General features: G+C 35.4%; 3 protein-coding genes and 1 long non-coding RNA gene across 4 annotated transcripts; all 4 read right to left on the bottom strand.

Annotated features, from left to right (window-relative positions):
• Positions 1-25,429: 25,429 nt before the first annotated feature.
• Positions 25,430-27,184, bottom strand: LOC110446888 (proteoglycan 4-like). Its single transcript, XM_021492231.1, has 4 exons — positions 26,652-27,184; positions 26,313-26,380; positions 26,137-26,163; positions 25,430-25,527 (listed from the first exon to the last, which is right to left on the bottom strand). Exons 1-4 carry the CDS (start codon positions 27,182-27,184, stop codon positions 25,430-25,432), a joined length of 726 nt encoding a protein of 241 aa, XP_021347906.1.
• Positions 27,185-32,412: 5,228 nt separating this feature from the next.
• LOC110446842 lies at positions 32,413-39,636 on the bottom strand. Its single transcript, XM_021492165.1, has 5 exons — positions 39,167-39,636; positions 37,142-37,253; positions 36,427-36,555; positions 35,364-35,536; positions 32,413-32,534 (listed from the first exon to the last, which is right to left on the bottom strand). Exons 1-4 carry the CDS (start codon positions 39,294-39,296, stop codon positions 35,521-35,523), a joined length of 387 nt encoding a protein of 128 aa, XP_021347840.1. The 5' UTR covers positions 39,297-39,636; the 3' UTR covers positions 32,413-32,534; positions 35,364-35,520.
• An 8,266-nt stretch (positions 39,637-47,902) lies between these two features.
• LOC110446841 lies at positions 47,903-50,671 on the bottom strand. The gene is made up of 3 exons (XR_002462509.1): positions 49,773-50,671; positions 49,032-49,195; positions 47,903-48,361 (listed from the first exon to the last, which is right to left on the bottom strand). It is a non-coding gene; the product is annotated as an uncharacterized LOC110446841 (long non-coding RNA).
• A 4,348-nt stretch (positions 50,672-55,019) lies between these two features.
• LOC110446887 lies at positions 55,020-60,302 on the bottom strand (the record flags this gene model as incomplete). Its single annotated transcript, XM_021492229.1, has 2 exons — positions 55,020-55,780; positions 60,030-60,302. Coding segments are annotated over 2 exons (623 nt in total), but the record flags the coding sequence as incomplete, so codon positions are not given.
• Between the last annotated feature and the right edge of the window lie 11,787 nt (positions 60,303-72,089).

Genomic DNA, 72,089 nt, shown 5'->3' with positions numbered 1-72,089 from the left:
ACTGAAATCAACTAGTTTCCACTGCATATGGCACTGAAAAACGTTATACTGCATATTTACATGTAACAGGAGAAAGAGAAATGCAACGGCCAGACTGAGATTTGAACCCGGTATCCTCCGCAGAGACTATAAACGAACGCTCTACCAACTGAGCTACCTGGTCGCCGACGATCGACCCTGTCCAGTTCCGCTACACATGGATATATCCATGTCTGGATAATATAACATTTAATTTAACATTTGTTCTAACAGGTTTTGATATTTACGCAATCACCTTCCGTATATTCATAGTAACTCCCCCAACCAACGCCATTTGCACGGGCGTTTAATTATGGCGCAGAACATTAACCTCGTCAAATACACAAAGTTCAAACAACTGGTTCCAGACGTCAAACTTTAAACTATCAGACATTTCGGTTTGGGGCAAAACATTAAAAGAAATGTTCATACAGGCCCAATGTATGTATGATGTGTTACAGCTATATGGAATTCTATCAGACGAATGTTTTCCTATTTTTTTATTTGTGTCAATAGGGTATTGAAGATGACTTTATTTTACCATGGTATCGGCTTTCAAAATATCAGGTGCGAATCTATCGTTCTAGACTCATAAAAGCGTGACTGTTTTAGTGAATTGAGATTGGTGTGATTATCCATTAGGATTATTTTTGCAAAATACATGTAGTATTAAATTACGTGCTAACTGAAACATATAGTAAAGATAAAGATCTTTTGAATAAACCTGAAGAGCCCTGTGAAGGGTAAAAACAGCTAATTTTTTAGTCGGTCGTTAATCTTATTTTTTCTATATTTACTTCCTTCACATGGACATTTAATCCTTTTTTTATCATGCAACGCACATGTGGAGGTAACGTCGACTATCAAAAGGACCGCTGATTACGGTACATCAACATGGAATTGGACAACGGCATAACAAGTAAGTTGGCCTTAATTGACAATACGCTCAAAGAAATACTAAAAGTGTTAAAAAGCAACACGCATGCAAGAGACATATTTGAGGACTTAACTAATAGGTCACCGGATGTAACTAATATTTCCTGTCAGAACCTAACATGTCCGCTACAACCGAGACGTTTGTTCCGCATGAAGATTCGATGCTCTGTGAAGCTCGCAATTTAAGGAAATCGTTTCTCCAGCAATGGAAACATAAATTAAATGAGAGAAAGCAATCCTATTGGAATTATTTAAAATTGATAAAAAAACATATCAGTTTATGATGACTGGTTGTTAAAGGACAACCCTGTAATTCCAAGGAAGTTCAGACCAAGGGAAATGGAAGGGGAAATAGAGGAGGACAGTGATATCAGAAAACAGACGGCCGTTATGAACTTTCAGTCAGAAATCAGAATAATGCGCAATAAGGCAGAACGTGATAAACGCAAATTCAAAGAAGCGGATGAGTGTGTTGCTGCCATTATAAATGCAAAATCGTCTAGTCTTGAAGTCAGTGCAATGGTACAACAACAATGGAGAATGGAATGCAAGGTGGAAGAAGAAAAGTCTTTAAGAATATGGAATAAGGAGAAAAAATCGTGGTTAGAAGAATATGCAGAACACTACAGCAACGAAATATTAATTCCCGTGTGCAAATCGGTTACTACTCCGAAGAGATCTAACATTAGACCTTACACGCCTGCCTCGCAAACTAGAGAAAATGCGCCAGCTAGAGATACTGGACGGAAAACACCTGTCTACTCTGTGAAGAAGTCAACAACAGCGACTAAACACTACAGCGTCACTCGTCCGAAACTTTATAGAGTTGCGAAAGAAAAAGCTTACATCAGGCAAACGACATTTCAGGAACACATGGAATCTATCGGAAATCGGGGACGACATATATAGGCCAAAGTGTAAACAACCATTTTTTAGGACGTTGTCAAACTGTAAACAAGGGCGGGGAAACAAAAAGAAGGAGCTACGACACCCAAGAGACAAAATTAAAACAAATATGGTAGAGGGAGTTCTCCCTAAGGTAACTAATTTATCTAAACGAAAATTACCAAAAGATGAAATTGATTTGCTATCGACGGGTCTTAATTTTTGTCCAACACCAGATAAAAACGATAACGATGAACTTCAGGCGGACATTCTAAAATTCTGCAAAAGACTTCGTCTATGCGATAAGTTTTGTGACGAAGATGGTGAAAGCAAACCGTTGGACAGAAATGTGCTATGGATTCTTTAAGAAATGATACGTCTATTATTATCAAAGAGGCTGATAAAGGCAATGCAGTAGTGGTCATGAATAGAGATTTCTATTATGAATGCATACATAACATGCTTAGTAATGTTGAATTTTATACTTCGGCAAGTGACGATTTCGATGTGGAAACCCGTAGATTAATCAACGAGCAAATACGGACACATGAAGCATGCCTACATGAAAAGGAGATAGATTATCTTGTCAATTTTATGCATAAAAATAGTTATTTCTATGGTTTGCCTAAAATCCACAAAAGCTCTATTATAAGTAAAGCTATAGAAGAACAAAACTGTACATTTATTGAAGTTGAAAATCTTACGGATTTGAAGTTTAGTCTCCTAGTAGGCGGCCCTAATAGTGCAACGCGACGTTTGAGTCATCTTGTAGACCTCATCCTTAAGCCTTTATGCACAAGTGTAAACAGTTAATATCAAAGACGATTTTGATTTTCTGAGCCGTTTATCTAAACAGGTCCCACATAATGCTAAATTTGTTTCTTTTGATGTTGTTAGTTTATACACTCATATACCACATGATCTTGGTATTGAAGCTGTTAAATATTGGTTGATCAAAAAACAAGAAAAAGTTCATTCTCGTTTTAGTAATGAATTTATATTTCAAGCTCTAGACATTGTTCTCAATCGTAATTCTTTTTATTTTGACCAAGAATACTTTCAACAGATTAAGGGTACAGAGATGGGAACCAAAGTTGCCCCTGCATATGTAACCTTAGTTTTAGGATACTTAGAGGAAACACTTTATTCTAAGATTGAAACAAAGTTGGGGGAAAACTTTACTGAATTATCAGAAATATTTGTTTAAGGTTCCTTGACGATTGTTTTGTTATATGGCCTTCTGATAAGGATTTAAATGAATTTCACAACCTGTTGATTTTTTTACATCCTTCTATTTGTTATACGATGGAGTGTAGCGAAACGTCTTTACCTTTCTTAGATGTTTTAGTTCAACTAGATTCAAATAAGATTACAACGGATTTATATTGTAAGGCTACAGATGCACATAATTATCTAAATTTTTACTCTAACCAAAGTAAACACACTGAAGTTAATATTCCTTTCAACCTTGCCTCACGGATTGTCACTATCGTCAGTGACAAACAAGCTCAAGTTGCTAGACTCAGTCAAATAAAGCAATACCTTAAAGCTCAATGTTATTCTACTGAGATAATAGAACATGGTTTACAGAAAGCTATTGAAAAGGAACCCTTTACTTCCCGTCTACAAAAACTAAAGGATGAATCAAAGTTAGTTCCTTTTGTTTCTACTTTCAATCCACGGAATTGTAATATGTTTCCTGTGATAAAGAACAAATGTGAAGAGTTAAAGCAAAGTAGCAGGCGTATGAGAAACATTTTTAATAAACATGCTATTTTACATTGTAAACACCAACCTAAGAACTTGAAACGTATGTTGACATGTTCTAAGTTTGATAATTCTTGTGTAACACCAGAAGTATCCAAATGTAAGACACCAAGATGTGCTACATGTCCTGTGATTATCGAGTGTAATACTATTATTTTCAAGAATGGTTTGAAGTTAACTGTGAAGGTAAATATGAATTGTAAATCAAAAAATGTAATTTATGCAATAGTTTGTTCTAAATGTGGTGATTTTTACACCGGTCAAACCGGAAATGAACTCAGAACACGTATGACTGTACATAGACAACAAACTAGAACTGATTCTTTACGAAATCTGCATGTTAACAAACATTTTCATGGATGACCTTTGTATCAACTATTTTCATCAGACACTATTTTAAGAGAAACGAAAGAAGACCAACTAATCAAAATATTAAAACCAAGTCTCAACAGGCCACAGTAAAATTTTACGCTAAATTGTCCACCAATCTTATGTACTTCGTGACGTCACGTTACTATTGTAGTGTGATGACATGTAATTGTGACGTCACCAAGTTGTTCTTTTGAATAAACCTAAAGAGACCTGTGAAGGGTGAAAGCAGCTAGTTTTTTAGATATATAATTTCATTTTGCCTATCTCCCCCATACTATATCTTTTGGTATAGATCGTATATACCTAAAAAGAAATACAATTGATGACGGAACTTCTTTTTACACTTCAGAATGCAAAATTACAGCGCAGCTTCTTTTTAGCGCAATTGTCTAATGAACGTAAAAATTGAATAAATCGTTTACTGTGCATTTACAACGTGTTTGTCTCCTTTTTTAGATAAAAATATAAAGAATGCCCAAGATTTGTTTTGGTATATACGGTATATACCAAAACAAAATCATGGTCATTCCTTCAATATATGTACTATATTCTCTTTTGCAACAGCAGGTAAATGAATAATCGATTTAATAATGAAAATAAAGGAATATGCAATAGCAGACAGGTTTATCTCTTCCTTTGTCAACTGTGCTACAGTTGTGGGATCGCACAACGTTACACGATGTGCGGTGTGCGCACGATGTGTGCACGGTGTGTGAACGGTGTGTGCACGATGGGCGAACGATAAAAAGCTGGACGATCATTGCTTGCGCACATATGTGCGCACGATGGACGGACGTTGTGCGATAACAATCGTGGTTGGTGTAAATTGAGGAATGCCTTAACAATTTATACGGTTTCGTGTTTAAACATATAAACTTGATGTTTACGTATGTTTCTATATTCTAGCAACATCTATAAACTTATCTTTCTGTCTATACATTCTTATATTTAGAAATTGTGTTTTCTGTGTTTTTAAACAAACTTAATCGACACATGTAAAATTACAACACAATCCCGTATACAGGTAAACATAACCACTTTGTACATGTACCTGGACCGTAGTTTTCTCCCCGCCTGGGGCATTTACGTAACTCGTCGGGTAAGGCCGGGGGTGTGAAAATCCAGGTGAAGGGGAGCTATAGGCAAACGAATGCAAATAACAAATACTATTCATTACGGTCAAACGGTATCGCATATCAGCTCTGTGTGTCAGGCACTGGTCAGGTAAAACTCCGGACACTCATCAAATTGTTATTTACCTGTTCTGTTACCTTGGAGCCAAACCCATTCTTGACAGCCTAACGGTCGCTGTACAGAGACGTATACAATAATGTATTATACCTCTGGTGAAATTGTATAATCTTGATTATTGTGATGAGAAATTACAGATATATACACAGTGTACATTATCGCATACAAGCCTTCCGTATTTTTGTCATTCCGTAATTTTGATCTACAAATGATACCAAATCGCACAGTTGTGCGGAGAGAAGCGCACAACGGGGCGAACGATTGCTAAATCGCACAGTTGTGCGCACCATGTGTGGACGATGTGCGGACGGTGTGTGAACGATGTATGCACGGTGTGCGCACGCTATTTTTGGTGCGTTGTGCGGTACCACAACTGTATATTGTTATTTAATATATTTTGCCAATATTTTATCGAATTATCAGAAAAAAGGTATTCAAATGATAACGTCTCTCTTCGGAGGACCGGAGTATGGCCATGTATGGTTTTAGGGTTGGAATCTCAACTATATATTTTCATTGAGGTAACAGTGACCTTTTTGGAAATGCGACACACTGCCCTATCAAGTAACATCTATATGAACAGTCATAAAACAGCGACTGAGATATGTTCTGAAAACCGTTCTTTCAGTACACGAGGTGAAGGTCAAATTGAGATTACAGTGACCTTGTTTTATGATGCGACACACCACCTTTCAAAATGTGTCTTATGTCCATTCCTGCAACAGCAGCTAAGATACCATTATTTCATTAATCGAGGTCAAGGTCACAGATCAAATGGAGGTAACAGAGACCTTGTTTTAGGAAGCGAGGCTACACCTTCCCATGATATTCCTATAAAAAATTGATGCCAATTAATATAACAGCAGCTTAGATACTGTATATTGGCGATTTGGCCGGTCTACATCTTGATCGCCAAAATTAAATCGCTAAAAGTTTCAGACAGCTAAACAAAATGTTGCAATATTTCTTATTCCGCTGCGATGGGTTCTTCATATTTGGAACCCATTCTAGTATTAACATGGGATCCCACTGGGAATGCAACCGCAGTCGAGGATCATCTGCCCCTTAAAAAGACGTGGCTTAAACTTACTTTTATTAAACATTTTAGGAACTTGTTTTATAACGATGTAAATTGTAAATAAATGATACATGTAGCAAAAGTATGTGTCCTTGTTCAAAGACATGTTACTGGTTGTTACGACATATTGTCTCGGAGAGAATTGAGTGAGACTAATTTACTTCCGCTATGAGTGTTGCTAGACGTTTACCATACCTATGTACAGACAGCAAATATTATTACACATCGGGAACATACAGGCGATGGATTGGACTTGAGCACCAAATGAATCAAACCCAGGTTTATGGCAGATCGCCGTATTTTCTATAGCAAACAAGTTCGACATTTTATACCAAAATCTCCTAATTTTATGATCGTCAGGTATTTTTGCTATACGGTATGCTCCGAAAATTATCATTTAAAGAGGTAACCTTGACTTAACATGATGTACCAACCATACACATAGTTCTGTTAAAACCGGCTTATAGGTTTAGGAGGACCTGTCCAGACAGGACTGTATCCATCTTTGTTTCTGGGGGTGTAACTGGTATCCCTTTTTGTCATCTCCTTCCCCGCCCCTCTCCAGATTGGTGAGTCCACCCACTTGCACATTTTTGAATCATAACCACCTGCTTATGCTTCCAACCAAACATTATTTATATGCATCACATGGTTCCCAATTTGAAGTTGCTTAAATATTGTTCATAGGATTACGGTCGCATTCTAGCTTCGAACTAGAGGGAATTTCCCTTTAGCTCAGTGGTAGAGCGTCCGACTAGGAACCTGGAGATCGAGGGTTAAATCCCCATTGGAAGCACACTTTTCCCTTTCCTGTTACAAATGGTGTCCGTGGCCCTACTTGTGGTGACAGGGAGTTAGAACCTGGGTTGTGGTGTTCGACAGCGAACACATTTAAATAGCATCGTCAAAACACAATGACATCGTACTCTACAGGGACATCATCAGCACACAAAAACATCGTCAACACACAAGGACATTGTCAACAAACAAGGACAGCGTTCAACACCCAAAGGGCATCGACATCACACATCGACAACACACAAGGACATCGTGACGCACAAGGACATCGTCAACACACAAATTAATCGTCAACACACAAGGACATAGTCAACACACAAAAGCATCGTACAACACACAGGGTCATCGTAAGCACACACATGTCATCGTTAACCCACATCGTCAGCGCACAAGAACATCGTCAACACACAAGGACATCATCAACACACAAAAACATCGTCAACACATAAGGCCACCTACAACACCTAAACGCATCGTCAGCACAACCAAGGACATCGTCAACAAACTAGGACATCGTTTAACCCACATGGACATCATCAACATACAAAGACATCGACAACACACAAAACAGTGTACACTACACAAAGGAAATCTCACAATACACAATGATATCATGAAAACACAATGACATCGTCAACACACATGGACATCGTCAGCAATAAAAACAAATTCAACACACAAGGACATCGTACAATACACAAAAGGCACTGTAGAACACGAGGACATCGAACAACACACAAGGACATCATCAACACACATAAACATTGTCAACACACAAGGCAATCGTCAAAACACAAAGACACCGGCAACACACAAGGGCGTTGTCAACACAACAAGACATCGTACAATGCATAAATACATCGTACAATACACAAAGACATCGTATAATACACAGACATCGTACAATAAACAAAGACATCGTCAACACACAAAGTTATAGTCAATACACAAGGACTTCATTCAACACAATAATACATCGTCAACACACAAGGACATCGTCAACACACAAGGACATCGTCAGCACACAAAGACATCGTAAAACACACAAGGACATCGTCAACACACAAAGACATCGTAAACACACAAGGACATCGTCAACACAAAAGGACATCGTAAACACACAAGGAAATCGTCAACACACAAGGGCATTGTCAACACACAAGGGCATTGTCAACACACAAGGACATCGTAAACACACAAGGACATCGGCAACACACAAGGACATCGCCAACACACAATAATATTGTAGAACACACAAAGACATCGTCAACACACACTAATATTGTACAACACACAAGGACATCGTCAACATACAAGGACATCGTCAACACACACTAATATTGTACAACACACAAGGACATCGTAAACACAAAAAGACATCGTCAACACACTAGGACATTGTCAACCAACAAAGGAATCGTCAACACATAAGGACATAGGCAACACACAAAAGCATCGTACAACACACAAGGCCATCGTAAACACACACAGGCATCTTAAACACACATCCTCAGCACACACGGACATCGTCAACACACATAGACATTGTCAACACACAAAAGGCATTGTCAACACACAAGGACATTGTCAACCCACAAGGGCATTGTAAACACAAAAAGGCATCGTCAACACACAATGACATCGTCAACACACAAGGGCATCGTACAACACACAAAAGCATCGTCTACACACAAAGGCATTATATAACACACACATACATCGTCAACACCCAAGGACATCATATAACACACAAATACATCGTCAACACCAAGGAAATCGTACAACACACATGGACATCCTCAACACACAATGACATTATATAACACACAAAGGCATCGTGCAACACACACAGGCATCGTACAAAACACAAAGGCATCGTCAAAACACAAAGAAATCGTCAACACACATGGACATCGTCATCACACAAGGACATCATATAACATATAAGAAATTCGTACATCACATAAAGACATCGTACAACACACAAAGGGCACCGTCAAAACACATCGTCAACACACAAGGACATCGTACAAAACACAAATACATCGTCAACACAGAAGGGCATCGTACAACACACAAAGGTATCGTCAACACACAATGATATTGTCAACACACAAGAGCATCGTCCTAACACAAAAAGGCATCGCCAGCACCCACAGACAACAGAAGTGAATGGGTCACTTATATAAAAGACATTACCTTCCGGAAGAGATAGGCACGATGAAGGATTGTTTGTTCATCTGTATTGCTCATGGTGCTGTTTGTTTAAATTTTATGTCTCCACATTTCTTGTTATTGTTCTCTGATTTGAATTTCCGATTTGTTCTTTTTGTACTTCACACATGTTTGATCACCAATATTTTTAAACAAAGTGATATGACGTTTTTGTTGCTTTAGGTTTAAACAAACATGAGCATTACATTATTAAGGGTGAGTGTACGACTGCATCAACAATGGCTTGTATTGTATTACAGGTTGTTTAAACCATGTGTATTAAGCTTTGAGGAGGGAGAGGAATGGATAAAGAATGAGAAAAATAAATTGAGAAAGAAAAACAAATCAACATAAGGAAGGAATATAAATGTAACCATATGTTTCACCAATCTGAAGTGACCTGTTTTATGTGATTAACGGCGTTTGCTATACATGTACTTATTGTCGATCCCCCTCAGTTCGTTTACAAATAAGATACCAATGAAATTATTTCAAGATGTACCAAATGCATTACCCCGTGAAATACACATTAACAAAGTCTTATCGTAAACTTTCCTTGAAACATATTCATGTTCCCGTACAGAAAAATTAATGAAGACTTATGTCACATATTTCAGTGATTTCAGCGCAAATCACTTTTTTTTTTTGTGACGTCATTTCCGTTTTTATTTTGTTGATGTTACATATAGTGCTACTTAATTATTCGAAGCATACCTAATATTTGGTAGTCTCATTGAGACAACATTTGTTGGTACTACTGACAATTCTGAATTAACAAGCAAAATGAAATCTTTGTACAAGTTTTACAGACAAGAACATAACTATTTACCAATCTGGTCTTAGAAAAACGTCAGGACAGGCACCCCTCTGTGACAAAAAAAAAATGAACTCGAAGCCAGACTGCAATAGAAACTTTGGAGACAGAAACGCAAAAAGGTATGTATTGTGAACGCCAATACAATCCTAGAAGGGAACCAATAGATCGTGAACGATATTTCTAGTACCAACTGTGGTAGCCGTATCTCGGAAAGTTCTGTAGTACGTGTAGTAACAGTGTTATACAAAGTGATCATGTTTTACCCATGGTAGATACTAAAACTATCGAACAAGGGAGTCATAAGGACACATAGAAATTGATTAATTAAACAAGAGATATTACAATGACAAACTCGATCAACATGCATGACATACCGTATCATTGTATCACACCGTAGCATGTACCATAACGTATCATTGAAAATGTATATCATCGATAAAAATTCAAAACACAAACAAACATGTATTGAAGAACCTTCAAAAGGTTAATTAACAATAAACATTGGTTCGTAATACGTTTCCGTCTTTGCTGAATGAAATTAACGGCATGTCCTGGTAACATGATTACCGGTATTGCAAGTCAACATCACGTATATTGTGTGACCACGACATACATATAAATAATATATTTCCGCATTTGATTTCATTATTTATCTGCTTATTACTGGGTATGGAATCGTTCATATCACAGGACATGATGGCGACATTGTTGTGCTAATTTCATTATTTTCCTAAGTCGAGTCAGTCGATCAGGTGTAACGAATTTACATAACTTAATGACATATTAAAGAGAAATATTTAATCATTTATATTTTCAGTGAAACAAAATATGCCTATCTTGGTATTTATCTAAAAAGGACACCCTTAAAAATATAAATGTCTGCTTGTCCAAACTCGTTTGAAGACGGGTGCCTAGGTAGACATGGAAAATCACAAAAGGAGATAAAATAACTACTCCACACCTTCTAACACGAGTGCCTCAGAAGATTCTAAAATTCTACTGGCAACGAAAAAGTATCAATGAAGCAGTGAGAGAAATAGCAGGGGTAGATTACATCAGCACCTTAATAAAGAAACGCCGCCGGCAATGGTTAGGACATGTTCTAAGGGTGGAAACTAACGAACACCAACGCATCGCACTCGACTGGGTACCAGAAGGAAAAATAAAGAGGGAAAGGCAAACAGAGACATGCAGGAGAACCACTGAAAGAGAAAGGACAGATCTTGGTTTCGGTTCATGGACAGAGGCAACAAGATCAGCCTAGGACGGAAACGCGTGGAGATGACTGGTGCATGACCCTATTCTCCACTCGGAAAGAAGAAATTAAGCCAAGGAAGTCAAGCCGACGGAGACACCAACCGAAAAGAAAGAGTAGGAAAGATGCCAAGTGTTGCAATGGAGGCAGCAGGTCAGTTATAGTGTTTCAACTCTTTATAGAACACTAGAAGGAGCGCTACATACATCGCCACTGAGGACAAGCAGAGGGATGTACATGTAAGACGGCAATTCTTTCCCCAAAGTTGCACGGAGGCTTGTACGATATATACACGGATGTTCATTTACCTATACTAATTGTAAAATACAAATTTTAAGGAAGACAATTTATCATCTCGTGCATTGTGTTGTTATCGAATTATAACCTCCGGCATCAAATCAACCAGCCGAGAAATATGAACAGCTATAACCATAACATCATTTCGACCTCCTATTAAAATAAATTCTCAATATATATAGGAACATGCATTCATACATAAATACATTCATACATGCATACATGAAAACAAACATACATACATACATGCATACAAACATACATACAAACATACATACAAACATACATACATACATACATACGTACGTACGTACGTACGTACGTACGTACGTACGTAATACATACATACATACATACATACATACATACATACATGCGTGCATGCATGCATGCATGCATTAATGCATTCATGCATACATACATACATACATACATACATACATACATACATACATACATACATACATAACCAACCAACCAACCAACCAACCAACCAACCAACCAACCAACCAACCAACCGAGAATCTTCCAGATTGGAATTATCGTTACACATTTGTGTATACCACAACAAATAGTAAGAATATGTGCATCTTTGAATACCGTAATGATTATTAAGAATAAATAAATATCAAGAGTATACGCATTTATGAATAATACAGCTAAATATAAGGAATATGCGCATATTTGAATACCATTATGAATATAACGAATATACATGCTAAACTTTGCCATCATAAAATCGTCACTGTTGTTTTGTTAGTGTACATAAAACGGGGCATTTTTGTGTAAAGATCGTGTACAGTAACGAACATTGAAGTGTAATTTGTGATACATAGCTAATCGCCACTATACTTGTAAGCATTGTGTTTGATTGTTGATGCGCAGTACACGGCACAGTAACACGTAAGCATTATCCCTGCAAAACAAGGAACAAGGAACGTTTTTAGCTCACCTGCCCGAAGGGCACGTAAGCTTATGCCAATGGCATGGCGTCCGTCGTCCGTCCATCCGTCAACTTTTTGTTTAAACGACTTCTCATGAAGGTCCGAAAGTCCTACAGTCATGATATTTGTCCAGTAACATCCTATGATCAAGCCCAGAAAGGTTTGCGAAGGAAAATGACATTGACTTACTTTTAAGGTCACGGGGGTCGAATAGGTATACACCTTCAAACGACTTCTTCTGAAGATCCGAAAGGCCTAGAATCATGATATTAGGCCAGTACTATCCTATGATGAAACACGATAAATTTTGCGAAAGAAAATGACATTGGCCTACATTAAAGTCACATGGGTCAAATAGTGCAAATCTTTTTCTCTATTATGGTAACTAGGTCAAAGTTCAACTTTGAAGTGCTAGAGGGGGTCAAAGGCTAATTAAGGTAAAAATCTTTAGCAATCTTCTTCTCAAGTTCAATAAGATTCAGAGTCATGATATCTTGCCAGTAGGTACCTGGGATGAAGTTACAGTTTCTTCATTAAAATGACCTTGACCTACTTTCAAGGTCACAGGGGTCAAATATGTTAAAAACTTAAAACAACAATTTCCTAAGGCCATTTAGGGTCATGATACTTGAGTATGTTATGTAGACCAGCTGTGTTAATCGTTTTCTTAATTACAGTAATAAAGTCAAAGGTCAACTTTAAGTGCTAGTCGGGGGTCAAAGATTAACATGTGTTAAAAGCTTTAACAATCTTCTTCTCGAGTTCCATAATGCCAAGAGTCATGACAGTTGGCTTGTGGGTAACAGGGTTGGAGTGCTATAAAGGTTTTTTCATTGAAATGGCATTGACCTACTTTCAAGGTCACAGGGGTTAAATATATATAAAAAAAATCTTTGTAAAAATCAATACATTACCGACCAAAAAACAGCAGCGACTAGTTTTCGGAGATATTGAACTCCTGCCGGGATTATGATCTAAAAACAGAATAAAAATTTAGATTTAAAAAAAGAAAAAGTCATATTATCTGTTATTATTAATTAGCATCCTCCTTGTTCAACGTGGTTTCTTTTGATGACACGACAAACGGAATTATATTCTGTGGTATCTTGAGCTGAATTTATATATCGGTAAGTACATATATTTAACCATGAAATTGCCATTCATATCGTGCAAGAATTACCGAAACAATACAAACGATGTAAATTAACTTTTTTAAATGTTTGAAGTGGTTCTTCAATGAAGGTTTTTTAGGTTAATATTTTATATCACTGCTATATATTTAACTTATACATTAGGATACATGATAACTTGTTATTATAGGGGAAATATGGCTGCGCCTCCAGCTAATCAACACACATGTTTCGACACGTGGCTGATGTCAACCTCATGACTATACAAAAAGTGGCTCTATGTCTGAAAAACATTGAAACTCGGAAATGTCGTGTGCTTTTGGACCAAACGGAGATCACGCCCGCGTAAGGAAAATACTTTTTACGTGTATATAGAAGGTTTTTTAAGGGAAAAAGAATCCATCTTTCCAACGGCACTGAGCATTTCTGTGTACATCAACAAGAATGGGATTTTTGATGCTAGAAGTGCCGTCGACTTTTCGAAATCAAGAGCTTTCCTCCCTTCTCGTGTATGTAATCATTGGGGTGGCATTTTTACCAAAAGTTGATCTAAAGCCTTAAACCGTCTAAAATTACTATAGCTGTAACAAATGTTCAGGTAACAGTGTCTAATACTGCAGTCAGTTAGGAGGTTTTTGATTCAGACCTTACAGCAGTACCAACACAGATTGGATTCGATGGAATGAAGTGTAAGCTATTTGTCGAAATAATTAATTAGCATTAGGTAATATCAGCAAGACGACAATGAAAGTGACGTCACATCACAAATAACTTTTTTTGCACTGACATCACTGAAATATGTGTCAGTAGTGTTACATTTGTAGGCACTTTTTCAGTGCACTACTATGAATCAGGAAATTTTACAACAAGATCTTGCTAACGTGAATTGCACAGGGTAGTGGGTCAAGTTCATTCAATTGAACAATCTGCATGTCATATATCAATACTGTTATGTTTCTTAAGAAGAAATTTCTGAAGGGAAAGTTGATGCCGGACGTTGCACCACTGCGCAAGGCTAATTCTGTAGGCGTCACGCTGTCCCGAAATTGACGCCAGATGGCCATACGAATATGGATTTTGAATTTCGCGCGAAGATGGCCCCGAACGTGGTCAACAGTTAATCAACAGCCGAAGCAAGTACGACGCCTACAGAAAGTCACACGATGGCACCCGCACACGATGACACCCGAACCACACACGAAGGTAACACGAAGATGTGAATTTGTATTAAGTAGTTTACCCGCAGGACACACGAAGGCCGCACGATGGCTACACGACGACGTATTGAGAGTACGATGCGTTCGAACTAGGTCACGAAGGCGTTACGTGACCTCCCGATTTTTTAAAACCTTCGGCCGACCTTGGAAAATTAAATTGCTGATCGGAGATTATTGGGAGCAAAACACACTGTACATTTCAATTTTATTTTCAATTTAATTCAACTTTAATTCATTTTTTAGAACTCAGAAGAGGAATAAGGGGAAACTGAGGAATTAGAGATCCAAGAAGATAGCAATGAGTCTCAACCCAGCGAGAGAAGGGGGAGCTTGATCAACTCAAATTCAGCTGTCTTCGCCGACACCATGGTCCCATCTCGATGTCATCGTACTGTAATACGGTGGCTACACGACGACATTTCGAGTGCTTTACGTTGTTGTGTTGCCTTCCTAAAACAATCGGCCACCCTCTTGTTTCCTTCGTATTGTCTTCGTGAGGCGAAAAATTCCGGATGGCACCGATGATCACACGGAATAAAGACGAAGATGTCACGATTTGACAGGATTCTCTCACGATGGCCTTACGAAGGGCAAAATGGTCACACGAATTCAACACGAAAATATACCTTCGCAAGGTATTTCGGCATTTACTTTGCATGCCAAAGATTTTGGCATCGCTCACGAAGTTGCTGCCGGAGCCTGAGAAACTCAACCGGCGGTCATACGATGGCTTAAGATGTCCCCACGAATGGCCCGATGATTTAACGATCCGATCCGAATTTGAACATTTCCTTTACTGTGAGTCTATCTGGTGTCTTTTTCGGGACAGTGTGACGCCTGCATAATGAGTTTACGTAGTTCCTGAGACCATATCAGCATTACCTGTTCTGTAGACGAACTGAATCACGTGAAGAGCCTTATTTTTTAATGAATGTACATTATGTATGTGTTGTATGCACTTCCACTTATGTTATCTTGATATCCCCATATGCATAGTCCTTTCCAAATGTCCAGTTTGACCACTTGAATTGTTCGTGAAAGCCCTATTCAAATTGCGCCTATAACGTCACCTGACGAGCCATCAATTTATATAGAAACGGTTTCCAAAGCGGCCCCTAGAGAGGGGTCGTCAGGCAACTGCAACTTCTTACCGCACTATGAAGCCAAGTAATATGATTTTTAAGTCCGTGTTGAAACTTGTTGAATCATTAATTATTCATCATCAGAAGTTAATTGCACACTTGCAAATATTCAGAAGTTAAATCTATTTAACTTTAAACATATTTATTACCAATAAAATTGAACAAGGGATTGGGCACAAGATTTTACAACTTACAATGTATCACAGGCTTCTCCTGTCATACATTTACAATTAAATGTCAACAATGATAATAGGAATACACATAAAGTAGATATAAATATAGATACATATTAAATTTATTACCGGAAGGTGACCGGTACAGATGGTAAGGGGCTATACACTTTCCCTCAACTATGGGACAAGCCTTTCTGTAAAAAGGAATCTTCACGAGACGAATATCCCTTTTCAAATGTTTTCATAAAGTGTATATATATACAATGTCAAGTATAAAAAAGAGAAACGTTTGTGAATTATTTATAACATTGTACAACTAAATGTCTTTGTCCAATTTTTGTCTAGACCATGCATATATATATTTATGTACATGTATACTCTCTTTCCCGCTTTCACTGTCTCCATACGCTAACACGTAGTAAGTCATATTAGCCATCACACACAATAAACTGTATGACAAAACCACTACGTGTACATGCAGAATATGTGTCAGATATGGAACGTGTTGAGATACTTGATAACTATATGTTTTCAATACTTTACATAGAATAAAGCATACTTGTAAATGGACCCTTTTTATGTTGAGACAACTTTTCTTATATCTTTCTTAATCAGTTCTTTTTTGTCCGAAACAGAAGCAGTAGTTATCGGCAGCACGCGTCATTTTTACAACGTAAACAAACGTTTTTCCCCGTTTTCAATGCGTATTCGATTATATCTGAAGTCGAAAATTAATTGATCATACATTCTAACTCAACATCAGGTGAAAACATGAACTGTTGAAACAATAAGATTTTAAAAAATGTTTTTGTTATGCGATCCTATTCACAAAACGAAGGTTCTCCTTTCTCAGTTATTCATCCTGGCCTGTCATTTTGACATTTTTAAATCTAGCTGCGATAGCGTAGCTTTCTGACGACGACAGATTTTTTTTATATATTGCGTCGTCACGGCAGATCTAGGAGGCCGAGTATTAATATTAGTACTAATTTAATTCGTGCATGTAAATACAAAAAAAAAATCGTTTAATTCAGCAATATTATTAATTCATACCATTTTACTGAGCCCGGGTCGCTTATTTCCCGCATATTATAGAGGGCCGGAGTTATGATGTTAATAGTCGATAAAACGTCAGAATAATTCGGACTACGACAGTACCAAGTGTGACCGGGCGAAACATGTGTTTGATACCGATATCAGAATTATTTCCTGGAACGTAAATGGTGGCTTTTTATCCGAGTGCTGGATTCCAAAAGGCTTTGAGGTAGAACATGCACAAGGTGTTGGGTTGGTGTTACTAATCAGTAATACTATTTGTAAATCTCGTTTTTATGAACAATATAATTGTGATATTTTTTCAATGCTAGAAAACGTTATAAGCGAATATTCTGAATCCAGCAATGTAATGGTTATAGGTGATTTAAACAGTCGTACCCGTAATACAGATGATTTTATTTCATTCGACATTTTATATGTCGGTATACAGTCACATATTGAATCCATTTTTAATTACTTAAGTGATACTGATGAAGAGAGGCTTCTGCCGATCAGAACAAATCCTGATCGTGGGGTCAACGAATTTGGTACTAGATTATTAAACCTATGTAAATCCTCGGGTTTAAGACATTTAAATGGTAGAGACCTAGACAATCTCTCTAGTGATTTTACTGTCTGTGGTGCAAATGAAATGAGTGTTATTGATTATGTATTAATGCCATTTAGTATGTTTTCTGTTGTTAAACAATTCATGGTTTGCGAATTTGTTGAATTTTCCGACCATGCTCCATTGCACATTGAAATATACTGTAATTTAGGTGATGATGATGATGATGATGATGATGAAGATGATTTTAATGATAGACCTGTGTATAAATGGAAGGAGGAGTACCAACATCAGTTTCTCGAATCTGTAAGAGTTAATTTAGACTTATTAAAGAAATCAGTTTTAATCAATGATGAATTAAATCAAGATTCTATTGATACCTGCGTAAATAATTTTACTGATGTTTTACTTGGGACTATGCAACCATTTTTTCTAAGAAAACCGCCCAAAAATAACACTGATAAGCCCCTGTTAAAGTTGACACCCATACCTTTTCTAGTTCCGAAGATAAGCCCTGGTTCAACGATCATGTTTGAGCTCTACGTAAACAATATTTAGTCGCTTTAAAGAAATTCAATATTAACAAATGTTACTGGACACACACTGTTCTTATCCGTAAGAAAAAGAAAAAAGAGTACAAAATCCTGTAAGAGGCAATATTTGAGCGCAGAAGGTGATATGTTGGAGTATATGAGAAAACATAACCCCGGGTCTCTTCATAAGAAATTTGGTAAGAAGAAAGCTAAAACATGGATGTGTAATGGTAATCACTGTACAATCATTTCAAAACCCGTCTTCTATACAACAAGATAGTGACCCAGTCCATCGTGACGACTTTAGTCTTACTGATAATGACACTGTTTTTGAGGAGTTAGATGCTCCTATTTCGTTACAAGAAGAAAAAAATGCTATTCGGAAATTGAAATGTGGTAAATCACATGGACCTGGTGGTTTGTTAAATGAATGTTTGAAAGCTGGCGAGGAATTACTCCTTCCAACTTTATCTACGTTATTTAATTATATACTAGAATCTGGTTATTTTTCTTCTAATTGGTCGTCAGCCATAATTATTCCTGTCCATAAGAAAGGTGTTTTAAATTACCCTAATAACTTTTGATGTATTAGTTTAATTAGCTGTCTTTGTAAACTTTTTATCTCTGTACTAAATAGCGTATTTTAGATGTGTGTACAAAATATGACCTAATTACTGGTGCACAATTCGGATTTCGTCCAGAACTTAGTACGATTGATATAATTTTCGCATTACATTCTATTATAACGAAAACTTTATCTTCAAAGAAACGTTTGTACTGTTGCTTTGTGGACTATCGCAAGGCGTTTGATTTTGTTGATAAATTAAGCTTATGGCGTAAGCTGACTAAGCTTGGTATTAGAGGGGAAATGTTATACGTCATTAAGTCATTTTACAAATCAGTTAAATCTTGTGTATCAATTAACGGTAAATGTTCTAATTATTTTAAGTGCAATGTTGGATTAATGCAAGGGTAAATATAGTTTTCTTTATTGTTTTCAGTTTTTGTTAATGATTTTGAAACCTCATTTATTGAAAATGGTGCAACAGACTATGACTTTGGTGAATTGAGTTTGTTTTTTTGTTAATGTATGCGGATGACTTAGTATTTTTTTCCGAAACTATTGAAGGTTTACAGAGTCTTTTAGGTAATCTGAATGAGTATTCTACTAAATGGAAATTAACAGTTAACACTGAGAAAAACCAAAATAGTTGTATTTAGAAATGGAGGTCGTATAAGAGATAGAGAAAGATGGATGTATAATGGTATGGAGGTGGAAGTTGTAGATGTTTTCAGCTATATATATATATATACTCAGGAGTAAAACTTCAATTCATTAATAAATTCAATCATATACAGAAACAGTTATCTGACTAAGGACGACAGGCCATGTATGCTCTTTTTTCAAGCTCTTCTAACATGAGCATAAACTGTATAACGTTATTGCATTTATTTGATACGTATGTTTGCAGTAGATTGCATTATGCATGTGAGGTTTTGTGATCTACAAAAGGTACGGATATTGAGAGGTTACACTTACACTTTTGTAAGAAGATTTTAAAAGTTAAGAAGTCGACTTGCAATGCAATGGTTTATTTTGAATTAGGTCGATATTCTTTGGAATATATAAGAAAATTCAGAATGATAAAATATTAGTTAAAACTAATGGATTCGAAAAATTGTATTTTGCAAACTGCGTATTCCTTTTTAAGTAGTAGCAATACAGGCAATTGCTTTAACTGGGTTAATCATGTCGAACATTGTCTTTTTTTCTCTCGGATTCGCAGATGTATGGACAAATTACTATTCATATAACCATAAAGTATTTTGTATATGATAAAGCAAAGAATATTTGATCAAAGTCAACAATATCTTAGAGGGCTATTAGAGGCCTCACATCAATGTATTTTATATAAGTACTTAGCAAATCACCATATTCTTCAATACTATTTGACAAAGTATATTCCTATGAAATAACGAATCTGTGTATCTAAACTTCGTCTTTCTGCACATAATTTAGCTATTGAAATTGGTAGATACAATAGCACAACGAGAGAACAAAGGCACTGTATGAGCTGCAATTGTGATATAGAAGACGAATGTCATTTTATTTTGATATGCAGAAATTATCATATCCTGAGAGTAAAATACATAAAATCATATTACTGGCGAAATCCTTCAATGTATAAACTTGTACAGTTACTGCGTGTTGACAATAACAGCGATCTTCGTAAACTTGCTAGATATATATTTGAGGCTAATAAGGCACGAGTGACGTAAAACATGCATATCAATATAATTATATAAATGTTTATATATACAAAATGTATATTACTGGCATTGAGAATATGTTTGTATCATTACGGATTATGTTAATTACATGTTTGTTGTTGATGTTAGTGTCAGATACTGATGATGATGATGATGCTGAGTATGATGATGATGATGATGATGATGATGAAGATGATGATGATGATGATGATGATGATGATGTGAGAGCGTAAATGATTGTTGAATGCACAATAATGATGTGGGAGTGATAATGAGTGTTGATTACACAATACATATATGTATATATCATTTATAATTTATTGTAAATTATGTTTATCCAATAAGTTGTCAAACTTAAGGAATAAAAATTGAATTGAAAAAAAAATCCGAGGTAAAACAAGCCCCGTTTATTATATACTGTAAAAACATATATTTCCGTTGGGGTTAAATTTCGTTATTTTTGTTTGGGGAGAAATTAATTCGTTGGGATTATATTTCGTGGAATCAATATTATAAAACCCTGTATAATTTTGGTCAGTTGTCCGTGTTTGAAACCTGGACAGTAAGACAATAGGTCCGGCTAACTGTAACCATGTGTGGTAGTCAATAACTCTCTAAAATGGAAATAGTTAGGTCTACCGACATTTTATAACACACATTCTGATAAGAAAACGAGCATCGTTTCATAAATATAAAAAAAATCATATCGATTTCAATGAAAATATTATTCCAGAAGGAAGGCGTGTGTAATTAAACCCTCTTTGTAATTGCATCAGTGTGTCCAATATATGTGTAGTAGGGTAGGGGAGACTATTTTCGCTCATTTCCCTGTTTGTAAGATAGAGCTGTCCAGTGTAAGAAAGGGGTGTGGGAAATTTCTTTCTTGCATACTAGACCACATTTCCGGCGATGCTGGAAAAGTCTATCCAACCAGCGGGTCTAGATCGCTTACACGCGCAGACTGGCGGGGGAATAATAGTGACCATTCGGGGTCACGCTATTGTTCGTGACATCATTTTATGACGTTCTTGGGCCAGTCCGGTCATTGACGTCATTAACAATCCGGACTTCATATGCAAATGGAAAATGTGCGGATAGTTTACAACTATTTACTAGAATAGCAGTTTTTACGGGTTTTAGGTAATAAGCAAGAAATATAATCCATTCCTGATGTGATGTATGTATATGTATATGGTTATTTAAACCCCCGGAATAAAATATTGAACAGCAGACCCTCGTTTTGGAGTCCGTCAGGGTCATTGACGTCACTAACAATTGCCAGCCGGGCTTCATATGCAAATGAGAATTGTGCGGACAGTTTACTGCTTTACTAGAAGAGCAGCTGTTTTTACAGGTTTCAGGTAATAAGCAAGAAATAGAATCCATACCTGATATGAGGTAAGGATAAGGTTATTCAAACCCTAGGGATAAAATATGGAGCAAAAGACCCTCGTCAAAGTCTCGGGTCTCCTGCTCAATATGTTATCCCTTTAGTTTGAATAACCTTATCCATACCTCAAATCAGGGATGGATTCTATTAATCTCAACCCTCGGGAAAATCTTCCTAAGTTGCCAAACACTTCGCAAAGCCTCGTGTTTGGCAACTTAAGAATCTTCCCCCTCGGATTCAGATTACTCTATCTCACCCCCAAGGGGTGAGAGATTCTATTAATTCTTACAAACTAGACCAAGACATCCGAATTTCCGGCGGTGCTGGAAGGTTCTATGCGACCCACGGGTCTATATCGCTTACACGCGCAGACTGTCGGGGAATTGTAGTGACCTTTCGGGGTCACGCTATTCTTCGTGACGTCATATTATGACGTTTTGGGGTCAGTCAGGGTCATTGACGTCATTAACAATTGCCATCCGGGCTTCATATGCAAATGAGAAATGTGCGGACATTTTACACCTTTACTAGAAGAGCAGTTTTTACAGGTGTTGGGTAACAAGCAAGAAACAGAATCCATCCCTATGAGGTATGGATAAGGGAATTCAAATTATCGGGATGTATTTTACAGGCGTTAAAATGTCCCTATAGGTCCCTAAAAGGTCCTTGTAGGTCCCTATAGGTCCCTAAAAGGTCCCTTTGTATAGGTCCCTATGTATAGTAGGTCCCTATGTATAGGTCCCTATGTAATGATCCCTATGTATAGGTCCCTAAAAAGTCCCTGTATGTCCCTAAAAGGTCCCTGTGTATAGGTCCATAAAAGGTCCCTGTAGGTCCCTGTATATAAGGTCTCCTGTGTGTAGGTCCCTTTGTTAGGAATATGAGGTAATGAAAGGTCCCTATGTATAGGTCCTTTTATACTAAAAGGTCCCTATAGGTCCCTGTAGGTCCCTTTTGTATAGGTCCTTATGTATACATTGTAGGTCCCTTTGTTTAGCCTATCAACAATCTCTTTTTGTTTTTTTATTTCATGTTTTCATATTTTACGAAGGTTTTGGAGAATATGTATTTTCTTTACATTAGTATGAAAGTATTTGATAAGATGTACTTGAAACAATGATAGCTAGGTGGCACGACCCGACTCCCATTAATATTCTTAAGATGAAAGCATGTGATAAACTGTACATGAAACCATCACACCTTAATAACCTGATCACAATTCACTCACTTTCTACACGACGATGGACGGAAGAAGTACCCAACCGGGATAGAAAGGTTTCGACGAGCAATCTTGCTCTGTCTTAAATTAGGACTGCATCGTGAGGCAGCCCTTAATAAGGAGATCAAACTCTGTGTGGCAACACACAGAGAAGAGTTAAATGCTCCCTATAATGAAAGGTAGCATCACTTTCTAGTGGAGAGGGTAGCGAGAAGGCAAATGCTTTCTCCTATGATGGTTTCGAGACACGTGGGTGGATGGAGCAGACGTGTCTCAGAGACAACTTGTTCTATGGGGAAGTGGTTGAACTCCTTTTAATATGGCACGGTTAACAGGAGTGACGGATGACGGACGGACGGTAGACTCTAATCCAGCCTGACATTATACGTCAGACAGTCCAAAACCTGTAAAATCACAACCGTCAATCACCCAGCTTCGTCTATCTTGATTGGTAGCTGTGATAAATGGAGATGGGAGTCAAAAGACATTTTCACACATTTCTCTTGTTTACATTAAAGTTATTAAAGTCCATACTCTCCTAGAAATTGTTATAATGAGAGAACAGAGTTGATTTATTGTTAATGTAACGCTATCCAACACTTTCACCGGGAGGCCGTCCTTAAATGATCTTAGCTGTTGATGGAACGTTAAGCAATAAAAACAAACAAAAAACATGAGAACAAGAATATTTTTTACAAATATCATCACCTTTATAAGTTTCACCCATATCAGCAATACCTGTAAATAGAATGCTGTTACATCACGACATTTCAACAGACACATATGAGATATCTAATAAAGAAAACCATGTGATATAAACGATAACTTCATCAGTGTATATCGTTTTTCATCACCTGGACCTTTCAGTTGACATTGCTATTTGAGAGAGCAGAGTTGTGTTATTAATCACAGAATGTAAAGTCAACAGAGGGTGACATATTTATTGCTATTTGAGAGAGCGCGGTTGATAACGGTTGAGTTCTTCAGAAAAATGATCAAGTAACGCTTATATAGTACACGGTAATGTTGTTAACTGAATCAAATGCGTGAACCATTTTCATACAGCTAACCCTTGCGTGCTCTACTCCCTCTGACATACACATGACATCATACATAACTAAAGGATCCATTTGGTGAAATTCTACATTTCAAAATGATAGGTTTGATGTCGATGTAGGAAGATTGAGAAAAACCAGCACCAGTCAATGTTTGAAAAGGTTAGCAATTTTGCTTTTAATCGATCACTATCAATCTAATACTATTAAAGGGCTGAGAGTCTTTAAAGTATATGTCACTGTCTAATACTATTGAAGGGGTGGAAGTCCTTAAATATATGTCACTGACTCGCATGAGCAGACCCTATTCTTAAAAGTTGAATTAGAATAATAAAAAAATAACAGTTTTCAAATTTAAACATTTATTTAGTACAGTAAATAAAAAAGACAAACATTTTCCTGTGTATGATTGATATGTATAATTAAAATATAAATACATCTCAAGCATTGGTATAATCACACTAAAATATAGATATTTAAACATTCTACATATTTATTTTTTTATCACAATTAAGAAACATCACTGAACTAAAAATAGACACACACTTTACCCTGAGTATTTGATTTATAAAAAGATTAAACAGTAATACAATCAAATGTAAATATCACAATAAAACATCACAAAATTTATAAGACATACATATGATCAAAGATGTAATTATCAATAGTAAAAGAACGTACAAGAAATTATAAAAAAAAAGTTTCTGAGCAATAATTTGTATAAACATTATAATTAAACATTGGTATAACAATTATCACAATATAGTTATAAAACAGAACTAAAAAAATAGACACACATTTACCTCAGTATTTATTTGTAAAAATAAATATACATATTCAAACATTCAACATAAAAAAAAGTTATCACAATTAAGAAACATCACTGAACTAAAACAGAGATTAAACAGTAATACAATTAAATGTAATTATCATAATAAAACATCACAAAATCTATATCACAGAATTCAACGAATTCAGTGCAGACGATTTCTCAGAAGGTAGTTTTTCTGCGTGGTAGTTGTTCCACCTCCACCTCAACTACAATTTCAAAATAAAATCATTTTCTACACACCCTCGAATGGATTCTCCTCCTCCTCCTCCTCCTCCACGTCTGCCTCAACCTTTACAAGAGTGCCATATGCACTGTCAAATTTAAATGTAACTGAAAATTAAATTTAATTATATACATCAGTTAATATTAACCAAGACTTTGTAAATCGCATCATTATCAATGAGCATGTATCATTTAAAGTAGGAAGATCTACACTAAACTCTATAACTTACCTGATGCTGGAGGTGTGACGGTCTAAGGCGGGGCCGGGATCAGGACCGGGATCACATCCATTTCTATATTCTCTAGATATTAAATATATACTCATTTAAATATCCAGTCAAAGGAACAAGACAAAAGTGTCCTTTATAGAGAGGTGTCCTTTATAAAGAGGAAAATATGTTCAACAATTTAAGTCTCTTTTAATCCAAGTGTGAATAAAGTTTTATTACAGTATTTTTCTACTCATCTACAAAACAAGATTAATTATTAATTTTCAATTTTCATCTGACACAACTTTTATTTTTTTGTATAAGGTAAGTGCTCGCTTTACACGTATTATTAAAGAGATTTTCATTGAGGATTCATAGCATTGTCCAATATATAAGGGTGCCTGCTATGATGGATTTGACTGTATGCACTTTTAAATAGATATGTGTTTTGAAAATAACAGAAACGAATCATTATCAATTGGGAATATATTATAAGAATTTAACATACCTTCATCTTCATCCCCTTTGTTTGTGACTGTGAAGAATAGAAAAAGTACTTAATTACATACAACACAGACTTAATGTTAATGATCTAGGGGAGACAACTCACATACATTATATGGTTAAAATCTTATGAAATCACATTTTTTTATTTTACTTACAGACTTCAAGGTCCTCTCTAACCCTGTACGTCCTCCACCGTCGTTGTCGCCTGCGCCATTGTCTGATGACCAGAACCGCAAGTATTACAACTGAAAATAAATTTGACACTTTTATATTTTTCATATAACTGGGAAATAAGTGACTAAACTATGTATAATTTTATATCGAACATTTTATCTTATGATAGTCTGTGACTTGTACTTATTAAACAAAAATTATGGTTGAGGAGGTTTGAATTCAGAATATTATCAATATAACATATTTGTTTCTTATAATACCTTCAATTAATGAACTATAAATTTAATTATGCGATTTTAATTTTAAAGATAATTATAAATATCGGCAGATAGAGACACCAACACCCCCACAACTAAGGGGAACACTTCGATGGAGTCCTGAGAGTCAGGAATGGAGGAGTCCGAAGAGTCCGGAGTGGTGGTGTCCTGAGAGGTCGGAGTGGTGGAGTCCGGAGAGTCCGGAGAGTCCGGAGTGGAGGTGTCCTGAGAAGTCGGAATGGTGGAGTCCGGAGAGTTCGGAGTGGAGGTGTCCGGAGAGTTCGGAAAAGTGGAGTCCGGAGAGTCAGGAGTGGTGGTGTCCGGAGAGTCCGGCGTTGAGGTGTCCTGAGAGGTCGGAGTGGTGGTGTCCTGAGAGTTCGGAATGGTGGAGTCCGGAGAGTCCGGAGAGTCCGGAGAGTCCGGAGTGGAGGTGTCCTGAGAAGTCGGAATGGTGGAGTCCGGAGAGTCAGGAGTGGTGGTGTCCGGAGAGTCCGGCGTTGAGGTGTCCTGAGAGGTCGGAATGGTGGAGTCCGGATAGTTCGGAATGGTGGAGTCCGGAGAGTTCGGAATGGTGGAGTCCGGAGAGTCAGGAGTGGTGGGTTTGGCACCAAACATCATCATGGCTCAGAAAAGCCTTTATGGCATTGTGGAAATAAGAGAATTTGAAAAGGGCGGTATGCCCATATTACGATTTCGTACAACTTTTTCGAAGGAGCAAATAAACTCTTTCTACATATTAATAAGAAGGATAGAAAGTATTACCTAGTGCTCAGCTGGGCGGAATTAGAGGAGTTTGACTTGAATTCCATAAAAGAAAACTTTCAGGTGAAATTGCATTTGAGTATGTTTATCATATGAGACGGTTGTACTGTATGTATATTCTTGATGCATAACCCGAAAAAAGTTTCTTGTAGGACACCAAGACGGTCAGGTCAGGAAAAGTGATTAAAAATATGAACATGGAAAATGTGAACATTCCAGCAGAGACAGTAAAGCACAACAGATATGGATGTCATCGTATTCTTGTTTTTTCCTATACAACGGATGTTATTTTATTTCTCATTTTATAGAGCAACGGGCCGCGTGTTCACCAATATCAGAGGAAAACGTATTCCCAGCAGAACAATTCGGTGGATTACCTGAACACCAACTCTGCTTAAAAAACATGTTTGCATAGGTGGTCAATTGTGATGATAGTGAGTTATAGTATATTACAGAAAAGGTGTACGGGTAAATTGCACGGTTAAATCAACTTCTGATAACTAATTAGATAATCAATTTTATTATCTATATATTAACAGGCTAGGCCTATATCAATCTTCTCCGTGATGGTGTAAGTATGACAATATATATATATATGTAATTAATAAGCTATTCATATCATTTTAATAAACTCAATCATACTTTCATACAATTGCCTACTTACACTCTCTACACTCTAATGTCAATACTCGTTTTCTATATGATAATATTATCTAAATTGACTAGCAACTATCAACAATTATGTTGGAGTTAGGTTAAATACAGAAAATAATTCATTTAATTATATTTACATACAAAAAAAGCATATACAATAGTTTGATAATATTTAAACATTTAGTTACATCATCCTAACCGTTTAGATGCAATAATGTACTTTTCAACATTAGACAATATCAATATATTTATTTTAGGAGGTAAGTCAGTAATTCCAGATGTCAAAAAATGAACATTTAAGTAGCCAACTCTGGTATAGATATCATGGATTAATTTCCTGGAATTAAAGTAATTTGGACAGGAGAAGAAGAAGTGTTCAGACTTTTTTTTTTGGATGGCCGCATGAACAGGAAGAATCAGGAGATAGATGGTCAGCAAATTTGTCATAATTTAAGTCACTGGCATTATTTCTAAGTTGGCAGAGGATAACATTTAACTTTCTAGGGCTACAATTTAGAAAAACAGGAGTAATATTTATAAGAGGGATTCTTTCATTATTCAATTTGGATTTGAATATATGTAATGATGGTGCTGAGATTGATTCAGAATCAAGAGAGTTCCATATTCTCATGACATCTGGAAAAACTATTGCTAAATAAATTATATCTAAAGCGAGGAATATTAAAAAATCTGGGTTGCCTAAGATTATGAGATGGAACAGCATCATTAATATAAGGTTAAACAATGTCATGTAAATATTCAGGTGTCATATGATAAAGGATTTTAAACATTAAAATAAGTCTGTGCTTACATTGTATGACGCCTAAAAGGGAGTAGTTTAAAACCTGTTTCAGTATATAGTTTCTGATGTGATGTTCCACTTCGTAACCCAGTTATTATTTTCATGGCCTCAATTTGTACAGATTCTAATAATTTAGCTTATCCAATAGTACAATTGTTCCAAACAACATCTGCATACTCAAGAAAAGGTTTTACATAAGAACAATACAGTGTAATTAAAGCATTTCTGTCGACTTTGTATTTGAGTGTTCGTAAAATATTCAATCTTTTGCGTGCTTTATCATAGATTTCTTGGATGTGATTACTCCATGAACCTTTGGAATTGAATAAAAGACCTAAGCGTTTATGATTAGTTATTTCATTTATTATAATCAATAACTGCTTATAATTGCAAAATGATAATTAATATTCAGAACAGTTTTCAGAATCAAACAAATTTATTATTTTCCATCATTTTATGTATGAGAGGAAACTTTATTTTATTGCTGACATAAGTATCAAAGTGGCTTAAATTAAGAAACTTTATTTTTCATATAATGTAATGTTATTTTAATTTTTCATATAATGTAAATATTGATATCTAATGATTATTTTCTATGACTTAGTGCTGTATTAAATGTGTATTACAGTTAATGTAAGAATAAAAACCTTTTATCCATTTTATTATTGAATTTAGTATCATATCTACAAAATGAGTTGACATTCTTAGTTGAAAATATGCTATAACTAAACTTCAAAGGATTTCCTATAAAAAAAAAACTCCTTTCAATTTTCCAGAGTTGGTGTTCGGGGAATGAGCCAAAAATTTGATGTGCCAGGACGAGTTTGAGCAGTACCTGGCCATGCAAAATTTTCAGTGAACTCACATAATTTGATAAGAGTTATCTTCCTCTGATCAATAAGATAGACAGTTCTTTTACAATCTGAAAATATTTTAATTAAACATCTACTTATCAACTTTATTTCATAGCGTGGACACTCTCATTGTATCGATGTCTACTTAGCCTTCAATTCCAATTTATTTATCTAAATATGAATCAAAAAACGTATCATTAAATGTGTTATTGATTCAAACGTGGATGAATTTTTAAGAGATAGATCGTACTGTGCTACTTATCTATGTTTCATCAGTATTTATTTGGATGTCACGAAGTAGACATCTGTAGGTCCGTCATATTTCATAGTCTTGTTACAGCTACAAGGAAACGCTATTCCGAATTAAGAAACGAAACTCTGTTTTTTATAGATATTATCGTATGTATCAAATATGGTAGAGTTCGTAATTAGATGAGAAGACTAACGAGATATCGATATTACTGTAAAAATAGAGGCCAATTTTGGAGTGTATAAAGAGTCGGTGTTGGATTGTATATCTGAATGTAGAGATAATTGACTTCTCAAACACAGAACAACGCGTTTGCTCATCTTTATTGATATCATTCACATGGTATATCGAGGCATACTAATTAGTAGTAATCATAAATTCTTAATACATTCAATCAACAGTCTACTGTGTGGTCAGTATGACCTTGTTGTGTAGAGTCATTAAATCTACTGTGTGGTCCGGTATGACCTTGTTGTATGGAGTCATTAAATCTACTGTGTGGTCCGGTATGACCTTGTGGTGTAGAGTCATTAAGTCTACTGTGTGGTCCTGTATGACCTTGTGGTGTAGAGGCATTCGATCTACTGTGTAGTCCTGTATAACCATGTGGTGTAGAGTCATTAAGTCTACTGTGTGGTCCTGTATGACCTTGTGGTGTAGAGTCATTCAATCTACTGTGTAGTCCTGTATGACCTTGTGGTGTAGAGTCATTAAGTCTACTGTGTGGTCAGTATGACCTTGTTGTGTAAAGTCATTAAATCTACTGTGTGGTCCGGTATGACCTTGTTGTATGGAGTCATTAAGTCTACTGTGTGGTCCTGTATGACCTTTTTGTGTAGAGTCCTTTTATGAACTGTTAAGACTACCCTGTGTCTCTATATAGCTACCTGGTATCAGCCGCAGAGCACATCTTTGAACAAAAAGATGTTTATCAGTTTCAACATCTACTAAAATACCAACTTATTCAAGCATGTTCTCTGTGATTCCCAAGAAAACAATATGTGACAACTTCACAAAAATGACGGAATATACCAATACATGTATCACATATTTGTCTAAATTTCAACAGGTAACCAAAGCAACTACAAATAAAAACATGTCAAATAGTTTGAGTACAGTTTCATGGAAGTTTTCAAAATAGAAAATAAAACAATAGGAAAATTCAATTTGAAATTTAAATTTTGATGATTTTGGGGCCAAAAACGGTCCAAATCAAACATATTCCTTTAAATCTAAAATTTAACCGGTACATTTGTTTTTAAAACTGCATATACTTTTGTTTATGCAGGATGTCTATTTTTAACGCAGTCCCAAAGATTAAAATAAAACAACTAAATAATTGTTATGGAGATAATTCATGATTGTCTTGAATATCCTAAGACAGAAATTGCTCATTATGAATACTTGTCAATAATCCTGTTTATCATTATAGGTCTATGAATCAGAATAGAATCTAGTTTAATACTTTTATTGATATTTTCAAATAATTTTGACAATGAAGCGATATTTAAATTTCATATTTTTATAAAAATATATGGTAGATCTTCAATAAATAAAACAGCACACAGCAGGAATCGGCCAGTTATCTTCATCACTTAAGTCAAGCGTAACAATTGTGGTGACGTAACAATCAACAGTTCAGTTATGATCTTATATTGCTGCATTGCTATTATATTACACTGGTTTTTTGCTATTAAACATTTCCTGTCAAGTCCTTGTGAGAACCTCTAGAGAGAAATAACAAAATATAACAAAAAATATTTTATTATTGAAACTTTTAAGTTTAAAAATTGAAACCAAAGACCTGACCATGAGTGAATCTCAGACTTAGACAGATGCCATATTTCTGCGTTTAAATTAATACTCTTCTTTTCCTGAAAGTCAGGACCTAACCCCCTAAATATATTTTCCAACTTTTCCAATGTCTTCATGATTGTGTAACAAATCAAGTTGGCTAAAACATACATGTACTTTTCCCCAGAGTTCTTCAAGAAAATGCTATCAAATCATTAGTGATTCCCACAGCTGATGACATAATATCACTCTTAACCCATTCACCACTGTTGACCAAAATGGACTCATCCAGATCAATGCATGGTAGACTTTACTTAAGTTACATTGGGGTGAAAGGGTTTATAAGGAAACAAAATTCAATGACAAAATTAGAACAGTTCAAATCACGCCAAAATCAACAAATTCTGAAATTTTTGGAAAATTACATATTTCAGATCAGATCATGTATTTTTAATACTATAAGTTGGTCAGTATTAGAACCATAACTAAATGCGACCTGGTTATCCTAAAAGATGTAATAAGGCCATGCAAATAATATCTACTTCTTAATCATAGTAAAGGCGGGATATTATCTCTTCCAAATTAGTAGCCTTGATATTAAATACTTTGTTCTCTTTATTTTCATTTCAAATTCGACATCTGACTTTTATTAATTAAAATGAACATGAAGATTTTCCCCTCTAAACAGACTTATTGGGTCATTTACATGTCTTACAATACAATCTCCTTACGCATTGATAGCCTAAACATGATAGCACTTAAAAACGTAATGTCTTCACAACACCACGTATCATTCTTGCTGTTGGTGTTGCTCATGTTCAACCTTTAGTCCTTTTGGAAAATGGGTTTTACCTGAAAATTCAAAATTTCACACATTTAAATGATTTACACAAAATAATCATATTTATACAGCTGTATTGAATATACCCACGAGAAAGCTTATACGTGCATTTCCTATTTCTCTCGTTCGAAATACTTTTCGTTGTCACTGCGATTAAATATATACCAAGTATGAAATTCAATCGCAATTGTTGGTCCTAAAGAAGCCCATCATTTGGGCGAAATCGGTAGACATACCTAATAAAAACAAAAGGCACAATGGGCCTGAATTGCGCAACTGGTACATGTACATATCAATCTCACACCAGTAACTTTCAAAGTTGGCCAAGGGCAAACATATTGAAAATTAAAATAGGCTATGTTAAACAACCGTCCAAATATCATCATCCTGTGCCATTTGGTGATTGAGAAGAGAGTGTATGAAGATTTTAACACATTTGACCCCTGTGAACTTGACAGTCATTCATTTGAACAAACTTTTGATACCATCATCCTAGGTCTTTTGAGTATTGAGAAGAAGTTTTTACAAGACTTTAATATATTTGACCCCTGTGACATTGAAAGGGGATAAAATCCATTGAGTTTAACAAACTTGGTACATTGTAGCACTTTATCCCAGCATGCTATTGGCCAAATATCATAGAGAATACATTGTTTGAAAAAAAATCAACAATAGACACCGATCTCAAACAAGTCAAGGTAATTTATTTGAACATATTTAGTACCCCTTCATCCGAGCATGCTACATGTACTAGCCAAATATCATCCTCCTCAATACTGGGTGGTATCCAAGCAAGGGGTTACAGAAATATACCGATACAAGAGAATGGCTTTGGCTCTATCCCTGGAGCCATAAACAAGAGGCCCAATGGGCATGCATTGCTCACCTGGTATTAATCTTACAATTGTTACCTTAAAATGAACTAAAATACAGCTACAGGAAAAATATCAATGTCTGACCTAAAAGTCATTTATAAGAACCTATTTAACGATTTATACTTATTTGACCCCTGTGACGTTGAAAGTCAAACATGGACATAAAGTTGAACAAACTGTTTAGCCCTTCATCCCAGAATGCAGATTGACAAATATTATCACCCTATACCTTTTGTTTATTGAGAAGGTGCCTTTAAATATTTATGCACAATTAACTAGGTGTATCAAGGTCATTCGCATGAACAAACTATCACCCTGGATGTTTTTGTTATTCAAAAGAAGTTGTTTAAAGATTTCAACATATAACCCCTGTGATCTTGAATATGGACAAATGTAATTTATTTGAACAAACCTGGTAGCCCCTCATCCAAGCATGCTACTGGCCATATATCACCACCCTGGACCTTTTGGTTATTAAGAAGAAGTTGTTTAAATTATTCAACATATTTGACCCCTGTGCCTTTTAAATTGGGCGAAGGCATTTAATTTACACAAACTTGGTAGCCCGTTATTCAAGCATGCTTCTGGCCAAGTATCATTATACTGGTCCTTTTGGTTATTCAGAAAAAATCGTTTAAATGTTTTAAAAACAAATTGACCCATGTGACCTTGAATATGGCAAAGGTCATTCATTTGAACAAACTTGGTAGCCCTTAATCCCAGCATGCTACAGGCCCAATATCAGTACCCTGGGCCTTTTGGTTATTCAGAAGAAGTTGTTAACAGATTTTAATATATTTGACCCCTGTGACCTTAAAAATAAGTCAAGGTCATTCATTTAAACAAACTTGGTAGCCCTTCATCCCAGCCTGCTACAGGCCCAATATCAGTACCCTGGGCCTTTTGGTTATTCAGAAGAAGTTGTTTGAAAGGTTTTTTAAGATAATTGACACCTGTGACCTTGAATATAAGTGAAGGTTATTTATTTAAACAAACTTGGTTGCCCCTCATGCTAGTATATGATTGGCCAAATATCATCATCCTGTGCCTGCTGGTCATTCAGGAGAAATTGTATAAAGATTTTTTTACATATTTGACACCTTTGACCTTGAAAATGGGCGAAGGTCATTCATTTGAATAAACTTGGTAGTCCTTCCTACCAGCATGCTACAGGCCAAATATCATCACCTAAGGTCTTTTGGTTATTGAGAAGATTAGTTGTTTAAAGTTTGACACTGGACGGACGACGGACGCCACACCATGGCATAAGCTAATAAATACTATTTTGGGCATTTAAATGTACTAGTAACCAGATCAAAAATGGTCTATTTCCTAAATATGTGTTTAACCTCATAGACACAATGTCTACTAATGTGAATTATTATTCAATGTGAGTTTCTCAGGACAGTTTGATTATTCCTCCTTATATGGTTGAAAGAGAATATCCACTCAATGTCCCAGTTATTGAGTTAAAGACCTAAAACTAAATAAAATATGGCTCATCCATATTATATGTCTGAAATTTTAGGTTTAAAGTATTACAACAATACTGTAATTTGCAAAGTACAAGGGAGATCACTATCAACAATGATCAATATGACAAAGTGCATTATATATGTAGTACATAAGATGGTAGTTAAGCATTGTGAAAGCAAACTACAATGGACATGTACAGACTTTTTTTTTGTCTACAGACAAACTGAACCATATTTATCCTCTGCCTAAAGCATATTTTTCACAATATGTATACAGAACATGACATTGGCTTCGATTATATACATGCATCCTCTAGTGAAATGATCTAAAAGGATAATTCATGAAAACGCTAAACTGATGATGCAAAAGTTCATGAAAAATCTTTGCAAAAATAAATAATTATAAAAAAATATAAAAATTTAGGACTATCTTTTTGTGAGGAAAAAAATTCTTTTCAAATTGATTACAACATAATACACAAAATTTCACCTTGATTTGATTTTTTTGTCCTCCTGGTATACTATGCAGTCTTCGGGCTTGATGCCCAATAATTCTGCATACATCTGTGATATTTCTGGGGGGACCTTAGCGTCTGCGACACTGTGATACACCATACAACATGGCACGCCTTTAGTTTGAAGTCTTGCTATGAATCCCTGTAACTGTAAAGTCAAGGCATAATAATCAATATCATAATGAAACATTTAAACAATTTCATTTCAGCAAAAGTTGAACATGACAACGAGATGACTGGATTATGATACAGCTGGATTACAAAACAATTTGATTTCAAGATGTCTTGATTAAAAGGTAATTGGATTATAAGAAAGTTGGATTAAAATCACTTTACCCCTATCATAGATAAACTAATTCAATTTTATGATATAAACATAAATCAATATATATTATCCACCGCTAGTGAATTCAATATTCATTAACTTCATGGTAAAGTGAACTCTAGTATAGGTATTCACAAACCTCATGAATTTCTAGTGAATCCTTAAAGGTAACCTGATGTCTAGTGAATTCTAGCACAAATGTATTCATAAACCTAAAGGGCTATTTAAATCCAACATCCTTCACCTCATGGTCTAGTGAATTTTAGCATTCACAAACCAGATAGACTAGTGAAATTCAACATCCTTTAACCTCATGGTCTAGTGAATTCTAGTATTCAAAAACCTGAGGGTCTAGAGAAATTCCAAATTTCCGCGTTAATTTTTATTGTTACCTCTGTGTGAGGAGAGTTTGTGCGAGAGTGTACAAACAATGAGGTAAAAAAAAAAAAAAAAATACAGTAAGAGAGTGTGAAAAGTGAGGAAGAAAAAAAATGAACAGACGTTGATTTGTGAGTAAAGAAAATAGAAAGTGTTTCATTTATATTGTTGGTTGTAGCTGGGACAGCCTATCCCCAGACAACCCACACATGATATATGGACACACACAAAAATCAATATTCACTTTAGCTAATGGTCTGATGAATTTTAGAATTTCTTGTTTTGAATCATTTTATTATCTATTCTGTATTAATCTATCTAGCTACAAAACGTACTTAACTGGCTTGAGTGGAGTGTGTTCTGCTGGACAGAGGAGGACATTTGATCTGTAGATATTGCTGTCTGTTCCTGATAGTGCGACATATGTACTACAGCCCATACCGTAGCCCAGCGCTACATCCACTCTGTAACATCATCACACATAACACAAATTATACAACCAATACATATAGATATAGCATATCCTTGATAATCCATAAACCTTCGCTCCAATCAAATATCATGATGTTTAGAAACTATATAAAACATGGCTATTTTTGGTACTACATTTACAGTGATGAATCTACATTTGAGTCTCGAGCCCTATACTCAATGAATTTTGATGGGACTCATAGAATTTCTGGAAATATTTAAATTTAGCATTGTACATGTGGGACCTATTGTTTTTAGCAATAGTTGAAAACGACCCATGAAAATAAATTGTAGATGGATAGAATTTCCTCCCTTACCATGATTGACACAGTCACACTATTTATTACTTATACGATGAAAACTTTTCCAAGTACAGTACATATTGGTGATTGCAATTATATATATATATTAATATGTTCAAATATATTCTTGAGATATATGTATTGGATGGAATAGTTTCCAACCAACAAACCAATGTCATTAAGATTACATCAGTGACCTCTTATAATTTACCGCAACAATCTGTATGCAGTATTGCAGCAATTTAGAATCTGAAATATCACTGAAATGTTAATAAACCTTTGTATATCTAATGCTGACTGACAGTCAAATACAAAATGCATCTTCTCATCCAGCGCTCCCGTGAAGACATTCCAATCCCTCCACTGGACCCATTTGGTTTTGCCACAACCTTAAAAACATCAACAACAAAAACACAAGTAATCTAACGTTGGAGTTAAAACTTTCTTAAGCATTTCAAACTCAAAAGTCTGGATTGTAGAATTTGGAAAGAAATAATGGAGGGGGGGGGGGGGGGGGGGGGGGGGGGGGTTCACGTGGCAACACAATGTAATACAACTACAAATAAAATGCGAAGTCAAGTCTTAATTATTAAACATGCCTCACTATAAACATATATGTATCCAGCAATCACACCACTAATCTGGTTGTCCAACTATCAAAACAATGCTTTAACTCATTCACCCCTAAAAACACATTTGAACTCTTCAAATTCAAAGGTTGGAATAGTTATGAAATTATGAAATGTCAGGGGTGAATTGTCCACATTTTCTGGGAATGGGAAATGCAGTTTGACTTTTTGAAGCTCCACTCTAGTTTACCTAAGAAACTATAGCTGTGCTATGAAAGTAATACAACAATACATTATTTCCACTGAATACCTGCTTATTTCCTACTGTATGAAAGTTGCCTCTTCTTAATATTTATTCCAAGATTTATGATACAGTGAGTTATAGTGGCAGCTCAAATTCTGCTGTATCAACTCTGTAACTGCGGCAGAATTTAAGCAGTCACCAAATCCCTATTGTATTTTTTTCAAATGACATGGGGTATTACGGATCATTTCGGCCTCATGAAAATGTAAAAAATGATAAACTTGAATTTATTTACCGATTTCTGTTATAAACATCATTTTGAATAACTGGGGCTATCTTTCTTGGTGCAGATTTTTTCTACAATGTACAGATATGTACATGCCTAGATGCCCTACCAGAGCAACAAAATTGCATTGCTATGCAGAAATAGCTAAAATGTGATGTTTTTAGACAGTTTGCATGCAGAATTGAAAGCCTCTGCATGTAACAAACAAAATTTCCTTTCTGTGAATGAACATTGGTATGACAATGTTTAAGAATGTCAAATATTTATTTGTTTGGTGAATGTGTAGGCTATCAAACTTTGAAGAGGGTTTTATTAATTTGCTTCAAAATGGCCAATTTGCAATGGAAATAGCATTCACAATAGATGATATTCACACATTTTACAATGTATTGTATTATGCTGGTGACACTTCCAGGTTCACGGGTCCTGTAGTTGTTATGGACATATCGAGCAGCCCTACGTTGGACGGTTTCCAAAAGTACAATGTTTTCTGTGGTGTATGGGTCCCAACATGTAGAGACATACTCGATAGTCGGTCTCACTAGAGTGGTATACGTTTGTGATTTGACTTTCCTGGAGCATGATGACATAGTGCGTCTCAGGAAGCCCAGTGTTTTGTTAGCCTTACTTACAGTGGAGTGGATGTGTTTACCCAAACTGAAGTCATCCATTAGAGTAACCCCCAAGTACTTGCTAGCTGGTAGGTTACAAGGTGATACAAGTTAAAGAGACAGGACGATAATTTTCTGCAGCTTGTTTGTCACCTTTTTTAAAGACGGGGACAATGTGTGCCTCGCGCCAATCTTGCGGGACTGATCCAAAGTCTAATGATATTTGGAAGAGTTTTGTCAGTGCTGGTGTAATTTCTGCAGCAAGCTCTTTTAGTATTCTGGATGGACCAGATGTTGTTTGTATTACTGTTATTATTAATTTTTGACAGAATTTCAGGTTCCTTTGACCCAACATAGTAAATGACTACATTATGTATTTACCAAGCAGTTATGCCAGTTAGGTTAAACTACTCTTATATGATAAAAATGCAGATGATCATGTAGGTGTCAGAGTTTTATGTACAATATACCCCTCCGTCACCTTTTTTTATGCACGTGTGATATATATATATATATATATATATCTTGTTCACCTCGCAGCATGAGTGATGCATTTTTGCCTTTGGCCCTCTGTTTATGTTTATGTGGTTACCTGGAAAATTTGGAGCAATGACTCTGTATCCCAATTTTGCTAGCAGGTTGAGAACAGGGAGCAGGTCTTCGGCTGTTCCAGGAGTGTCGTGCAGCGCTAAAACTAGGGGAACTTTAGGATCGATTGACATATCAGGGCTACAGTCGTAGTATTCCCCTTCAAAAATTAAACCTGCTTTAGGTACATCTATCCAAAGGTCGTAGCACGACCGTATGCTAATATATCGTTTCTGAGACAGGCATTCATTATTTGGATCCTTAGATTTGTTTCAGTTGAGGTTGAGTGATGTCGGTGAACAACTATGTTAGATCGGCGTTCTTGAAAAGATGATAAGTTTTTTGTCTCTGAAAATAAGCACTCCTTATCAAACAACAATTCCTCCCCCTCTTTGCCACTAAAGTTAAATTCCGAATCATGGCTATGGCTGACCTTCCACGAAAACGCGCACTAGGCCTACATTTACTTAACAACTGGGGGCTTCCATCTTGAAAAGTGCATAATAAATGGTACGGAGGACAATGAAAAAATCCGGCTTGTAGAAAAAAAGTTCAATGCCGACTATACGGCGGCGCGTTTAATTACCCATTATAATATACTACCCAATACTACCCAATACCACCCAATACTACCCAATACTACCCAATACCACCCCATACTACCCAATACTACCCCATACGACCCAGTTATGTACCAAATACTTCTTTATTACTGTGAAATATCACCTTTGTAGACGTTATTTACTTCCATCTGCCATATTTTTTCGGGAAATATGCGATTTGGTGCCGAAAACATCACCGAATTGCCATGACTATGACCCAATACTACCCAATACCACCCAATACTACCCAATACCACCCAGTTATGGACAAAATACTTCTTTATTACTGTGAAATATTACATTTCTTGAAGTTATTTACTTCTATATGTCACATCCTACTTGGAAATATGCGATTTGGTGCAGAAAACATCAACGAAATGGCGTGACTAGGGGTTCGACGATTTAAAGGAATGGGCAGGAACAGGCAGAAATCTATTTTAAAATTATTATATATACATTAATGAATATATATGAAAACACAGTCACGACAGGATATTTGGATAAGCACCGAATCCGTTTCGAGAGAGCCGGCAAAGGAAAAGCTAAATTCTAGTTACGAAAAGCGAGTTTATCATAATACTTGTCCAGCGACTGAAAGTCTAACAATTTACACAAAAAATAGTGTATTTGATGTTTTTTAACTGTTTTGTGTATCGCTTTTATTACCTAAATGTTACTAAAAATAGTTAACGATTGTCCACAGTGACCTGATTAGATTTGAGCTAGGTACACTATAGCAGTAACTAAGCAATTACTTTCCCTTTAATTCAAACTATTTACGGGGAAATATTTTTCTTAAATTAGGGAGCTATTTTTAACCGTGCAGGCCACCTCGGTTTCTTATAAATAATTGCATTGTGTATATTTATTTATCGCTCCGACTTCGCTTTATTTAAGATGTCGAGGCGCATGTACCCTCATACAGGGAAGATATCTCAATTTATCAAAGGGGAGAGGGCGTTTTTCCTGTTTGGTCGGGAATTATTGTCATTATTTATTTAATTGTTAATATCTAAAACATAAACAGAAAATGATTAAACAAAAGTTGTAAGATGTTCATTTCACAAGCTAAATTGGAGTTATCTCCCCTGCACTGTTTAATTGGATTGTTATGACAGAATATATGTAATGTTTGTAAATAAGTTTGGAAAGGACTTAAATAGGCCTAGCCTGATGTCCAATCCAATTGACATATAGAAAGTCAATAAAATCTGATGAAATGAAAAAAAAAAATGAAAAATGAAATGAAATTATTGTCAAATAATATTTCAATTATTAATAGAACTTATTGTTTAAAATAAGATAAAGAACATGTTGCGTGATTTTGAAATTATTTGTAATATGTCTTTATCGGCAGGTATCTTCCCAACTGCTTGGAAAAAAGCCAAAGTCATGCCACTGATTTAAAAAGCTGACAGACATTCTCCTTCTACACATAGGCCAATTTCACTTGTATCTACTGTTGGAAAAGGTATTGAGCGAGTAATCTTCAAACACCTACGTAATTATTTCTTAGAAAACTCATTGTTTTATAAGTACCAGTCTGGTTTTATGCATGCTCATTCTACTGTATATCAGCTCATTGAAATTTATCACAACATTTGTATTGCTCTTGAAGAAATAAAACACGTATGTATGGTGTTTTGTGATATCTCCAAGGCTTTTGATCGGGTTTGACAGAATGGTTTGATGGTTAAGTTACAATCTTACGGAATTGTTGGTGAATTATATACCTGGTAAGAAAATTATTTATTTCATAGGCAACAGAAAGTTTTCTTAAATAATTCTTATTCCCAATTAGGATTGAACGAAGCAGGGGTTCCTCAATGTTCAATTCTTGGACCACTTTTGTTTTTGATATACATTAATGCTATTGCCGATGTCTTTGAATCAGCTGCTCGTCGTTTTGCAGATGATACTTCTTTATTACAGTCTTCTTCATCTTGTCATGAAATCCAAACAGTATTAAATAGGGATCTTGAGTCTTTAAACGTATGGTCTAAAACTTGGTTGGTAACATTTAAATTAGATTTGAAATTTGATGGAAAAGACTTAAATTTTACAGACCATCATAAACATCAGGGAGTATTTTTTTTTATTCAAGCGCAAAGTGGGGGGATCATATTAATGCCATTTATAGTTCAGTTATGAAGAAAATTAACGTCTTAAGGAGATTGAAATATTTGCTAAATAGGAATAGTCTTTTAAGAATTTATAAATCATTCATTTTACCAGTTTTAGAATATGCTTGTGAACTATGGGATGGTTGTACTAAATTTGAATCAGAAAAATTAGAGAAATCCCAAAGAGAAGCTGCTCGAATTATATCCGGTCTTCCTTCATATGCCCGTATCGAAGAATACATTTTGAAACAGGTTTAGAAACTCTTTCTAATCGTCGAAAACGTAGAAAACTCCGACGTTTATACAAAATGCAAAACAACTTAACTCCAGATTATTTAAACGATCTCCTGCCACCTACTATTGCAGAAAATAACAGGTACACCCTTAGAAATAACAGTGATTATAGAGGTCCTCTAGTTCGGCTTTCTCTTACCAATCTTTCCTTTATACCCTCCACTCTTTGTAACTGGAACTCCATAGATCTATTAGTACGATCTTTTAAATTGCTCTTCAAAGATACACTTTTAATTTAAAAGTATCTCTTTACCTAATGAGATTATACGCTTCTATGATTTTTAAGATATCCGTTTTATGTCTGGATATATCTCTATTTCTTTTAGAGATAACTCTACAAATTAAAGATATGTTCATTATATCAAAAGATTGAGTTAGAGATAGATAGCCCAGCTTCATTTAATTATGTATCATATACTTTTACAACCCATCTTTGGCTATTAAATGTTGGCCTGCCCTGTACGCTTGTACAAATGACGAAACAGTGGTTTGACCAGCATTTTAAGTTGCAGTTTTGACAAAACGGTAGATGGCTGATGAATGGCAGCAGTCTCATTGGGAACCATGTACCACTGCAGGCAAAACACTGCATACAGTAATAACCTCCCCTTAATTTTGTTTTGTATAAAACTAGCGCAAACAGCCAACGGTACTACAGTGTACCGTTAACAGTATAGCTCCGTTGGTACATGTACAGTTTAAGAAAGACAGTATATTTTCAGACGTCCAGGATGTGAATCCCGGTTTTACTCATTTCATTGTTATATCAGGTTACTGATATTGAATTTTTATTCGTATTTCATCATTCTATTTTTGTTATAAGAATTCCGAAAGGTTATTTTCATAATTGATTTACAAAGTTAATTTAGTCATACCAGAAATATTCCCGATGATTATATACAGCGAAGTGTTCTGCAGTGGAACTGGGGTCCATATAATCAAAAATATCACTCAAAGCATAGTAAGCTAAGAAATATTTATTCAAACTTCTAAAAAATAGACATTTAGACAATGTAACATGAAATTTGGTAACAAATATAGATTGTTTACAAATATGTTTTATACATACAATAGCACATAAAGATTTATTAAACAAGAAGCCCATGGGCCTTAACGGTCACCTGAGTTGTATTACAACTGTTATTTGTTGCTGTGATGTTACAGAAACAAATATTGTAATTAATCAAAATATGGCTATCAGACAGCGGATTTCCTGACAAAATTATGTTATTTAATTATGTTACTGATAACCAAATAATAAAATACCCCCTACCCCCTACCCATGCAGGAATGGGTGACCGGAAGTGGAGTGAAACTCACAGTTTTGCTGAAATTTAAGCAAGTGTGACCCTTTTTGGCACCGCCCCTCAGACCCCCGGAGTGAGCAGGATCTCGATTATACTACCATCGAACATGATGAAAATTCTAACCAAGTCTGATTTTTCCCCACTGAAAAAAAGCAAAATATACAAAACAAATATTTCCTTATATAAATTGTCAACTCTTTACCCCCTTCCCCAGAGGAGGAGGGAGGGGACTAGTTTTGATAGAAACTAGAGACCTTTCCATCCAAGAACAAAAACATATATTTTATTCCAGATAATCTGAGTCTGAAGAAGGATTTGTTGAAATTTCAGACAATTTGACCCCTTTTGTTCCTGCCTCTCGGACCCCTTGGGGATTAGATAACATAGAATATGTCAAAAATATGAATTATTTACCGGGGTTGTATATTCAAAATTTGATAGGAACTAGAGACCTTTCCATTCATCCATCCATGCAGAAGTTTTGATTCTCGCAAAGCTGGGTCTAGAAAGGAAGACTATTAAAATTTAAGACAATCGGACCTCTTTGGGCTCCGCCTTCGGGTAACTTAGAGACGAATCTGGGTCTTTAACTTTATAAAATCATACTGCATTCACAGGATTATTCCTCCAAACACTGTTTGAATTCTTTCCCACTAAACATAAGCACAATATACCAAAAAGTGTCTAGAACAGTATAAACTATACAATTTACACTCTGAATTTTGATAAAAAGCCTTCAGACTTTTTCTCTCATGAAGAGGATTGGATTTCGGCAAATTTGGGTCTGAAGAAGAAAACTGTTGCCGGTTTGACCTTTTTGGACCCAATCCTCAGACCCTAGAGGTGAATCAGGGTCTGGCTTTTTATACCATCAAACTGCAATCACAGACCCTATGGGTGAATCAGGTTCTGGTTTTTCATACCATCAAACTGCAATCCTCAGACACTACCGGTGAATCAGGGTCTGGTTTTTAATACCATCAAACTGCAATCACATGTTGATAATTCCAACCAAGTTTGAATTCTTACCCACTGAAAAATGGGCAAAATATTCCCAAGATAGTTATTTCTCTAAATAACTATATATATATTAAAGATTACCCCCTCCCAAAGGGTAATAGGTAATCCGGGGATAATAAAATTCAGTTTTGAAAAGATAAACGCCTTTTGCCCTTCCATCCATGAAAAGTGTATGATTCCAGTAAAACTGTGTCTGAAGAAGAAGTTTGTTTTAATTTCTCCAATTTGGCTCAATTTAGGCCCACCCCTCAATCCCTTTGATGTTTATAATATCAAACTCCAATCACACGATGATCAATCCAACCAACTAATAATTTGCATAAGGCATCCAAATACCTATCGATCTATGGACAAAAACATGTATTTTATTCCAGATAATCTGAGTCTGAAGAAGGATTTGTTGAAATTTTAGCCAATTTGACCCCTTTTGTTCCTACCTCTCGGACCCCTTGGGGATTAGATCACAGAGAATATGTCAAAAACGTGAATTGTTTACGGACGGACGACGACGACACGAGACACCGGACAAAAGACGATCGCAATAGTATAGTTCTATGGTGACCTAAATAGGCTTAATCGAATACAGACAAGTCTCGAAAATCAGCAATGGTTTGCTGTAGGTAAACGCTTATAGAAAACAAAATGGCAGCATCTTGCACATGTTCAAGGAAGGGGGGGGGGGTTATACATTTTGATTTGTGTTTAACAGCCGAAGTCGCACGGCGATGGTTCATAATTTCGTAAAAACAACACAATATCCAATTGGGTTTATTATAAGCAACAAGTATTTGTAGTCACACCTGTTTTTCGTAGAATGACTTTTCACTAGGTAAAACTGTGGTAGTAAAATCAGTTTACCACTGTTAAAAATACAATAAGTAGCCACCAAACAGCCGGTCAAAGTGTGTGTTGACAGAAAGTTTACATTTACGTGATGCCGAATCATCTTAAATAGAAGTTTTCTAACAGCCGGTCTAGGTACGGAGGTCTACCAGACAATGCCATGCTGCCGACGTGACTTGGTATCAACAACATGGCCTCAATCAGGCTTAGTTCACGGCCAAATCGCCAAAGGTTGTTTGGTAAATGGTTTGGATCAACACATCAAGGATTGTTATCATTTTAACATCGTCTACTGCCGTATATACCATACATGGAAGGTTACAGAAATTGATATGATATATGTATTAGGTCCTGATTATTACTTGATAAACGTGATTCAATATTAAGCTGTTTCTACGATATTTCTTATCGTTGATACCTCGCGATAAAACCATACCGATCACAAAACTGTATTGGCGACAGTGCAATATTACTAATCTATAATAGCCAGGATTCGAACTAGTCATTCGGAAGACGTTTAATGTAGTTCATTAAGAAAACGTCGAAGAATTGCATAGCGTAGAAGTAGTTATTTTGGTACAAAACACCTATTTGAGCATTAGTTCAAGAAATTAATGAAACAGCAAAAAATGTCGAAGCGTCATCCAAACTGTGATTCTAATACAAAATCGAGAAGGGAAAAGTATTTAACCACCTTTTATGCACTCTCAAACAGCTGTATATTTGTACCTCAGAACTGCCAGAAGTAGAGCACTGATAGGTCAGCAATATCCCGCCATGTGCATGACCGTAGCCATCCTAGTGTTTTGGTTTCTGAGATAAGGACTTTAACCGCGATAGTCTATTTTTAGTAATAGTGACCTTGACTATTATAAAAAAAAATCCTCATATATATATCATGTACATATCTTTGGAAACAGTGACCTTGATATTGACCTAAGAACCCTCTGAAACCCCTTTTGAACATCTGCATACCACAATGCACAACGCCTTTAAGTAACAGTGACCTTGACCTTAGGGGGGAGACCTTCTGCAGCGCTAGTTCGAATCGCGTCTATTCAAGATATCCTAATATGCACGCACATTCAAAAACAAGTATACACCAAAGCAGTTATGTGTTCTTATAGTTTCCTGGTTACTAATCCATTGCTTATTCTCGAGACTGTATGGTACATGTATCTTATACAAAGGAACCATATAAGCTATCAATGTAAATTGTTAATCCGGGCAACTGGGCCAAGATCAAATTGTCAATAATATTTTATTGCCGATGAATGTAGTTGATTATTAGAAATACTGCAACTCCAATTTTCTGTATCTAATCAAGTCAGATTTAAACAGACACTTTTGGGAGCGTGACACAGATTTTCATCCCACGGTACGTATACTCAGGAAAAAAGAAGGGTGGGCACTCCATTAAGCTATTTAATGCAAGTGTATAATAGTCTTTATTTATATACTTGATGACAAAGTTGAGTCAACAACTCGTCTTACATTTGGTCAAGTAGTTATATAATATACAATAATTCACCAAAAGGTTTTTCATTTTTCAATTTAATAATATGTTGTTCGGTGAAGTGTTGGTTAATTAATTTCTTATTAAAAACATTGCCGTGCTGAGTTGATTTTATTTCATGTTTAGGGAAGGTTAGTCGAGGTTCATAAGTCGCCTGTATAATACCACGTATGATCACCGTTTTCGCCGAAAAAAATATAATAATTTAGAATTGAACTTAAAAACTGACGGATAAGGTTAGGAGGGATAATGTTTTATTCATCGGTCAAAGCTTTATCTCCTGCAAGATAAACCGCTGATTTTGACGTTTCCGAACGTATTGCCAAAGACTTTCCAAATGTGGACTATGGACGATATGTCGGGTGATTTAGATGAAAAACCCAAAACCATAACATTGTTTTGTTTTAAAACAGTTACCTTGACGCGACTCGTATGCAGTGGGGAATTATCGTGTTATACACTTTCAAGTGGTTTCAGAAGGTTTCGGCAGATCCAGGACGACTAAGCAGTTTCTGTGATTTTGCAGATGAATTAGCCGTTTCAGGAGGTGTTCCCGAGAAGCAGACGTTACACGGTGTCTTCCGCTTCGTGAACATTCATACCTCGACCAAGTTCGGTTAAAACGATTTGACAAAAGGTTTACGCTCTTTAAACTGCAACCAAATTGTTGTGCAATTTGACGACCAGCACTTTCCCTCTGACCTCGTGACAGCCAAGGAATGTAAAAATACGTTTTTGTGTTCATTGTTTTTAAAGTTTTCAATCGTAGTAGGTTGACAGAGGAATTGCATTTACGTTTTATACTGGGCACTTGCGTTATTCACGAATTATTTACAAAAACACACGAGGAACTCTTTGGTCACACAGACATTTACAGCTGAATGATTTCAATGAATAGGATATCACTTGGTCTAGGTATTTCATTCCCGAATGTTCTACTTTAACCGATATGGAGGTTGTCCCCAAGGGAGTGGTGTGTTAACCTTTCTTTTTTGCTGAGCATATATGTCGTGTATTACATTATATAGATTGACCGGGAGATGAGGATCTATGTTATGAAAGCGGAATTTTATATTTTCATTATAATTAAAATCGAAAAAAACACTGTTCATGACATTGGACTCAAAATTATCACTCTTATTATAACATACATAGAAAATCAACGATGTCTGTACAAATTAAGAAAAAAGATATATTAAAAAAATATATATAAAAAAAAAATGAAACATGAATCAATCTTAACACAACTGAACCATGGGGCTCCATTGATGATTGTGATTTAATTTCACACAGTGGCTCTTCTTGGTGATGACGTCACTTCAAGCCGCGGCTCTTCTTGTTGATGACGTCACTTCAAGCCGCGGATCTTCTTGGTGATGACGTCACTTCAAACCGCGGCTCTTCTTGGTGATGACGTCATTTCAAGCCGCGGTTCTACTTGGTGATGACATCACTTTAAGCAGCTGGTTCTAATTTTGATGTTTCACTCACTTCCTGTTTAAAACCATATAAAAAACCAAGTTCAGCTCATTGATAAATAATTAATTGATTGAAGGAAAACGACAAAAAATCTTAATTCTGATAAATCGATTTGGACAAAAGCCTTTATACTGAATAATTGTTGAAAATTACAAAATCAAACAAAGAATGAGTACTGTAGCCCATACGAGATATGTAAAGTTTTTGTTACGGTAGGGTAAACATTGAGTGGGAATCATTTTATTGATACGTTTTAGTGTAGGACTATAAGGAAGGAGGCTATATCAGTGAAGTTAACACCGATCATTCACTGATGGAGAAAGATATTAAACGAACTCTTCTATTCAACTTATTGACGAGGATTTTCAGTTCAATAAGAGATAAAATATTTACACTGAAACCTGTATTCAGAGACCGTCTTCAAGCATATCATTAAGTGGTGTCTTTTTGCATGTAATCTCTTAGTACAGAGGCAGTGAACAAGACAGGATTATAAGGAGTTTAAAACGTGGTCTCTAAACACAGGTTTTCTATTTATACAGGTGACCTCTAGGACTGGTTTGATTCTATCCCCTTGTTAAATTTGATCGAATAAATATTTGAAAAATATCGTTAATTTGCAAACGACTCAAGAGGCGCCAATGCTTTTAAAAACACGTGCTTCTCCAGATATACAAGTACTTACAGTGAACGTTAATTACGTAAAGCTTATAATTTAATTTGTCTGTTTCGTCTGCATGGCAGCATGAAGGTGATTGTTTCTCTAAAACTCAACGTGACGTCATACGGAGCCCCAGGAAATGTATCGTTCTAATGTTGCTCCGTCTTCCATGTAACCAAGACGTCTATCTGACAAAGGAAATTGAAATATAAAGATTGCACCAACACGCTATTGTGTTATTTAGTTATTAATAACACACTTTATGGACTACTTGGCTCTCTCGTCGAGCCGTGCACTTCATTCGGAAATGATTCGAGTCTTTCCCGTCTTGTCGGAAAGATCGGTTACCAAGCGCCCTAAAATAATCGAGGAAAACAAGAAATGTTTACCCTTTTTTTACCGATTTGTTTACTATTTCGTTTATATTTGGTGCAGCATATCACTCATGGTAACGCATATGTGCTGAGTTGCATATTTAACCCACAACAGTATTCGTACTAAGGACATTCACTTCCGTTAGGGGATTTTTTTCTTTTTTCTTTTGTGCAGGTTATACGGTAATTCCTCAAGTTTAGCACGTGTAGTTTAAATAGATGGCAACGCCCTGTAAAACGAATGTTCTTGTGCTCAATTGGAGTTATCATCTCATAAGTTTTCAACTGTAATCAAAGTAAATAACTATGTCTTATTGACATCTGGATACTCGATTGATGTGGTAAACACTAACATTGGTATAACGACATAGGACTGAGTAATCGTACGTACCTTGCACCCGAACCGTTGTCCGGATTGTTTCCCATTTTCAACGTCAGATCCATCCAGTTGTGTACTTTCCCATTGGTAAGAATAAAACCAATCTCGGAATTTGTCACAAGACATCAACAAATTGATATCTCACAACATCAATATCACAACAACAGTATAATATAAAAAAATATCAATAATGATTAAAACATGTCCATGGGCCTGCATCGTTGACCTGTTAATTTGAAAACACAAATTTGGGATCATGGTGGCAAATTAAGATTTCTATTAACTTCAGAATTTCAACAATAACGCTTGGTCTAATAAGGTTTATTTGTTTGATTTTTACACAGTTTTAACTCTTTTCGCCATAAACATGTGCGAACATAGTTTATAGTGTCCTTTTACATCAGCAAGCTATTTATGCGATATACCATTCCTCTACTACCACTGAGTTATAGGATGGTAGACTTTATTTCTAATATTTGAGACATTTTACCCGTGAATTTCTTTACTTTGATATTATGCGTTGTCAAAAGTCGTTTATTAGGGCCATGCTTTTTGCTGTTGACTTCAGCAGGTTACACGGTAATTTAAAGACTGCAGGTGCTAAGGTTTTTTAGGAGAAGTGTTTTTTGCGACACTTTGATCTCTTTGACATATAATGTAAGTCAAGCTCATCATCAGCATAATGCTTACCGATATGTATGATAATACATTGCTGAGAAGAATTATTTCAAAGTAGTGACGAAAGAGCAAACGACGGACAGATGGCAGACGGGTAATCGACACAGGGGACGATGGACTCCGCCTCATGGCATAAGCTCACGGGCACTTTATGCCATATTAGCTAAACATAAGAATTTCCCATGTTTCAAAATAAACAATATAACTATATGAAAGTACACATAGGAAAATCATCATAACATCAGTATCTATATACATCAAAATATCAGTATAATGTAAAAAATATATATATTTATATAATAACAATGGAGTTTTTACTTCATATATAGAACATTTCTGATACATAGATGGAATAGAAACATTGTCTCACAATGACACTGGTGGTATATGATGCGTACCATAATAACAACAATGGGCCGAGGGACATTTAGAGCTCACCTGGAATTTTCTACACAATATAAAAACCCGTGGAATATCATTCACGTTTATCAAAAATGTAAAAGACATATAAGCTTTAACAATAACGGAATCCGTAAAGGCACGCAAGACAACACTAACTTGAATGTGTTTGTATTCCATACCCCACATTTAAGTACATTGTACATGGTTATAGTGTAGGGATCTCAACTGTTTCAATGTTAGATCCAGGTAGAACTTCCAAAGGTGTAGGAAGTATCCAGGAATGGGGTCATATCTCCAAAGCAAAGCATAGGTAAATATTTGGTTATAGAATGGTAACCTCAACTATTTCCATGTTATGATACAGGGAGTTAATACCATTGGGGAGGGCTCACTCCCTGGTCCCAAACCCGTTATCGTAGATACATTCATCTTTTCATGTCCACGCTCTGTGTTAGAAGCCAAATAGAGGAGATCGCAGTCATTCTAAAGTAGTATATCTTTACACTCCTAATTCTACGTACGAAGCCCATCTCTGACCCTAGGGACCTCACCACCTTCACCATACAAAACAGTATTAGTTTGCCTTAGAAATATTTAACAGTTGTTCATAAGGAGTAGACATTTGAAATGAAAATGCCTATAATTTACATTTAAGGTCCCACCCATATTGTCAGAGGGGATATGCAATCTTCATTTATTGACATGATCGCCTTGCTTCGGTAAATGTGCAAAAGTGGATGTGAAGAAGCCAATGACAAGAATATTGTTTTAAAAATATTTTGTACATAACTTTAAGGTTCATTATATCCTTCCATACAAAACCTGTATTTGTTTACACATATCACTGAGGCTTATAGAAGTCAGTCGGAAAATATGGTTTTTGACTGCGAACATGTTAAAGGTATTTGTATAAAGTTGATTTATCAGAAGTGTTTTGGGGTTTGTAGTTCGAACAATTTTCTCATCGCTCCACATGCATGACATCGCAAGTCCACCTGCAGTGGCCTCACGCTTTTTTTTCAAAGGCTCGCGATGAAAGAATTGTCCTCACGACAAACCCTGAAACATAGTGTCATAATTTGTATTTCGTTCAGGATTAGTAGGCTTTAGAAGATATACTAATCTTATTCTGTTCTATTATGGGCCTACATTATGCCATGTTCCTCAGGCCCCAGATGTCAAACAAACAACTCCGCACACTTCGATCAAGGCTTAAATTCCCAAAATAGGTCGAAATTGTATCATTTACTCTGGAGAAGTAGGTTTCTAAGGAAACAATGACGCATGACCGACGAAAGACAACTGCTGCGCCATTTCATAAGTTCATCAGTCCTGTGGACCAGGTGAATAGCTAAACACACTTTTTCATCAATCACAAGATATCACTAACAAGTATTACAAACACAAAAAATATAATTGCTCGATTACCTTAGCATTTCAAAAGAGAAATATTATATTTACCGTAATAACAACAATAATATGGACACATTGTCTTATGAATCAAAAGAATGAAATATTATATACATCATAACACAAAAAAAATGAATTTTGACATACTGTCTTACACATAATTAAAACAATGAACATTACATGAATCATAATAAAAAAAACAAGGAATATACACATTGTGACATAAATCACAAGCACGAAACACTAGGTGTATCATAATAAAAAATGTCTCACAAGCCACAAGGATATACATAATAACAAAATATCAAATTAACATACTGTCTAATACATGATTAAAAATTAAAAATTAATTGTATTATAATAAAAAAAACACGAAATATACACACTGTGTTATGAATCACTAGATCGAAAATTATATGGATCATAAATCAAAAATGGAATCGACACACCGTGTCTTGCATCAAAAATATAAACTTATATGTAGCATGAAAAGGCTTGGAAAAGACACACTGTTTCATGAATCACAGGAAGATAATATTAAATATTTCATAATAAGAATGGAAATGACACAATGTATAATAAATCACAAATATGAAATATGAAATGTTCCGTAAAACACCTAGAAAAGACAATAATGCAATAGACACATTGTGATATAAAACAATGAAATAGTTTTTGTGTTTTAACACAAAATGGAATAGACACACTGCCTTATGAATAACAAGAATGAAGTATAATATGCAGTACATTCATCATAGTAACAAAAGGGAAAAAAGGACTCTCATAAAAGAATGAAACATTATTTGTGTTATAATTAAAAAATGGAATAGACACACTGTCTCATGCATTAATAACAAAACTGAAACAAAACAATACAATTATGATGATACAAATATAAAATAGACCCACTGTCTCATGTAATACAAGAAAGACACATAAATGTGGCTTAATAACAAAAACGAATGTGCACACTGTTTATATGTATCATATTGAAACAAACAATTGAACTACACAGCCGAATTTAAGCTTAAACCTATACGTGTTACATATACATACCTGTACATAATTGAGCGATATTTACATAAGTATAACAACACATTAAATAAGAAATACATGCAGCTGTGTTTTGTTAATGATCATGTGTTACGGACAATGGACATGCATAATATGTTGATCAACAGTGGTTTGTATACTAGCTTAGCCCCGACCCCCACTGGTCTGTATACTAGCTAAGCCCCGACCCCCACTGGTCTGTATACAAGCTCAGCCTCGACCCCTGTTAGTCTGTATACTAGCTTAGCCCCGACCCCACTAGTCTGTATACTAGCTAAGCCCCGACCCCGTTGGTCTGTATACTAGCTAAGCCCCGACCCCCACTGGTCTGTATACTAGCTAGCCCCGACCAACCCTTCTATTGTGTTCTACCTCAGAACATGTTTATTTTCTTGTTGATTTATACTTTATGATAATCATCTCAAAGAAGGCAAGTTTATTTTTATTGGCTTTCTATATTTCAACACACGAAAAATTCACATGTCAAAACGCTGGTTTAAATGGAGACTTTTCTCCTGAAAAGACATCCTTTTTTTTGCTTTTGTGCCTGTTAGCTTTATAATCAAACGTTTTTTCTTAACTGACAGCTTCAATATTTTTTTATTTATAATAATTAATTGAAAACATTACATCTTCAGCACACACACAGGCATATACACACAGGGGGATATTAGCCAGGTGGCACAGGACTAGTAGTTAGCGCCTGATAGGCAGCTCCTGAGAATTCTTCAAATTGTATTGATTAATGTATATGTTAATTGTATTAATTTATTAATTGTATATATATGTACATGTACTGTAATGCGCTTTAGAGTGGCTTATGTTACATTTTAGCTAGATAGGGCGCTATATCAAATGCTGTATATTATTATCTTTCCTATGCAATTATCACAACTTTTGTTGAAAGGCATTAAATGCAGTACAAAGTTACTTCAAGTGTAAGGTCTTAATTCAGTTACCTGAAACTTTTCTATTTTTGTGTATTTTATTTAGTAATGACCTTTGGCAGATTAATAAGCTTCAGGCATATATCCACTGCTATCCCGTCAAAGATTAAGTGTATTCGCAATAACAAGGGTAGTTTTTCCGTCAAATTAACTTATAGGGAACGTGTTAAACCTCGCAAGTAATGCTAGAAAACCAGTTATGAAGAAGGTTGCAGGTAGGTGCTGTGTAGTAAAAGAATATCGACAGCTTGAATAAAATATTAAATAATTGAGGTCTGCAGAATATTCCAATTGTGTAAAATTTCTAAACGTCTAAAATATTTGTATTAAGTCTCTTTATGAAATCGACAGTACATTAATGTTTTTTGTATATTTGATCTGCAAATATTTTTCCAAATTTAAGGTTATGCTTATTCAAACTGTAATTTTGCTGTCATCGTAAAATCCACATATTCAAAATGAAAGTTATACTTCATTTAGTTTGGTTAAATAGGAATATACAGTTGGATGCTGTCCTAATAATCTAAATGTGTCTTATAACTATGTTTTCTCTCATAATATTCCGGCAACAATTCTAAATATCCCTAGGTAAATAGTCAAAATGTCTTTTGTACATTTCATATTCCTTTTATATTCATTAGCAATGCAAAAATTATTATCCATTGCGTATTTTGTTTATACCCCTTAGTAAACTCTTCTGGAAAAGAGATTGAAATGCATAAGCTAAGGGAACAATACACAAAGGAAAAAAGAAAAAAATGAAGCTTAAACAAAAATCATATTTGAAATAATATAGAAAATATGAAATTTGATATACAATCGTTAAGAAAAATGACGGTAAGATATCTTATAGTTCTGAGACGAGACAATGTGTGCCCAACAGCAAATTGTGAAAAGCCGAGAGAGGAATAAGTTAAAATAGAAGTTTGATTTAACACAAACATAAACAAATATATAAATACGGTATATATTGAGAGATGAAAATGGAATCTGACATGGAAAAGACGGCTGAATATGTATGCAGTGAACATTACATTACAAGATACCTCCGTTTAAATTAAAGAGTCTGGATTTTGAGAAAGCTGATTGACTAAGAACACGTTGCACAAAAAACGCCAAATGCTTCGGAGTCAGCGAGAGAGAAATATGCCATAATCACATTTGCAATTGTCAAGCGTGTTCAGGTGCGTTCGATTGGAGTAATTTTTGCAGTTGTGCGTTGAGAGTTTCTGAGGCGTATTATGAATTGTTTGAACTCCCTGATAAGCCTGCCCATATCTAACAGAATGATGAACCCAGGAGCCAAACATAGGACGAGGATGCCAATATAGCCAATGTTAGCTGCAGATTGTCGGTCGTCATGGGCACTCGTCAAAGCTCGCTTATATGAAGACAGCTTCTTAGGGTTGATAAGTAGCTGTTCTTTAAGCTTACTGAGACTTTCCTCCAACTTGTTCTGGTCTACCGGGGTGGGTTTAATGCAGGAACATGTTGAACATGTCGCTGATATCGTTCCTGTTTTCTCGGTTGCTGGAAGCAGACACATGATTATATTAATTATTTTACTTGAGACGTGCAGCCGCCTCGGAATTGTCGATCGTTCTCTTCAGAGTAAAATGGTCCTATACAACTGCCATTTACTTTTTATCCTTCGAGTCGGGGGAAGCAATTTTAGCTTTTTTCATATTATTTGGGCAAGGCATTGACATATTTTATGAAAAAGAATCAATCCAGAAATCGAGTGGCCAAAAAAAGGCAGCTTTTCTTCTTGCATCCTTTGAACAACTCCATAACTTTGTAAACAAAATTCAAATTAGATATTCCTACATTCTGATATTGATATTAACATATAGACAAAAATATACAAATATACATAATATACAAAAGTATTATGATAGTTTATTAATCCCTAAAACATAAACGGCACAATTGTACCTGGGCTTGTCCTGTCCGGAGATGCTGCTGTATACATGTATTTATGGAGGTACATTATAATGTAGGAATTTTACATTTAACAAGTATAGGATAGGAAAGAAAAAAGAGTAGTGTTCATTTGTAAACCATTTAATATAAAAATACGCCAGACATTTCCAGATGTGTTATATTGTAACAGAAATGACAGTTTATCTAACAGTATTGTTTTATAGAGACAGTCATCAGAAAACAAATGATACAATGGTGTTTTATAGAGACAGTCATCAGAAAAGAAAAGATACAATGTTGTTTTATAGAGACAATCATCAGAAAACAAACGATATAATGTTGTTTTATAGAGACAGTCATCAGTAAACAAAGGATACAATATTGTTTTATAGAAACAGTCTTCAGAAAACAAAGGATACAATGTTGTTTTATAGAGACATTCATCAGAAAACAAAGGATGCAATATTGTTTCATAGAGGCATTCATCCGAAAACAAAGGATACAATGTTGATTATTCAGAAATTGTGGAAAGATTTCAACATACAAAGTATTGTATTTGACCCCTATGACTTTGACAATGGCCGAAGGATATTCATTTGAACATACTTTGTAGCCCTTCATCCAGCATGCTTCTAGCTAAATATCATCATCCTAGGCGTTATGGTTACTGAGGTGATGTAGAATAAAGGTTTTAAGCATATCTAACCCTTGAATATAAGTCAAGGTCATTGATTTAAATTAACTTGGTAAACCTTTATTCCAGCATGTTACTGGATAAAATATCATCACCCTAGGCTTTTTGTTTATGAATAACAAGTTGTTTAAAAGTTTTAAACATATTTGACCCCTGTGACCTTGACAATTGGCAAAGATCACTCAGTTGAACAAACTTGTTAGCCCTTTATCCCAGAATGCGACTGACCGAATATCATTACTCTGGTCCTTTTCGTTATAAAGAAAAGTCGTTTTAAAATTTCAATATAATTGACCTATGTGACCTGGAATATAAGGCAAGGTCATTCATTTGAACACACTTGGTAGCCCTTTCTTCTAGCATACTACTAAGCAAATATAATCAACCTAGACGTTTTGGTTACAGAGGAGAAGTTGTATAAAGGTTTTCAAGCATATTTGTCCCCTATGCTGTGACATTGATTATAAGTCAAAGCCTTTCATTTTAACAAACTTGGTAGTAGCCTTTTATCCAAGTATGCTGCTGGCCAAATGTCATCATCCTAGGCGTTTTGATTATTAAGGAGAAGTTGTATAAAGGTTTTAAACATATTTGACCCTGTGACCTTAAATGTAAGTTGAGGTCATTCATTTAAACAAAGTTGGTAGCCCTTCTTTAAAGCATGATACTGACCAAACATCCTTGCCCTATTCCTCTTTGTTATTCAGAAGAAGTTGTTTAAATATTTTAAACATATTTGAGCCCTGCAACCTTGAAAAATGTCGAAGGTCCTTCGTTGATAACAAAAACATGGTAGCCCTTCATCCCAGCATGTTACAGGCCAAATATCGTCGCCCAAGGCCTTTTGGTTATTCAGAAGAATTTGTTTAAAGCTTACCACAAATTTTACCCCTGTTACCTTGAATATAAGTTAAGGTCATTCATTTGAACAAACTTTGTAGCCCTTTTCCCCAGCATGCTACTGGTTTAATATCACCATCCTAGGCGTTTTTGGCTACTGAGAAGATATACGAAGGTTTTAAATATATTTGACCCCTGTGACTTTGAATATAAGTCACGGTCATTCATTTGAACAAACTTGTAAGCCCTTTATCCTAGCATGCTACTGGCCAAATATCATAAGCCTAGGCCTCTTGGTTATTCAGAAGAATTTGTTTAAAGATAAGCACATATTTGACCCCTGTGACCTTGCAAAGAAGTCAATGCCATTCATTTAAACAGACTTGTTTGCCCTTCATCACAGAGTGTTACTGGCCACATATCATCATCCTAGACCTTTTGGCCATTTAGGAAAAGTTGACTAAAACTTTTAACATATTTGACCCCTGTGACCTTGAAAATGGGCACAGGTTATTAAATTGAACAAACATGGAAGCCCTTTATCCAAGTATGCTGCTGGCCAAATATTATCATCCTAGACATTTTGATTACTGTGGAGAAATTGTTTAAAGGTTTTTAACATATTTGACCCATGTGACCTTGAAAATTGTAGAAGGTCCTTCGTTTGTAACAAAAACTTGGTAGCCTTTCATCCCAGCACACTGGTCAATAGTACCCCACTTGTCAATCCTACCCCACTGGTCAATACTATCCCACTGGTCAATCCCAAGCCAGAGATCGATCCTACCCCATGTTACAGAACAAATGTCGTCACCCTAGGCCTTTTTTGGTTATTCAGAAGAAATTGTTTAAAGCTTACCACATATTTGACCCCGGGACCTTGAAAATAGACGAATGTCATTCAATTGAACACACTTGGTAGCCTTTTATCCAAGCATGCTACTGGCTTAATATTATCGTCCTAGGCGTTTTGGTTACTGAGACGAAGTTGTTTAAAGTAAAAAGTTGACACCGGACGGATGACGGACGGACAACGGACGACGCACCATGTCATAAGCTCATTTTCCTACGGGCTAACAACTATTTCCAATTATTGGCTCTTTCTCTCAGCAACACCCGTCCCTCATTAGGTCTTATTTCTGCCCCTTGAATTGGGGAGGATTTCAACATTAATTTCAATTTTCCCTATAGGGGTCGCCCCTCTGCCCCCTAAAAGCACCCCTGTATTTATACAAAATTGACATTTGGTTAAAATTTCTCCAACCAAACTGAAGGAAGAGGATTTTAAACATGTATTGATATGTCCACCCACTGGACCCTTCCCCTTTGCTCCGAGAGGGGCCATAATCTCTGTTAAAACGAATGGAGTCCCCATTGCCAAATGATTTGTTTGGACCAAATTCGGTTAAAATAACTCATACTAAACGAAAGGGATTTTAAAGATTTGCCTAAATTTCCCTTATTGGACCCCGCCCCTCCACCCCAAAGGGACTACATCTTTCGTTTATACAAAATTGAGTCCCAAGGATGCTCTAGACCTTTTCTCAAATGGTCAGGGGGAGAGGATTTTAAATATCTTCATCAAATTCCCCTATTGGGCCCCGCCCGTCTTCACCAAGGGCTACAAAATAGCCCCATTTGCCCAAAGATGCTCGAGGCCAAATGTAGTGAACATTTATAAAGCTGTTCAGGACTAGTAGCGTTTTAAAGGAAAAGCTGACAGACGGACTGGCAACGGCCGACGGACGACGGACGATGTGGTATGGCATAAGCTCGCCATGGTCCTTCGAACCAGATGAGCTAAAATGTTAATTTCCGTAAGGCAATGTATGATGCCGACTGTGTTTGGCTGTAATTACTGTTCCACTGACCAAAATGTCAATTTAATTATGTCATTTATAACACCAAAATGATGTCACGTTTTCAAAACATCAGTCAATATGCTACTGAACATTTAGAACACAAACGTTGGTTCTTGTACACTTTCTAGTCACTATTTAGAAATTCAAAAGTTTACGAACATGGGTCACTTGTATGACCTTTGTCGGAAAGATTTATCCAATATAGCTTACAGTTTTATTGTGTTGCATGATAACATATACATTTTAGATAGCAGTATTGATTTCGAAAATAGATTCTGAAAACACAACATCAGTTTTGCTGAAAAATAATTTTGAATTTATTTCATGTCGGTCAATCAAGTAAAATATTTAAACACTCAGTGACTCAATAAATGGTTACGTAGCACTATTTGTTACGAACGTGTAGGTGATTTTGTATCGTATTCAGTAATTAGGATTGAATAATTGAAACATAATCTACCCGTCGGTAGTGATGTTATTTCCAGCTTCACGGACGTAACGACATTGGACAGCGGAGGTGTTGACTCGGACGAGGTTTCAATGACTGCCGTTGGATCAGTGCTGCTAGGTTCAAGGTTGGCTATACCAGTCACTGCGGATGTGGGTGTATAAGCTGTCGACGAGGGCCAAGTAGATTGTGTCTGTTGGTTTGATGTGGTCACAGTTGTGGAGCACAGGTTGTCAAGGTTGCTGATACTTGCAGTAACGCCGCTAGGGACAGTTCTCAACAGATCTATATAGAAATATAAGGGTTTGTGAATTGGTGTGCAAAGACAGGATGTATTTCTCGGCAAATATATATACAATATCAGTTTTTAGTGGAAATGTTTAGCAATGTTGTATTGCATGATTCTCCGCAGTAACGAAGTACCTACATGTAACAAATGACAACAATATATCAAATATAACATGAAATATTTTTATATATATATATTATATCAGTTCTTGGTGGAAAGGTTTAATAATATAACAGTTCTGAACATGGTTACACGAAATGTTTTATTATAATCTATACATTCAGGCGGAGTATTACGAGCAATCCATAGTTCCCAATCCCCGAAAGATATTCAATAGAGTTAATGAATAAAATGCCATACAAATGTAACTCTGTAAGACCTGATTACAGAAAACGATGTTCCACATTCCAAAGACAATAATATGCCTTATACGCGATCAGCCATTTCAAAGAACTTTCCTAAAACGCGGCAAAGGTGCGCATATATTTCAAAATATAAGAAAAGTTACATGTTCGTAGTGAAAAATGACATTCGGAATATTTACCAAAGTCTTTTTAGTTCTATCAATCGTCTCAGTGTACTTAATTATCAAAGAACGTGGATATCTGTGCGTCATTTTGTTAATATAACGCAAACTTGCTCTCATGTTGAAAACGAACTTATTAGCTCTGAAATGTATACTTTTTAGGATTTTCCACCATTTTCCGGATGAAATATCATATATGCTTTGCAATAATACGATAGTTTCTGTAAGTTTAAGTGATGGATAATTATAATCATGTCTTCAACTGCAAAAATAAGGATATGTTATCGTATGCTCTGGGGAAACAACGGGACCAATGCAATACATAACAAAGCTTTTATGGTTTTACAAATAATGAAATAACGGTATTTACTTTACTGGTAAAAGTATATCCTAAGATGGTCATCGTCTCTTGCGCTTCTGATTTACACATGTAAACCTCTCATTTTACATCATCAAAACATCTTAGCTCCACAATGTAACGTAACCCAACGCATGACGTCTCCAATTAATGGTTTTGATAGTTGCAACAAAAATAACACAAACATCACTATTTTTACGGCATTCCATTTGGCATGGAAATGTCATCTCCCAGATGTTCGTTCCTTACTTTAAACTCAGAAGTTGGAAGTTTGTACTATAGACAATATGTTTTCCCTGTATTAATCTGTCCAATTTCTCATTTTTTTGAGGTTGCAAATGATTTAATTTTGCTGTTCAGAAGCTTGTGAGTTCAAGTGTAATTAAGGTATAGTTCGCACACATGTCATGAAAGTTTAAAAAAATCCACATCTGTAACTTATTAATGTCGATGAGTATAAGATCTTCGTTCAGGAATGTATGTTTTTATCAATAATATTTGAGATTTCCTGGACTCCGTATGCATTGCATTTATGAACATTTTAACTTCAAAAACAACCCGTAAAGCTCCTGAATTCATTGTCGAAAAGTTCCATTTGTTTTTCTACAGGATCGATTTGACCGTACATGTTAATGGGCACTTTGCTCTAGCTTTCAGCTTTCGACTTCTGACGTTTATGACTGTTATGGATACAAATTGTACCTGATGTCTTTCCTTCTTTATGTTATTTATTGCATTTTTACAACTGAAATATCGAAAATTACTCTCATAAAATAATATCTTTTTTGCACCGCAGCAAGAAATATAGAATATTTCAACGGTGCATATATGTCTGTTTTGGATTGAAACCAACTGAAGTTCATAATCATAGCTAATGAAAATATAACAAGCAAAGCATTTGAAATGTGTTTTCGGAAATGTCTTCGATTGTGACGTCATACTGTAGGCGTTTGACGTTAGTAAAAGTCACTTGGATGTACTAAGTAACTTCCACTATATGTTTCAGGGCCGTTACCTTCACTTTAAAGTTTGTAATATGTTATAAACAGAATATCTAATGGTTTCTCTATATATATTAATCATATTGACACCTATGACACAAATACTTCAATATTTTCTGTCGTGCAAGCACATTCGTGATATATCTGCCACATTCGATAAAAATATTAAAATATTATTTAAAGGGGAACAATAAAATATCCCTTATATATTGTATTGCTTCGAAAAAGAACTACCGAATCTATGAGGAAATATATGAAACCGCGTGTAAGTAATGAAAAGTTTTTCACAACAATTGATATATTTACCAATTTCCTAAAATCAATGATCAGAAACAGAAAAAAACGTAAAAAGGAACGTTTTTACCCACAACAGACGTCCTTATGGTACATATTAAGCCAAATGTACACGGATGCGGGGTAGTTTAGTGGTAGGACGACGGGCTCGCAACCGAAAGTTTGCAGGTTCGAGTCACGTCACGGCACTGTGTTGTATCTTTGAGTAAGACACTTTACGCAGTCAACAGTCACTCAGCTGTAAATGATACTTGGTCGGGCAGTGCTAGAATTGTTGAATGCTAGCTGTTAGCGCCGAAATAGCAGCACCGGTTGAATGTATCCCAGGGAGTTGAGAAAGATATTGGCTGGTTGCAAATGCCCTATAACTACGGATAATAATTTATGAACCGCTTTGAGACGACTTTCTATGATGATGATGATGATGATGATGATGATGATAACGATGATGTAAGAATATTCTGAGATTATTTTGATTCTGAGATTATTTTGATTTAATGATGATGATGATGATGATGATGATGATGATGATGATGATGATGATGATGATAATAATGATGATGATTAAAAGATGATGACGGCACAAGAAGTTGCGACAGAAATAATAGGATCAGAGAAAAATAATGATTCCCTATCCTGGGGTGTAGCAGAGAAATCTTCTACCCTCTGGGTGATGATTTTGATTGTTAGACAAAACAAAAAATCACGATAAAATGAAAACTTCAAAGTTCGTATCACGCAACTAATAAGCTGGAAAACGAATGGCAGGTGTTCTGTTAATAGTAGAGACATAGTAGATAAATACTGTCTATAATATAACATAAGCATATAAATAGTGCTAAAGTACAGTGTAGAGTAGTGAAGCAGTAGTGTTGATAGGAGAATAGAGTGGTGTTAGTGGTAGATTAGGAGGATCAATTGTATGAGGGCAGGGTTAATAGTGTAATACAATTAGTAGGTTATTAGTTTTTATCTTATCACAAGATTAACAAGCTAGAGTAGAACAAAAGACGAGACTGGTAGAAAGACCGACAAGCAGACAGACAAACAAGCATGATTAGCTGATTGATTAAAACATACAACTTTGATTGGTTAATGAAATTTACGCATGCGAATTAGATTGATCATGTGTAGGTAAGTGGGTATAAACCGAGGTTTTGACAACGAATGCTGCAACCGAGGCTGGAATACCCATATTCCACATGCATGTACCTAGATAATTAATGCCTCATCTTTTCCCACCCCTTAACCGAAATTTTCGTAAAAAAGGACAACGACATTGCAAATGCACCAATAAATATACAAACTAAGGCCATATTTAGAAAGAAAGATATACAGAAAAAGTAAAGAAGCGTAGGTATACCTAAAATTTAAAGATCCATGCAATACTTTAAGGGCAAGCATGTACTAAAATCTTACGTTCTTGAGGTGGTGTCACTTGCTTACGGCATGAATACTACACAAGAGGGAAACCTCGGCCATTAACTCATTCAACCCGGATGTCACATTTGAACCTAACCAAATTAAAGACTAGGCAATCCGGTTTAAAATGTATGGGTGAATGTGTAAATAAAATCAATTACCTGTAACATAGCGTGATCGGGTTACCTCAGTCGAGGGCTACGATTCTGTAACTAGTCCCAATCTAGGCACACCATTTAGTTCGAAACACTATTCAATTTCGCTATAGTCTAAACGTATTCCATCTGGGCCCCAAATAACTATGGGCTCTGTATTACTCATGCTACGTTTGATTGCTTTGGCATAAACATTGTAGTCCGTCCTTACCAAGAATAAAATGTATTTTACAGTGTAGATTATATTTTAACATATATTAACAACACCAAAAAAAGACATATAACAATAAAATACAATATTTATAATTCGGATTGTCAGTTTTGAGCGTTAGAGCGCAGGGAATTACATCATTGTGTGAACGTTCCGCGGAATATCACGGAAAAGGTTCAGAGTAAGAAAAACACGTATCCCACATAGGTGTTTCACGCGAGATACATGTATCTTTTAGACGTATATATAGGTGGGAGTAAATCACACATTGTCTTGACATAACACATGCAAACAAGGTTGCGTGCCATTCTAATGGGGTCTTTCACGCAAAGCTATAGTGTTCATCTCTTATTTGGTACAATTTGCTCGCAATAATTATACCAAGTCTGTAGCTTTGTTAATAACTTAGTGTATGTACCAAAGATGTATAAACACAACCAATTATTCTAGAGAAAATCGGCGGCTTTGAATGCAATTGAGATTGATATTACAGTTCTGATTGATTAAAACAAAATCAAGCTTAGCCTTACATCATCTCACATGAACATATTTTATCAAATTGATTTTATTTCACTGTGAAAATTAAATAATTAGACAGATCATTTATCAGCTGATAAAAATAGTATGAAAAACGTAAAAATATGGAAAAGACTGTCTATCAATTTGGCCGCCAGATATAACTATGTCCAAAACCTCTTCACTTCGAATTGTTAACGGTAGACATTAAGCTGATCCAGAATGTAGTATATCTTTTTATAACGCTAGAGGAACTCGTGTCATAGATAACTTACAGAAGAAAGTGGTTTTGTTTGCAAAACAGTTTTAAAACCGGTGATTTTAACAGTTACTCCGACCACTGCACAGTCACTTTTTGTATTAATGTTAGTTTGTGTTTTAACCGTACATCGTCAAGTATGTCGGACGTTGTTGAACAAATTTTGCTTAAAAAGAATGATGAACATGTGAATGTGAAATGGAACGATATAGAAAGTATAAACCGCTCTGTATGTTTGTAATCTATGTAAAAATGATGAAAATCGGGTCAATTTATTTAGCAAGAAAACAATGTACAAAAAGTTTGAATATAAGCTAAAGAAATAATATATAATGGTCATGAGAGCAACATGCTGAATTATGTGAGAAAGTTTAACCCTAAAAGGTTTTACAAGCATTTAAAAAAAGAAATAAGAAAAATATTATAAATGATTTGAGTGAATTTGATTTCCTTCAACACTTTTACAAAATTATATGCAACTGAACCTTATAGTTATTGTTGACATAAATGATTGTATGCACAAGTACGATAGTAACTCTTCTACAGTAACTTTTGATGAATTAGATGTAGATATAACAGAAGAGATAGTGTACGCAATAAAGAAATTAAGTACAATTAAGGCATATGGCCCGGGCTACATTTTAAATGAATACATAATTAAGTGTAGGACGGTTTTATTGCCGTGTTTTGTTATTTTATTCCATAATATACTTAAATTTGGTATAAAAAATATTATATTGTTGTTTTCTTGATAACACAAAGACTTTGATTTTATTAATCGCCAAAACTTATGGTTCAAATCGATAAAGTTAGGAATTGATGGGAAGTTGTTAAAATTAATTAGATCGTTGTATAGTTGTGTGAAATGTTGCGTAAAACATAATTGCCTATTATCGGACTATTTCAATTGGGAAAATAAATTGTTTCAAGGGGAAATTGTATCACCTCTACTATTTACTTTGTATGTAACTGATTGTGAAATGCAATTTTTAATTGACAATTGTCCATCGATAGAAATATGCTTTTTACTTATGTAAGCCGACGATATGGTAATTATTTCAGAAACGCCAGAGGGCCAACAATCAATGTTAAATTCTTTAGAACCTTATACAGAGAAATGGAGTCTTACTGTCAATATTAACAAAACATAAATTCTTGTGTTTAGAAATGGTGGTTATCTGAGAATGAAAAATAATCGGACATATAAAGGCTGTAATTTAGAAATTGTAAATGAATTCAATTACTTGGGAGTCTTGTTAAATCACAACGGGGCGTTTAGGGGGGAAAAAATCACAACAAGGTAGAAAAACATTTTTTGCAGTTATGAGTTTATGTCTGAACAACTTTTTTAATACTGAAACTCAATTGTTTGTTTTTGACACATGTGTTAATAGTATATTAAGCTATGGTGCGGAAATATAGGGTTTAATAAGCCTCTGATGTCGAGAAAGTACATACTATGTTTTGTATGTTTGTAATGCTATGGTGTTCTTAAAACTTGGCAGGTATCCTTATCGTTATTAAGGATATTCAACATTTGTTAAGTATAAGATGAAATTGAAAAGAACTGATTATTGAATTTTGAAAGCATGTTACAAGAAACGGTAGAGAATAAGGATAGATGGATAATGAACATCAAGGATGAGCTATACAGGATAGGCCTAGGGTTTATTTGGGAATATGATATTAACGAAATCACGTTCTATTCATAAATTTAAGAAATGTTAATTTTATTCCTAAATGCCCATGTTATTCTGATTTGCGAGCAATTTTTTTTTAAACTTAATGCATTAAAAAGCCAGGCATGTTAAAATTGATAGGGCTACTGAGTGTGAAAAATACAAACGAAATAACATTTAGGGAAATATATAAAATTTGCAAATTCGAGAAGAGACTAATTATTATTAATAGCTTAGTTGCACTCTCCAAACATATGATACTGTTTCTATTTGTAAGTGTGTAGTAAGTGTGTGTAATGTTGTGTAATGTTGTGTAATGCTATTTTGTATTTTGCACTGTAATTGTGTAGTAAGTGTGTGTAATGTTGAGTAATGGTGTTCAATCCTATTTATTTTGTATTTTGCACTGTAAATGTTGCACTTTTGTTACCTGTAACTGTAGAGTTGAAAAACTCAAAGTAATAAAGACCTTGAACTATAAATAGGTATTTAGGAAGAGGTAACAGACAAACACAAGCTATTCATCACCTTGTATGTTTACCGAGTTTAATAAAAGATCCAAATGACAAAGATATAACTGATGAAGCTGTAAGAGGAAATTATTTTAATGAGTATTTCAATAATAAAGCAGATCAGTATGTAAAAGAAACTTATGATAACGACTCTTCAGATACGTTAAAAAGACTTAAAGTGTACACACAAGAAAAACTGAGCGGTTACATTTTTAATATTCCCCAAGTTGACGCTACTTTTATTGAAAACTCTTTATTGAATTTGAACAAAGTCACCGGGCTGGATAATATTAGCGCAATTGTTTTTAAATTTTGGAAGTATGCGAAAGTAAGCCCTGACCACAATTTGATTACATGATAGCCAATCAGTAACCGGAGCAAAACACTCATGTCAGACTGCGCTAACTAATATTAGAAACACCTGGTGGTATGAGGCTATAGAAAAAGGTATTTTGACAGGTGTTCTATTTCTAGATTTTCGAAAGGCATTCGACCTTGTTAACCACTCTGTTTTAATATCTAAATTGTATGGGTATTCATCTTAATCAATGATCGTTTTCAAAGTTATTTGAGCGGGAGATATTAAAATTTTAAATTTTAAGAACACTTTGAGTGATTCTCTCCATCTTACAGTCGGCTTCCCTCAAGGTTCAATATTGGGGACACTTTCGTTCATTTTATATGTAAATGACCTGCCCCTGATTACAAGTTAAAGTTCCTTGTACAATCGCAAGAACAATCATTTGGCGTTGTAAATAGCAGCCTCCATGCTGATGCAAAAGTAGTGTCAACATGTTGTGATAAAAACAAAATGTGTGTAAACACAGAAAAAAACAAATGCCATGCTTGTTACAATGTCATACTTGGTAGAGAAAATGTAAATTAAAAGACGTATTGCCCATTGTTATCAACAATGTAAACATTGAAAACGTAAATTTAAAAAAAACTCTTGGGAGTGTCAATAATGATTGTGTGTCTTTGGACGTCAAATGTTTCAGATGAAAAAGCTGAGACCCTTCGTGAGTCAGACATATTGTTTGACTTTATAATTGCTTTGTAAAACCTCGTCAAAACTACTGCACTACTGTTTGGGGTAACAGTTCAAAAAGTAGAATTGTCAAATTAGAACGTCTGCAAAAGATAGCAGCCAGGCTTACTTTAAATTGTGATTTTCCACACCTTCCTGTGATATGTTCAAAAAACTAAATTAGTTATCTTTTCAAAACATTATTTTATACAATCAAGCAGTTCTTATGTACAGGTACAAGATACTTAGACAATTTAGCTCCACAAAATTTGAATGGTTTTACGTATATGTCTGATGTTCAGTGAAGAACAACAAGATCATCATCTACCAATGTGTTTTACTTGCCATGTCATAAAACAAACATTTTTAGTAAATCTTTTAGATATGAGGGACTCTTAACATTGAATGTTCGTCACTTTTAGAATTAAAAAGATCTGCAAAGCAATTTTATTTGGAATGTTTTATGATCTTCTCCCTTATCGTGTATTGTATACATATATTTAAAAATATATTTCTTTAAGCTGTAAATATTGTACATTTTATCATACCTTGTATCTTGACCATATTTGTAAGATGCTCAGTGTGTTATCAAGAATAAATAAAGCTTATTCTTATTTTCATTATTGTCATTTTATCATGAACCGGCTAATATGTAGCTATACTGTACATGTAAGTCGTCGGTTATATATCTATATCTAAATCTATCGTTAATTATTTCAGATACAGTTTGGCTAAGCGCACAATTGTTGTGTGTATTTGTTTGGAACCGAGCATATTAACAATGGTATCTTACATTGATCTGCTGCCAGCGTTGGAATAATCTAGAACGCCGTCTTCTCTCTCTAGCATACTCTTTATATTTATAGTGTCTTGCTGATGGTAGGTGTTTTTAGTACATACATTAGCTTGAGTATATGGCACTTTTAGCAGTCACGTGAACAAAAATGAGAAAACATGTCAATATCATTTTCATCAATAATAATAACAATCACCTACCTTTCTTATACTTTTTACTTCCCTTGGTATACGTTATCCCGGATGTGAATGTTAACAGTCTGCATTTTGAAGTTTCGTATCGGAATCCAACACACGTGGAAACCGCACATTGCATGGAACATTGCTTCACTTCGGAATAATTAAATGTTGAACTATCTAGAGATGCATCGCAAATCGTCAAAACATTGGTAAAACAGATTCCGGTATCTATTGAAGATAAACAAGTATTTCATTTTATTAGCAAACGTGACAGGAGTAAAACACTGGTGTAATGAGCTTGTTAACTTGTTTGTAGATCATGAATGTTCTGTAAGTATTCTCTTCTTAATGCGCTTTTTTATGACTTTTTGCGACATGCTGATTTTGAACTTTTGTCAATCTTATTGTTCATAAACATTAACAATGTCGGTAAGACCACCTATGGAGACAGCAACAGCTATTTTATTGACAGATGGTCTCTACGGACAGGTCGACGCAATGAACAGGTCGCTCAACCATGTCCATATGATAGAAAAGGGAAAATGCACGACTAGAACCCAGGACACACCAAACTCTTGACGGACGATCTACCAAGTGAGTTTCCTGGTCGCCAGCGAACAACCCAGTTCATGTCCGCTACATTTGTAAAAACTATCAAAGAGAAGGCGAAAGCAGTATCGGTTTCAATAGATAGCTAGACGTATTAGACTATAAAGATATGAAACCCATGGATTGCTTAGGGTTCTGATAATCATATCCGAAAATTTCGAGGTCGGAATTTTTGTCTAAAACCCCGGACATGAAAGACAGTTTTTTCTCATTCAATTCGCTAGGTTTAGCTAAGAAAGCACTGAACAGCGACTACATTTTCAATCGCAGCACCGGAATGTTCCGTGAATGTGTCGTATGTTAGTATTGCTACATTGAGATATAACGCACGTGAAACGGGATGTAAAATAATCTATCACTTTTGTGTTATGGCGACAGTGTAATAATAACTTGAAATTTAGCACACGGCTTTGCCAAATTGAAAGTTCCTATCCCAAGGGCTGAGATTTTCATGTCTTCATCACATAGATTGATTGCTTTTCTCCCACACCAATAGTAAGTACGTGTCTTAGCGGGTAATCATAGGTGAGGGAGGGGTATGTTACTAAAATAGATACATGCTGCCATAGTAGGTTGTTAGCCCGAGACTCCCAAAACAGCCCGAGGGACTCAGTGACGGCATGAAAACTAGCCCGCCCGCTAGATAAGGTCATCTACCATAAGCTGAGAACTCGATGTTACAACCCAAAGTGCAATTACCACAATATAATCTCCATTGCTACATATTGACCAACGCAAACTTACAATGACGTTGCTAACAATCTACTATGACGTTGGTTTTTTTTTCGAGTAACACCACCCCACAAGATACGTTCCAACTACTCACATCCTGCTTCCGTAAAATACGTAATAATAGTAAGCCATTTGGCATAGGGCGCGTGGAATGTTGGACCACATTGATGACGATACCCTGGTGACGCTGCATAGAGTGATGATGCGATGGTGACTTTTCAGAATAATAGTGCATGTGCATTGTCTTTTCCCCAGGTAGGTGAAGTTAGGTTTAGCTTGCCCTTTGCAACGGGAATGAACTTGTGAAATGTGGAATAAAGAAAATGAAAATTCTAACACCCCTTTCTTTCCCCGACAGATGACAGATGTTTTATATATGTACTGGAATGAGAAGAAGATGGTCTAATAACTAGGTGGATAGGTGGTCTTATGGGCATTATTCTGTAACCAGAGTTAATTAAGGTAATAGGTTTGTGTCACGTTTTCTCAGTAGAATTTCTTCAAATTTTGTAGTTATATTGCTTTGAAGTAAAGACAATTTTATGCCACAAAAAAGAGATAGGTTGTCAGAATTTTAAGGATTTTAAATGGAAATGTATGTAAAATAATGTCAATAAAAATGATACTGCCATAGATTTGTATTGCATTAATGTTTATCAATTTAATTAATGGTGAAATTGTGCAAAATACATTATCTATAAACGATTAAAAATCAACATTTTATAATAAAACCATATACACATATTAATTGCATGTAAGAGTTATCTTTCTTGAAAAACTTCACAGTAGCCGCTTGCCTGAAGTACAGATAAATGGACACATATGACTCATTGATAAAAAAACAACTGAATTAATGCCTGGATTGCTTTGAAATACTTTAATATTGAGAGAACACACTGTTCTGTCAATAATAAACATACAATATTCATCAGTTTAAGATTGAACAATGGACAAAACATAAACATAATGACTCATTACACAGTAATTATAGTACAATGTATTTCTGTATTCTGATATTATGTCAAGAATGATAGCTCTTTGCTACTATAATTATCAACAATGTTTTCTACTTATTTTGCCAGTATTTAACGGGCGGCAACTCTAGACTCATTAGAATATGCGGAAATTGTGATACTGTCTCCCTACATTGGATTTTCAACTAGGGATGTACTTCCTATTTCCGTTTATCAATACACTCATTAGACCTTAATGTTTGTGGTCTCTCAGTAATTTGATTTCATGTCAACTCTTCAATATGTAAGGTGCATTTTCTATAAAATGGAATAGAAAAGTAGGAACATAGGAGTTGTTGTTTTGCCTACTGATGAAGGTGTTACCCTGGACAAGCCAAAATATATGTTTACACGAGATTCCATTTGCGTGATTAATAGGTGTCTATGAAGCTAACATAAATGCCAGATGTTGTAAAGTAACTGTATTTAGTAGATGCATTGTAATGCTATGTACAGTAGCCGTGCGGAAGCGAAACGGTAAAATTGACAGCTTT

Source organism: Mizuhopecten yessoensis, unplaced genomic scaffold (genome assembly GCF_002113885.1).
Source record: "Mizuhopecten yessoensis strain PY_sf001 unplaced genomic scaffold, ASM211388v2 scaffold3023, whole genome shotgun sequence".
NCBI lineage: Eukaryota > Metazoa > Mollusca > Bivalvia > Pectinida > Pectinidae > Mizuhopecten > Mizuhopecten yessoensis.
Note: the sequence above shows the minus strand (reverse complement) of the source record. Positions and strands in the feature narration are given on the sequence as shown.

Excerpts from the sequence above, each read along its gene's own strand:
- LOC110446888 (XM_021492231.1), bottom strand. The coding sequence starts at position 27,184 with ATGATGTTTGGTGCCAAACCCACCACTCCTGACTCTCCGGACTCCACC. Across the intron at positions 26,381-26,651 it reads TTCCCCTTAGTTGTGGGGGT|TTGTAATACTTGCGGTTCTG; the intron begins GTTGGTGTCTCT and ends ATTTATTTTCAG. Across the intron at positions 25,528-26,136 it reads CAAAGGGGATGAAGATGAAG|TTACATTTAAATTTGACAGT; the intron begins GTATGTTAAATT and ends TTTAATTTTCAG.
- LOC110446842 (XM_021492165.1), bottom strand. The coding sequence starts at position 39,296 with ATGTCAATCGATCCTAAAGTTCCCCTAGTTTTAGCGCTGCACGACACT. Across the intron at positions 37,254-39,166 it reads CATTGCTCCAAATTTTCCAG|GTTGTGGCAAAACCAAATGG; the intron begins GTAACCACATAA and ends GATGTTTTTAAG. Across the intron at positions 36,556-37,141 it reads TCAGCATTAGATATACAAAG|AGTGGATGTAGCGCTGGGCT; the intron begins GTTTATTAACAT and ends ATGATGTTACAG.